General features: G+C 44.0%; 3 protein-coding genes and 1 pseudogene across 5 annotated transcripts in view; 2 read left to right on the top strand and 2 right to left on the bottom strand.

The window, feature by feature from the left end:
- The window catches only part of dacha (dachshund a), a 144063-nt gene extending 137442 nt beyond the window's left edge, over positions 1–6621 (bottom strand). For all 3 annotated transcript variants that reach the window (XM_076274555.1, XM_076274556.1, XM_076274557.1), the window contains exon 1: positions 6006–6621. In XM_076274555.1, coding sequence (XP_076130670.1) covers positions 6006–6484 — 479 coding nt within the window. In that variant the 5' untranslated portion in view covers positions 6485–6621. The remainder of the gene's footprint in view (positions 1–6005) is intronic.
- An 18799-nt stretch (positions 6622–25420) lies between these two features.
- Positions 25421–54872, top strand: LOC143112593 (rab proteins geranylgeranyltransferase component A 2-like; annotated as a pseudogene).
- A 3183-nt stretch (positions 54873–58055) lies between these two features.
- LOC143112592 (FERM domain-containing protein 7-like) lies at positions 58056–66980 on the top strand. The gene is made up of 13 exons (XM_076274880.1): positions 58056–58079; positions 58582–58713; positions 59341–59445; positions 59565–59607; positions 60374–60452; positions 60891–60988; positions 61253–61367; positions 61893–62040; positions 62641–62736; positions 63035–63198; positions 63793–63861; positions 64000–64075; positions 65660–66980. Exons 1-13 carry the CDS (start codon positions 58056–58058, stop codon positions 66956–66958), a joined length of 2448 nt encoding a protein of 815 aa, XP_076130995.1. The 3' UTR covers positions 66959–66980.
- A 972-nt stretch (positions 66981–67952) lies between these two features.
- stk26 (serine/threonine protein kinase 26) overlaps positions 67953–69453 on the bottom strand; it is a 14727-nt gene continuing 13226 nt past the window's right edge. Inside the window, exon 10 of the mRNA XM_076273759.1 lies at positions 67953–69453. This exon is cut by the window's right edge and continues 941 nt beyond it. The gene's annotated coding sequence lies outside the window, so the exon portion shown is untranslated.

The raw sequence follows: 69453 nt of genomic DNA, 5'->3' as shown, positions 1-69453 counted from the left end.
CCCACACTCCCTCTAGTTCCCTCTCTTTCTCACTCTGTCTGCCACTCTCTTGTGTCTCTCGGCAAGGTAGCCCCAGCCATAAAAATATCAAAGTATTTCAACCTTTGATTTTACAATGGAGTGCCATAAATCTTACATGGGAAAAGGTCGAGGATGTAGGAATGTTCAGTCAAAGACATAGAAAGGAATTAGGAGTTGAATAATAATAATAATAATAATAATAATAATAATAATAATAATAATAATAATAATGATGATGATAATAACAATAATTATAATAATGTAATTATTAATGTTATTGTTGATGTTATTATTGGAAGAATATTAAAAGGACACCATTGCCATTTCACTTACTAACTCTGAAGTGCTAATTCCTTTTTCAAAGGGAACGCTTAATTAACAGGCCAAAAACAGCAAACCGTTATACGCCGCTTAAAATATTGACATTAGAAAATCGACTTTGTCTACCTACTCCTGTGCCACCCTGCAGCCCCTGCTGTGAGTCTAGAGGACAGAAAGTGCGAGCGCAGACCCTTCATGTAATGCACACTCATTTACATGTGGACAAACGCAGTAAATGATCATATGAGCATGATCATTAAGCCATCACATTTACCCACAAAATTATTTCTTTTATTTCTCCCCTTCCTTCCTTCCTTCCTTTACTCCCTTCCTCTCTCTCTCTCTCTCCCTCTCTCTCTCCCTCTCTGCCCTCCCTACACACACACACACACACACACACACGGCACACAAGGGGCCTTGCTTTAAATGCCATCTAAACAGAAAAACAAAACCTCTCTTTAACTTTTTCATGAGGCTAGTCACAAAAAGAGAAAGACCAGCATACAGAGAGACGATGTGTGTGCCTGTGTGTGTGTGTGTGTGTGTGTGTGTGTGTGAGTGTGTGAGAGAGTGAGAGAGTGTGTGTAGGTGGGCACTGTGTGAGTGTGAACGTGTGATAGAGGGAGGAAAAAGAGAGCGAGAGATGTGGGCATTTGTGCTACCCTTCGCAGCGAGAGCACAGGGTTAATTTATTATTTAAAGTAGAAAAAGGGCAGTGAGAGCATATACGCAATAAAAGAAAAAGGGGATGTATAATTGATGGTTGACATTAAGGTGTGGTGGCGTGGCTGGGGTGACAATCTCTAATGCTGCTGAGGATATAGGAAGGTACATCGGAAGGATGGGCTGAGTGGGGGGGGAGGGCGTTTGGGGGGGGGGGGGGGGGTCCTGGGGGAAGGGGGGCAAACCGGGTGCCAGCCTCCAACGAGTGGGCATCTACGCCTCGGGCAAAGCCATGGGCAAGAAGCTGTCCATATGGACATGCTGCCCTGGCCAACAGACAGACACACACACACACACACACACAGACATAAACACACACACAAACACAAGAGGCCGTTACATATTTGGATATATTTGGTCTTCACATCATATGCTTACAGACTGGCTAAGGGAGAATTAGAAATGTCCTGCAGCACACAGTGTAGTAAAATCTCTATGGAAACACACACACAAACGCCTACAAAAAAACAGCACAAAAAGATGACAATGAAATATTATACCTGATTTGTTCCACCAAATTATATTAGACTCAGACTGAAGCCAGACTAACCAACATCCACTAGCCTTAATATACAACCGCAGTGTTTGTATCAACTTGGATGATATTGTAATCAAAATCGATTAATTAATTTGAAAAGGTTTCATTTAAAACAAACAGCAGCACAATACAATATCAACTGCTGCATTTCCCTGAACCCCATCTGGTGAGTTTTCCTGTCTTGTCTGTTATGTGTCTAATGCGCACACATTTCCATTTAGGATCAAAATCATTCAATGTGTCTGCCCTGAACTGACACACAGTTAGTGCTGCACAGCCTCACGGAGTGAGAACTCAGCTAAAAAAAAAAGAGAAAAGGAAACAAAACAAAATTGTAACAAACTACCAAACATTTGAGTAATCATAAAAGGATTTCTAAAATGACATTGTACGGATGCTTAAATATATGTCAGTGCAGCACACTGGCTAAGCTCATTGGCTTTGCTTAAAGCCTTCACATTGTAAAAGTGGTAAATATTGTAAGAGAGGTGACCCTTTTTGTTGTCCTGCAGGCTTAAATTCCACATATGGTGCAATAAAGACTACATTTATAATGAACACAATAGAAATCCCTGGTGCTGTTTAATGTAAAGGGGGGTTAAAACCTGCCACTGATAGATTTCAATCTTTTCAATGCATTATTGCATTAGGTTATGGGGTGCTATACTGCCTTCTGGGCAAACAGGAACTAAAGCACACATTTGAAAATGTCCTCTAAAGGAATACAGGTGGGTTAAATGACTTCTGTTAATCTTTCAGAAGAATCAAATATTTACATGAAATTGATCATTGCCTGTTCTGGGTCCTGTGTGGATTTGGATGCGACTGCCTGAACTGAAGCGGCGGGCCCTGACCGAGATACAGCAGTTATTCTAGATCTGACACCTGCTGTCTTTTTAGTCTCAAAACTGGTCTCTCTCCATCTTGGTGGGAAAATAGTTAAATGACTAATCCAATACACCTTTGAGAGAAGAAACACTCCCCCATAAACACAAGATTGGAAAAATAGCACAGATGTTCGTCTCTAATGCAATTCCCATTCAATTTCCTAAGTGCAGTCCCCAAGTGCAAACTAGTTTAGCGTTATGTTTAGCTTGCAAATTCTTTTTAATAAATAATGAATGCAATAAAACGCCGGAGATCAATTGCGCGCTGAGAAATCATAAAAGCGTCCCTAAGTGCCGCCAATGTTTGCTGATTTGGACATTTTCTCCCAGTATTCAAATTGGTCGTGTCAGTTTAAAGATCCCGTCGAAATGTTTTGATTACTTTTCAAGTGTCTCCCGGTGACGCCGTATCCCGCTCACGCCGACCCTTCGCTCAGAGGTCTCGGTAATGAGTGCACGCTCTCACCACGTCTCTGCCGTATCTCTCCATCTCTTTGCCCAGTGGAGGGGAGTCGAGCCGAGAGAGGGGGTGGGGAGGGGGACGGCTGATGTTCGCAAACACATTAGTTACAACCATCTGGTGGTGGGACAGTGGATGATGTTTAAATCTGACTATAAAACCAGGGTGGTGGTGATGCGCGGCTAGGTTAAAAAAAAGAACGATGGCGATGAGCAAATTCAATTCGGGAGCGGCCCATTGCTACGGCAATTTCATTAGCTGCCAGTAGCTCCAATCTGTCTGAGGTGAACTGTTCACTATAGTGTTACCGTTTAAACATACATGCACATACCCTCGAAGTATATTATCAACAACAGCTTACATCAGTTTTATGCATATTTTAGAAATATGTAAACAATCATTTGAAACTTGTCACACTCTCTGTCCCTCAGTGCACACCCGCACGCATATCTGCGGATTGGATGTGCACAACAGATTGATTCAGCACAATACAAACCCCAATAACGCAACTAGGGGATTCTGAAGGTTGTGAGGGCGTTGCTAAAAGGTTAATTACCGAACCCTGCCCAAACTGGCCATCTGGACATCTCTGCCCTCCATCTCAAAGCGCAAAAGAGTGAAAAATCGGTAGAGTGACACCTCTCACCCTCTGTTCTGTCGATATACAAAAGCGCATGTTAAGACGAAAGACAGGACCATTGCATTTTCTGCAGACAAACACACACACACGCACACCATGGCCTGCGCACACTGGTAAAATTCGGATATCAAATGAATGCATTGGCGTTGGCCACGCAGCATTGCTCCAAATAAAACTTAAAATTCTACATAAGTGTTTAAATTTAAGTGTTTAAATTTAGACATTAAAATAAAAGTAAAATAAAAGTATTTTTATTTTGTCATCGTGAATACATTTACCTTTTTTACACTGCACGTAAGTAGCTAATAACACAATCCAGGATATGGCTACCATACCCTTAAAACTCATTTTAATTTCAGACCACATTTCATTTGATATGAATGTTAGTCAAATGTCACATAATGTTTTAGTCAATGTTTGATTTGACACAAATTTGACAATCCAAAATAGGTGTAACCAATTTCGAAATGTAATGCTGGCTGCAGCTCCTGCTCTCACTCTCACTCTCTCTCTCTCTCTCTGTAAGCCATTTATGTTTTTGTGTATTGACATCCTGGTCTTTTGTGGCACATTATCAGCGTGGCTTATTGTCAAAAGTGGCCTGAGGTGATGTGCTGAAAAAAGTTGCAATTATGTACGAACAGACAATAAAAGCAAAGCCCCGAGGTCCAGGGATGATAAAGGTCTCGAGGAAAGGGGTCATTGGTCCCTTTAGAGTTGCTTCCCCCATAACACACACACACTCGCACAAGCACACAACGCACACCGCGCGCGCCACACACACACACACACACACACACACACAGACACACACACATATCCTACACCCTCTCACTCGCTGACATTGCTGGGAGAGCATGGGAACACTAATGCATCTGTCATGATAACAAGCTAAGAATAACACCAAGACACCAAACTGAGCCTAGAAGCCATTGGCGACGATTCATTCAGACCTGCACCATTGATTTATTTATCACGGTCAAAGGGTGTAGCCAAGCCAGGGGCTTCATTTGGGGTTCTTCCCATAAGTAACATCTTTGTAAAGTGCGATAGTAAGTCAACGCTAACGGCTCTCCTTTCCCAGCGAGTTTAAATGAGACTTTGAACCATAATAAAGCGCTAACGCTATTCTAGATTGCTGTGGATTAACCTATTGATTTCATAGGGTGGGAAAAAAGGAATAAATAAAACAATAATTACGCGTTGCAATTATCCTTTAAGCATACTTAATATGAATAAACATACTGGGGAATTTAAGACAAGTTTATCTACCCAAAGTTTCACTGATTAAATGAAGCTTGAATATTTACTGTAGAAGCACTGTACTGCAGAATACTGTACTATAGAAAATTAACAGCAGAAGTACTTTAATAACAAGTAGACATGCTATATAATGAGGTCCATTCATTTGTCGCGTGCACTTCGGTGAAAGGTTTAAAACCATTTCGACGGGAAAAAGTTGACGACTTTCAACAGTTAACAGACCCCATACATTCCTCAATCAGTGAAATAAAATACTACATATAACTATTATTTAAATACGGTGGTAATACACTTTAAATAATCTTCATATTTGTTTTGTTGTATTCGTCTTTCATGTAGTTCCAATTTCATTTACCCGTCTTCGCCAACATTTAATTATCCTGCATTATATGTTGTCATTAGGGTGATGCGCTGCGCCACAATGAAGGTTAATGCTGGGTCAACACCACATTTGAAGGGGCAAAAGCGCGAACAGTGGTGGATGATCAACTGATCAATTTAGTGCGAGCCACTATTTGACTTAGCAATCACAGTTCTGGTTCATCCACAACATGCTTGGACTGTATTCGGAGGAACAAAGAATAGGAAAATAAAACCCTCATGAATTCATCTCAAGCTGTCAGTTACCCTTTCTGCCCTGAAATAGGATATTTTCACAGGAGAGCCAGAGAAGGAAACCAAAGACTCTTGATCCTGCACCTAAATATGACCAGTGTCCATCAGTTACACTGCCTATTGTGACATTTACCAGTTCATTTAAAGGAGAGCATATGGATGCACATAAAGCCTATATACAATATAAATAACATTTTAGGGCAGGGGGAGGGGCCAGATGTGCAGGTGCTGTTAGCCTACTTTGCAAGGTGACTTGCAGGTGTTGGATTTAAAGTTTGAAAGTTACAGACAAAAGTCGTGATTTAATTTATCTTTAAAACATAAAACAGCACAAGAATTAATCAAAATGATATATACGAATGCGGGTATTATGTAGACTGCATTGCATGATCATCACGGAGCCAGAGGGAAGGGTTGGAAAGTAACTTTGGAAACTTTTCCGTTACGCGGTATTCCAAGCCTACTTGACTGATTAAGTTCATGCAGTTTGTGAACAGGGAAAAGTGAGCTGGTCTAAAATAAACTGTATTCACTTACCTGGCATTTGTGCAGTCGTTGTACAAAGCCTCGAAGTCTTTGCGGGAGATGAGTTTGCAACGATTCACGCCGGGCTGAATAGCCCCGAGACCGCGAAGGATACGGACCTGTTCCACGGTGCAGACGACGGGACATATATCCAGGCGCTTCAGCTTGGTGTACACGGTGTGCAACCCTCCGACCAGATGTTTCAAGAAGAGGTCGAAAACCTGCGGCAGGCATATTAGCTCCTGACCGTCCACGGTGAAAGAGGCTACTTTGACCCCATGGACCTCCACCATTTTGCACTCGTTATTGCCGCTGGAGCTGTTCCCGTTTCCACCACCGCCGCCTCCGCTGTTGATGAAAGAGTTGATCATGCTGCTTGTCAGTCTGGGAGACTCGTCGGGACTAGAGTACAGGGGATCTGGGCGGAATAAGCCGCCGGACCCCGGAGTGGAGGTCGGCGAAAGCACCGGGGGAGTTGCTGACAGGGCCATAGTTACTAAAGTTTTTTCCTTTCTGTACGCTCTCTCTCTCTCTCTCGCTCGTACGTACACCCTCTTGCGCTTTTCTCTCTCCTCGCGCTGGTTCTCTTCGTTCTTGATGGTTCACATGCAACCGTGGTCGGGTCTAGTTGTCGGCAGTAGCAAATAGGCTACCTACCTCGCAAGTGGGAAGTCGGTGTACAATGAGCACTCCTGCGTTCAGGGCTTCAATTAGCCAGCCCACTGCAAGGCGGAGTGACATCGCTGTCTCCCAACAAGGAAGGCAATAACATACGCCCGAGAATTCCATTGGTGTTCAGTCTTTAAAGGGCGGGTCACAAAGAGTCATTAGTTGCTGCAACAGTATCGGCGCATAGACCTGAACTTATCGCGAACTATTAAATCAGTGATGATCATGGATATATATTATCATGCTTTCTATCAACACATACAGACAGTATCACTGTACGATGCCGTATAAAAGCCTATAGAATAACCTACTGTGTGTCTCATCCGGTCAAAGGCTATAGAAAACAGTAAATCAAGTTAACAACAGAGAGATACTGAGTTTTAATTTATCTGTTTTTTTTTCTTAAGGTACACTTCATTGCTAGTTATGTGTCGGCATCCTTGGAATGATTTCGAATTATGCATATGAAGCTCCGATTTGTATTATTATGAATCTAAAATATGATTTTCGCAATTGCATGCTTTGCTTTTTAGATCCGGCGTCCCTAAACATTGTATAAGCTACATTTATTATTTGAGTTCGTTAAAAATAAGTCACAAACTACAACTGCACCTCAGACTCTACGTAAGCATAGGCCTACATTTAAGTCAGGCTGATTTTTTAAACGTAGGCTACCACCATTGCGTTCATTCTGTAACTACGTCCTCTACATTTGACCTGTGGTCTGCTTTAAAAAGACAACACTCCTGTGCGCAACCAGAAGTAAAAACAACACCGTGTTTACTCGACGCAGTGGAAACCCGTGGAAAACAACACTGCGGATAAATGCATTCACTTTCCCTTGTCCCGCAAAAGTTGCTTGCCTACTACTGTTACTTTCATACATGTTGCCTGTTTCATAAATGAGCATGAAATACTGTCTAGGGCATGAAACAGCACGTAAGACCACCAATGACTTACCGTATAAGATGACCAGTGAATCATGCTCTGTTATTGTCCATTTCATTCAGTCCAACATGAACGCTGTCTGTTAGCCATTGTAAACTGAAGTAGTTGTTTAAGCCCATGATTCACGCCTTTTGTCTTAAAAGAATGTAGTCTGTTATTTAACTGTCTGTTGAAATGCCACAGATCTTTTTGTCTTTGCTGTGCATAACGGTTGCCTCTTACAGGCAATGGGTGACACATAACTCTTCCATTGTGTGGGTAGGTTTGTAAGGCTCTCTCAGACTGTTTTGGTAAATATTTCTCAGAGTGCTCATGAGAGGCTCATGAGAACTGAATCAAAAAGCTTACCCCCATTTTATGTATCATACATCATGTAGACCTAGCCTACAGTAGGTGAAACCTATAGCCTTCTTGGGGGGGGGGGGGCATCAACTGTGGCAAGCAAATCTTTCTTAAGTCAAAAAAGTTTGAAAAAAATTAATATAGGAATAATGTTTAACCTTTGGTCTTTCGTAGGTTCCATGGGAAGATTAATACTGTAATGGGGATTTAAATGCCATGCAAATTTCTGTAAGTACCTGGTTAAATTAAAAAGCTGGATGGCAATCGGGAAATTAGATACATATTTTACCTGGGTTTCAATTGCACCTTGCCCCTTAGTCTTACATTTAATCTTAATGAAGGCCTGATTATCATACCAGGCTGATCAAATGTAGGTGCCACCCAACACCCACCTACTCAAGACCGCCCACTTTCTGCCCTCTCCATATCCAACTCGACAAGTCATTCTTCACCCCTTAAGCACATGTAATGGTGCCCACCTATTCTCGCTGTACTCAAATGGGGGACCAATCACGCAGTATAGGTCAATGAGAAAGTGCCTGGTGCTGCACTTAACCATCTGAGCTTGATAAAATCATATCTTGTTAACCAGGGCCCAATGGCCTGTGAAATCACTTGAATTGTTAGAGGCATGTGAGGGGTGAGAATAGCATCACATGAATAGAAATGTCTTCATGTCGCTAGTGAAGTGCAGAATATGTTTAAACCATGTTTCATGGAGTGTGTAGCAACTGGGAGATTACATAGTATCATTAGCGCCGAAGGATGGCGCTTCAAGGGTTAAGGCGTTTAACTGTAAAACTGAAAGTCTACGCAATTTTTTTTTATGATATGGTTGTTTTTTGTTGCTTAATTATATTCCTATTCCTAGAAGGAAGTCATCTCTCAAAGAATTTAGGTTTATATTTGTAAACAAGAGTTCACATAAGTGGCTGAGTGCAAATAGATTAAACATAACAGCAAGTATATATCTGTGAAAGGGGGAGAAAAAAACATAGCCTCTTTTGAAAGCCTCTGAACATTCTCCAAAGAATATCTGGTACGGATAAAATTGCATTATGATTGTGCATTTTTTGATGTGAATAGTTCAATGACTAATTTTTGTCGTGGAATGAAGCCAAGTGCATACAGAGTTAACAGGGTACAGTAAGGGCAGCCGAGTGTGTGTTTGTTTGGTTCCCAAAACTGTCTGTCTGTGTCCATCTGTGTGTTCTGTGTTTGTGTACGTGTCTGTATATTTGTGGATTACAAAGAGGGGATTTATTATTGTAACATAATATGACAACATGACCTCAAATCTGGGCTCTGTAGCTATTATCAAATCTGTAATAAGATTATGGAAAATTAATGACAAATAAAGAATGGAGGGGAAATGTTAAACCATGATAAGTTAGACACTACACAGAAAGGAAGACTACACATTGAGGAATACTTTTCTCAGTTGAAACAGGGCTTCTATACTCTTTGGTTGAAATCCGTTTGCAGATGGGAAAAAGGGAAAAGCCATCCCACAAAAAACTCCAAATTGTTATGGGTATTGTTAAGACCTCTAATATCCCAATTAGAAATGCATACCAGAAATACACACACTTTAGAAATACATACATTTAACTCTTGAGTGAGTTCTGACGAAAGCAGAAAAGATGGGCTGTTTTGAGAGAATGAATTCAATTACTGTGGGGCAATGCAATATTGACAGGGGTATGAGAAACTGGCCCAGAAAGATTTTGGAAACATTTGAAGCACCCAATGTGAATGTGTCCTACAAAGCCGGATCAGGTAATTTGAGAAGTGGTGACCTGGATGTAACCTCTGCACAAGTTGTAGGGTCAAAGGTGATAGCCACAGATGTGTCATGACCAGGAACATGCAGAGATGTCCCAAGTGGATAATTATGCATGGCAGGCCATTCCAAATCTAGCCCAAGTTGTTTTAATAGTTTAATCTTGGTTATGGAAAGGAGGATTGATGATTTTTACCAGGTGGGATTCTGCCCTATACTCTCCTGAGGTTGTGGATCAACTGCCAGGAACATGCACACTACACCTGAATAACATTATAATAACTTTAATATTATATAATTATAATTAATAGTATCAGGCACTTATATAAATCCTTTGATTGATCAGCACATGGGCCAAAAATGAAATACAAATCGAGATGAAACATCAGATTGCAGATTTTTAAAAACAAGATGAGTCTAAATTTCATGATGCCATGTATTGTACAGTAAGACACTGTTATAGGTCAACTATCGTCTCAGAAGTGGTCATCAGAGGCTGCATGGGGCAGCATGGGCTGTGGCACCTGTTCTTATATAAGGCCAAGGAAGAGGATTCCAGCAGATAGTTCCAGCAACGCTGTGGAGTCAGTTTTGGAAAAAAGGCTTTTGTTTTGACAAGTCTAATATCTAATGCGAAGAGGTTTTTTTCATTGTTTACATGACATAGTGGCTATCATTTATACATTTTAGCAAGGTGCATTTGTTTATCCACACCAAAGCATATTCAAAGTATGATAAGAAGCTAAAGTTGTTGACTGGCTCACCAAGTGCATAAGTTCTTAGCTTTGCAAAAAAGCCTAAATTATGCACCATCCTGTGGTGTGTTTGCAAACAGTGTTTTAGTGGCATAAAGTCTTCCTTATTTCACAATGGCCTTGCTGATACCATGGTGATAAGCAGAACCTGGACCAGGAGATGTGCTTTATATTTACATTACATTACATTTATGGCTTTGCTGAATAATCATAACTCACAGTTCTGGAAGGGGTAGAGAGGTGTGTGTGTGTGTGTGTGTGTGGCTAACCCTACCCCAAACCCCTATCCCTCCAAAACAGGAGCATTGGTCACCCAGGGGCCTACATGTGTGTGGCCAGAGGCACATGGGCTGCATTAGATGATATGGTCAGCTAATGAACTCCATCTAGTGGCACGTGGGTAAGAGATGGCTCAGACAAGACTAGTGTAGTTTCACTGTTTGGCCATATCATGAGATGTATACATACAGATGATGAAAACAGTCAAATAGATTTTTAAGACAATAAAATCATAAGATTTCTAAAATAACATAGGTAAATTACAATTACCTTTATTTGTTAATCTGTCTGTATATCTATCGGCCATCTCTGATTACAGGCCTTTATTGAATTAAAAACATGAAAACGAACTGGAATTATCAAGTGCCCAGACCTGAGGGATACTAATGAGAGGGAGAGAAGTGGACGGCTGGAAGTGGACTGAGGAATGCAGGGAACATTGTAATTTAGTGTTATTGGTCCGTGCCTTTTCCCTGTTTGATGTAAAATATTGCAGGGGGGGGGGGGGGGGCAGATGTGGAACACAGTCCTCTCTTGATGTAATGAATTTTTTTTTTATTAATGCGAGCATAACACAAATCAATAGCAACAATAAATTACTGGTGATTGTAATTGAATGTTTTTCTAATTTTACTGTCACTTGCGATAAATATGCATGCCCATTACAGCGTTTTAAATTCATTACACTTTCACGTCTTTTGCCTGATGAAATGTTACATATACATCAGCAGTCGAGCAATCCATTTCTGCTGTGACGTGCGCCAAAAAGCTGGTGGACACTCAATTTAGGTAAAATATCACCCTTTAATACTGCTTAAGAGTGGACAAGCTTGTTAGTTGAGTATGCTCACCGTACTTAATTCTTTGGAGAAAGCGCATGCTGGTGATTTAATGACACTTTCTCCACAGCAGCTGCCAAGTAAAAGGGTGACAGGTCCAGCCAGTGAGAATGGCTCGCTCTCCTCTCACTTTCTGGGGCTGCACGGCAGGCGAGCGAAGCCGCCGTCTGGAGCCAAGAGAGTCTCTGCTGGGCTTGTTATGATGAAAAGGCTCCTATATGACATGATCACCCAGGCCCAGTCCTTCTTATGTTCAAAAAGTGAAAAAATAATGTATGGAGGCTGGCTCTTTTGCTCTCTACAACATCTGATGTGACCTGGCTACATAAAGGCAGCAGCTATGTATAGGATGAAAGACACAACAAAATGAAATGAAATAAAATGTAAATAGTGTAAGTAAAATGTTTTCAAACAAAGACAACTGTGCTAAGGAGATTAAGGGCACAGTCAACACAGAAAGTAAATAGCATACATATAATGTATGTAATGGACCATATACTAATAGGCCATATCCCATGTATGATGACATGCCTCTTGTGTGCATCGTGTGTTGGTGGCTTTATGAGCCAATTCTTGAGCAGATGTTACTAAGGCAGTGCAGGCACTGGAACTGAGTGGCTGGAGATGTGGGCAGAGGGGACTCTGCCAGCTTTGGCTGTGCCCCTGTCTCCTTGGCGGCTGGATGCCTGGTGCTGTTGAACTTCATGCTTTCTTCCCTGGCACTGGAGGACAAGTTACTTTCAGTCACCTCCAAACTAACAGGTTGTGTGTGATGTCAGTATTTCCAACAGGGAGTTCACATTTGTTTTTTTTGTTTTTACCCAAGCACTGTGTTTACCTGTATTGGGCTCTGGAAGTCTGAGATATGCACAGAGCAATTACCATTATTACATTAGGAGTCCTATAATATTTCTGCATTTCTTATATTCAGATTAAATTCAATATCAACATCATTATGTAAGCTATGTGTAGGCTATTGTTTAGACTAGCCAAACACATTCTTTTTCACATTAAAATGAGTAGATAACAAAAACACATCTTCATTTTACTTTTACAGAACTACATTTCAAAGTGACTGAAGTTAAGAGCCAAGAAGTTTGGATATTTGGTTTTAAAAATAGTTGGTAGGGGTTTGTGTGATAATAACAGTATTAATGCTTTGTCAGAATGATCTTGCTAGTATGGTTTACTCTCCAATGTGCATAATCTCAGTTCTATTTCCCTTGACCTTTTCCATCCCAACTTGGCGTTAATACATAAATAATGAACACACACACACCCACAAAACACTTCAAGTCTTGCAACGCATTCTCTTTGAATTCTATTTCAAAGTAGCAGAAGCAGAAATTTCAACCAAGACATTTTCACAACAGATGATTGAATTCGGGCCAGTGCTTTGAGCGGGACGCAAAACATTGGCTGCAATTATTTCTGTTTAATCTTAGCCTTGAGTAGCACTTGTCTCTCCAGCACTCAAAGGCCCACCATTTCTGATTCAATACCCTTTAAACTGAGGCGCAAGGCCTGGGATGGAGCTACTCATAATGGTAGCAGTAGCGCTCACTTGATAGAACGATAGGCAGTGGTCTACGGGGACGTCGCCATAGCTGTATAGCAGCCCCCGGCAAAAAGCTGCAGGGTTGGGAATTAAAAAAGTAGAAGCCACGAGTTGAGGTCTCCATCTCCAACAATCCTCAGAAGCCCGGATCAAAGAAAGCGCTACGCACAGAAGTGCGCAGCGAAAGGTGTGGGCACTTCGAAGATAAAGAGTGCTTGATTTTGTACAGAGCAACGTTGTGCTCGCAGCATTGATTATCCTTTATGGCGCAGCCAGAAAAAACGCCTCTGAACGTATCCGTCGGTGGCACACGATGAAACGTACCACTGATTTTTCGATCCACACAGGTTTTCCTTTTCATTTCGCTCCGATTAAAAAAAGGGAGCTGCATCCTCTTGAGAACGCGCGCCTGACACCAAGACACCCCTTCACACAAAACCCGCGACAAACTCTTGTTTAAAGCATTTCTGTTGTGTTGTAGATATATTTGAGGGAAAGAAGAGAGGAGGAGGAAGAAAAAGAGCTCTTGTTTGCCATCTGCCTTGGCCAGAGTGGTTCTAGCGTAAACAAGACGGTTGTTAAAAGCAGATTGGAGACGATGCGGTGACACCAGTCGGTTTCTTGAACCAGTGAACACCTGTCCGCATTTCCCACCGGTCGTTTCATCAGCTATCGTATAAAAAAGGAACAGATTTTGTCAGTAGAAGTGTGCGCTGAATGAGCGGGACACAGATAAATAATAAATCCTGTCTGCTTAATTGCTATATGCAATCAACATCATAAATAGGCCTGTGGAGAGAGTAGCCTAAAGCTCGTCATCTGATATGATCAGACAATTTGATAGCTTAGCCTATAGTAGGTTGCCGCCTGTAGGCAAAGGATCATAGGCTATGTAAATTTAGACGTTTGGCTTGTTTTCCTCAGCAACAGATTTATTGAGGCTCATTTGCAAAGATGGCTCAATATAAATGAAAACAGATATAGTTAGGTCTATGTGAAGGCTTGTAAACTAAGATCTGCCATTAATTGTTGTCTAGATTGCCTAATCTTATTTTATGATCTTTTAAAAAAAGATCTATCTATCTATCTATCTATCTATCTATCTATCTATCTATCTATCTATCTATATCTGATCATTTTAGATTAGTGTCATTTGAAATAGGCTATTTATTCTGCACAAGTGATACTGTAGGCTACTAGATCAGTGGCAATAACTTATCACATGACATAATTCTAAATCAAGATGACATCCGACATCCTCATCCGAATTTGATGATTGTCATACTTGCTACAGGTAATGTGAAATAATATTCGTCTATGAAAGAAAATGTTTACCCCATTAGTTCTGAAGTTTGCTTTTGTTGAAATAATAGGCGGGCATGTGTCTTTACAAAGTATTCGGGCAGGTTATTCATAGAATATGGTGTCAGGTGATGGGAGTTGTAGGCAGCAGCACAGTGTTGCATAAGCTACACCTGTAGTGAAACACAGCAGTGTAGGCTACAACTTTGGCAGATACTTTCTCTACTTTGTATTTTACAGTAGCCTATGGCATTTGTAGTTTGTTAAGATGACTAGATACTTGCTTTTTAGTCATAGAATAGAACACAGCTGATCACTGTTACATGTCATGTTTTGTATGTTACATTGTTATCAAGGAAGGTATATTGTAGGTTAACCTGACTCTCGCCAGATGAATTTCGTTCCGCTGAGCTCCGCCTAGCTTCACTCACATCCATCTGGGACCTCTTCCAATGAGAGTGATTTCTGCACCAGATTTTATGGTAGAGCCAATCAGGATGCAGGGCGGGAGTTTCATAGATGTGACATAGCGTAGAAGCGACTGTGAGGCTGTTATCAGCGTCACGGGTTGGCTTCGATGTGAGTGGTTGAAGTAGCACGTCAATAGATGACAGACAAGTGGCTTATCCAATCATATGCAAGCATTTTTTGATTAGGCCCAGCCTTCTGAAGCAACACTTCAATGGATTGATCCCAGATGGATGAGTGGAGCTAGGTGGAACGAAATTCATCTGGCGAAATTCATCTGAAATTCATTCAAGCCGGCATAGACTAGGCTACTGTCCAGATTTGTCGAATACATAGGCTAGGCTGATTATCTGCAGATGACCAAAGCAGAAACCTCAGTATGAATTCTGGGTTATCTGACCATCTAGGCTACCGTAGTGGTTAACAAGATGTTCTTTTGGCACAAGTTTGACATTAGAGCTGCATAAATCGACTTCTTCATGGTTTTATCATTTATTTATTTAGCTTATATGTAATGATTGTTTGATTACTCTATGAACTCTAACCTCCTCAAATATAGTTTGTGAAGGTTGATAGTAGGTGTCTTGTGCTCCCTTTGTTTTGGTTTTGCTCTAATCAAAAAACATCTCTGTTCAGCTCATCAAGTCAGAAAAGTTGTGGGTACAATTGCCGGCTGCCACCACTGTACCCTTGAGCAAGTCAAGGCACTAAGTTAATCCGGGAAGACAGAATAACTTAGAGTGATTTAAGTCTGTAAGTCACTTTGATTAAAAGCGTCAGCCAAATGAATAAAGAAATAAAATAAAGAAATAATAAGTTATCATTGCCTTGTTCTTTAGTTGTTAACTTTAACAGAAAAAGTGATGGTTCTTAACATGAACTCTCACATTTGCTCACATTTAATGGCTTCGAGTTGTCCTCTCTGATGGTCTAATAAACATTGACACCTGTACCTGTGGACAAATATGCGGCACCTAATTTGGGGATGGTGTCTGTAGTTGCCATTCCTCATTCATGTTTCACTGGCTAGGTTCCCAGCACATGCTGAGAAATAGTTACAGGTTCCCAGACCTTAAAGAAGCCAGGTAGCACTCCTCCCTGGTGGATGGAACTGTTCTCCAGCCCAATAGTGCAATACTGCAATATGAGAAGAGGAGGGGATGGAAAAAAATGTCTTTGCTGTTGCTAAGAGGGACATTTTCTCATGGTGATTGATGGCACACAAATGAATATCTCTGGCCCACTTCTGGTTCCGCTCATGCAAAACCACCCGAGCCAGCTGGTCCCCAGGCTGCCGGTGACACACGCAGCCCGGTAACCCGGTCTATTTCTGCTCAGACGGTGTTCCGTGTCAAGGTTGCTCAGACAAGCGTGTTTGTTTCCAGGTCCCCACACCACCTCCACTGCCGCCACCACCACCACCACCACCACCCCCACCCCACCCAGCTTCCTGTGTGTGTTTGAGGAATGTGCACGGGTGCAAACAAGGACCGGGGACAGGGAACAGTTGTGTATGAATATGGTGGCCATCTAATGACACCGTTTGTCCATCTGCCAGAGCGCAGTGCGAGTCGGAACGGGCGTGTTACCGTTGGTTGCACCCCGTCAGTCTGCAGACTTGGCTGACACTTGCCGGGGGGGGGGTTAAGGTTAAGGCCCACGGAGGCCCGGTGACAGAGTGACCAGGGGTCTGCTCTGATTACACGCTTATGGACACCTGGGTGGGAACTATTTGTTGATGGTCCCTGCCGGAAGACGAGTCGAAGGAAGAACCAGCATAGTCACACACACTCACTCTCATGCTCACTTTCTCCGTATGCTTTGCATCTGCATTTTGCCCCTGTTGTCCTGTGATCACCGGGCCTTTGTATCTCTGTTTAAAACGTCTTAAGTTCACTTCTGACTGCTCTTAGCGGCTCGTCGTGCCTCAGAGTGGTGCGCTCGGGAGTCAAGGTTTCCATGACGATCAATGGAGATGGATCCTCCCCCTAGGTCTGCCTCTGAGCTCTGCTGTCAGGGACAAACGGGTGTGAGGGCTGTGATTGAGTGACGCGGGACGCGACAAATCAGGCAGGTCATATGCAGAGTGGCCCTCGCTCTGCATCAGAAGGGAGATGGAGTTGAGTGGGGGGTCACCCTGTGGCCATGCGGAGCTGGTGACTGAGGGTGCCACGCTTGGGGATGAGTGACTATGGGAACTGCAGACATGGTGCTCTAGGCCTCCTCTGGTGTGGAACTTTGCTGATATTGTGTTATGGAGGTAGAGGGGCCATGTTACTAGTATACCGTATATGGCACCTGTGACGAAGATGGTTAAATAGACGGATACATTTTTTTTGACATAGAATTTAATAAAGCTGGTCTCAAATGGCGTGGTTTGTGTACCCATGCATTTGTCCATAGTTTTGTTTTAATCCTGTAATGCTGAAAGAGTGTGTTGAGTGTTTATAACATTTTTGGGACAGTTTTGGAAACCGTTGACCAGCACCTAAATTCTCTCAGGCCATGTCCAGTGACACCTCTGAAGTAATAGCAACTTAGCTCCTGCCTGTTGAAGGATTTAAAGAATGTGTTAGTCACCACACATCCCAAGTCGCCGCTGTTTGCTTGTTGAGTGATAGTTTACATTTAGCAGGCAGTGACTGAGATGTGCAATTAGTCCTTCTCATGGAGGACTCGTACTTACACAGGCTTTTAATGGCGAGGCAATAAAGAAAACCACCCAGGCATCATGCTTTGGCCTGGGCATCTTGCTGTTGGGTTAATGTAACTATTCATCTTGGGGGAGGGGGTTACTTTCAGTGCCACCGGCACTGCATTGAATTGTCCCCATTAGCGATAGTGTGATTATGGGATGGCGTTGCCACTATATCCAACCACTCTGCCACGTGTGACTGATCTCCTTTAGGCTGTCACTTCACTGGGCTGGAACAAACAGCTGTGGGACAGCACTAATACTTTTGGTATTTAATTATTTACTGCAGCATAATCGTGTGTCCCCACAAAAGCCAAAGTTGATAAGTGAACTTTATCACTTATCTGCAGTCAGTGAAATGTACTGTGTATGTAGTTTCATACCGTTCGGGTGGATGCACCAAAGCCTGTAGGCCACATGTTTGTGGTTTGAGTAGGCTAATTATTAGACCGATGTAGGCTAATAGAGTATGATGTAAAAGTTGTTAATGGAGCTTGCCCAAACTGGCTTTTTTCATTTGTCCGTTTTACATTCAAAAGCAACTGAACTCTGACTCTGACCCAGAGGCTTAGATAAAGGAAAAGGCTGTGGAGGTGTGTGTGTGGGGAGGGGTGCAGTGGAGAAAGGGAGTGACAGAAAAGGGAGGAGGATGAGTGAAGTGCCCTCCCATGCTGTTCCCTATAGAGAGTATTCTCTCTCTTTCTCTCGGTCTCTCTCTCTCTCCCTCTCTCTGCTGGCGTTCTCAGCCCCTGACTATAAATAACGTGCAAAATGACTTTCAAGGTGGAGAGATAGAATCCATTTTGGAATGCTCCCTGAAATGAAGAGTGATTTATGATTTCATACAATTCCTGCTGAAAGCATTTCGGGCTTTGCTCGGTCATCAAAGTCCTGCCGGCCCCAATCTATTATTTATCGCCAAGCATGTCTGTGTGGCACCACCGCTTTATGGCAGGTAATGTTTGTCTTTAGCAAACATGATGTGGAAAAATCAATACCGGATACGACAAATGGTATTAAAAGATGGCGGTGGGAGGTTATTTACACTTTTTAGAAACATCTTCAGCATTGTGTGGACAGATATATAGAACCATCCCCTGCGTTTGTTCCCACTGGGTAGTTTATTGAGACAAAGCCTATTTGCTGTGGAGGTCTGTTATTTTATTTTTAATACTTTTGTTGGTTTGTTTTGATGGATACCCCAAAAGAATATTGAAGTTTGTTTTTCACTAACCGACTCCAACACCATTGCTTCTACTATTAAAATAAATTGAATTGAAATGTAACAAAATTTGACTATAAACAGAATATTTATGTCATAAATCACCAATTTGACGTGTAAATTACCTTCATGCTAACCAGTACTGGTGTGTAGCATGATAGTGGCATGACATTGGTGCATGAGAGGCTCTGCTCTGGTGCAGTGGACGTCCACCTGCCCGTCCGTCGTTCCGCTTGCCTCCCTGCCTGCATTCCTGCCTGAACCCGAGGAGAGGCATAGAGGGTGGCGTGGCGACAGGCCACTCGCGGGAATAAATCACTTTCCCATTGTGAGCTGGAGATGGGGCTGTGGCAAGGCCAGATGAGCTCATAGAAGAATGGGGAAGAGGGGACGCACTGGCGGCTTAATGGAGTTGTTTTCCGCCCCGGCTCCGCGGCCTCACCACTCAATCTCACCTTGCCCGCTCCCTCGTTCACTCACTCCTTCCGTTCCTTCACTCCCTCCCTTGCTCTCTTCTTCTTTCGCCCCACTATCAGACGAGCAGCCCTGAAGTATGCCGCCATTTTAACCTGGGCCCTTTTGTTTTGAGTACCGTAGGCCTGAGGGGTTGGCATACATTTAGTAGCTTAAGCAGACAGCATCTGAAGATTGTTAAGGTGGTGGGACATAAACCTCTGAGCAGAAGTTAGGATGCTCACCTATATTGTGCTTTCCTAGGGTTTAACGATGCAGGCAATGCATGATTTGGTTCGATACACAAGTCAAGGTTTACGGTTCGATAAACTCACATTATATATTTAACAAAGTCGATGAAAAGACGATGTTCCTGAGAAGAATGCAGCCTTAATGAGAGCATTTAAAGGACAATTCCGGCGCAAAATGAACATATAGGTTAATAACACATGTGTACCGAGTTCGACCGTTCGCTGGGATTTGTTTTCATGCTAGTCGAATGTGACCAGTTTTATTGCAAACCGCTAATTAGCGTTTAACGCTTGCTTTCGGGGCACACGTACAGTAAAAAGAAATCCCTATTTCTATACCACTAACAAGGCTCAAAATAGCACCACACTTACACAGTAGCTAGGGCTGGGACAACGCGTCAACGTAATCGATGACGTTGACGAAAAAAATACGTCGACGCAAAATATGCGCATCGATTCGCCAAGCATAACGTGTGTATTTTTAATTTTACACCTTCAGTGTTTCCCATACGTTGACTAATCTGTGGCTGGGCGCCACAAAATCGAAACCACCCACCACACATTGATGTTCTATGTTGTACTATTTAAATAGATAAGATAAGATAAAATAATTTCATTGAGCTGCACTTTTTACTCACACAGCCTTTCCTCGCCCCGCCCGCTCTCTCTCGTAACAAGCCCGCTGCTCCTCCTCTGTATAAATTTAACAAAATATTCACGATTGTTGAAGGATTGTTGTTGCCACATAGAAGCACTGCATAGAACACAGCGGGCTAAATTGCTATTAAATCTGCTTAGCATCGTGACCATGCTGCGCAAATTTGTTCAAAACTGCTGCATTAAAGTTAAAGTAAACTCTGCTAATGTCTTATCACAACATAGTACATTGAGGAGACTAAACTAAGTTAAGTTATGCAATCAAGCAGTATCTCAAAGCTAACGTTAGAATACTGTTTGGATATCAAGTTTAGCATGCTTACTTACAGCTGCTTGTATTTCGTTACTCATGCAGGGCTCATTTTATTGACTCTGAATGTTAGCAAAATCCCGATGTAAATGGAAAAGTGTTTTCCAAGACTCAAAAGTGCTTGTCCCAAGGAGAAGTACGAACCGTTATTTGAACTAACTATGTTATGAATTGCATCCACACATCTGCAGCCTTTTAACTGTGTTAATGTTAATTGACCTCTCAAGAATAAGTCCCGCCTCCGTAACTTCCGTATCCATCCAACTTCCGGCCGTCGATTGTCTATGGGAAATAACATTGCGTTTCGAAATATCATACCGGTAAAACATCTGTAGGTAGCGAAGTAGGAAAAAATGGTGGGCAGATTGGCCTACACACTTCTGCCATCTAGTTTCCACTGGATTTTTTGATTGTCGGTGCCGTTTAAGTAGTATAGTCTATAGTATACTACTTTAACGGCACACCGACAATCAAAAAATCCAGTGGAAACTAGATGGCAGTGTGTAGGCCAATCTGCCCACCAGCTTTTCTACTTTGTCACCTACAGAGTTTGACAGGTACGATCTTTCAAAACGCCATGTTATTTCCCATAGACATTTGACGACCGAAGGTTGGATGGATACGGAAGTTAGGAGGCGGGACTTATTCTGGAGAGGTCTATTGCAAGGATTCCCTCACGAACTCTTAAAGTGACAGGCACTTAATTAGACCTATACACTACTGAACTTTATTGAATGCTACCTCTGACTAAGAATGCATTACTTTGCACTTGTATAGTCTTTTATTTTGGAATCTTAAGAGCAATAAACATATGTTGCAATGTTAAAGAATTCATGTTTTTTCATTCAGATATGTAAATCAACATGTATAAGTTGCTATTAGTCAATTAATGGGGAGATAATCGATAATCGATTCGAAATCGTTAGATTAATCGATGCATCGAAAAAATAATCGCTAGATTAATCGTTTAAAAAATAATCATTTATCCCAGCCCTAACAGTAGCATAATGAGGGTCTCTACATGTAAACCGAAGCATTGACAACTTTGTAAGTGTACAGGCAGTTTATTAAAAAGAACCGTTCACGTCTGGTTCACATGCAGGCGATGTGAACTAAAATCAAATGTAATTTGCTCAATATAGGCCTATCAGAAATAATAGCTCCGATGTAACATTAACTTGTCTAGTGTACTTACTTAGTGGATGTCCATCTGGTCCCTCTGGTTGGCTATGGATTGCCGCCTCCGATTTCTTTTCGGGACATGGAAAAAAGTACAGCCCTGTTTATCAATGAGGGGAAATCTTCAGACTGTCACTGCATCTCTTGGGTGTCGCGACGCAACAGGTCCCACTCCATGCAACACAGGCACTCCTCTTCGGTGGCCATAGCTTCACAATGTCCGCAGGTACACCAGTTTTAAGAAGTGCGAGGATGTGTTGCGGCATTGACTACAGGTAGCTCTCTCTCTCGTAGCCCTTTCACGGAGCTCCCGCAGCTCTTCGTTGGTATATTCCAGCTCGAAAAGGTAAGGACGTCCATCAAACCGAAAGGGTTCATCCTCGATGTCTTCAAATTCGTTCAAATAACCTGCCATCTCTTATGTCTCCTGTTGCGTTCAGTGCTTCTCCTATGCTCGGTGCTTTCTTTCGGCAACAACGTTTCACGCGAGATTCACATCCCTGAGTGTTTTCTCAAGGCGCCTGCCTGTATGTGAACCAGACGTGAACGATAATGTGTTTCTTTTTAATAAACTGCCTGTACACTTACAAAGTTCTCAATGCTTCGGTTTACATGTAGAGACCCTCATTATGCTACTGTGTGGTGCTATTTTGAGCCTTGTTAGTGGTATAGAAATAGCGATTACTTTTTACTGTACGTCTGCCCCGAAGGCTAGCGTTAAACGCTAATTAGCGGTTTGCAATAAAACTGGTCATATTCGACTAGCATGAAAAAAATCGAACGATCAAACTCGGTACACATGTGTTATTAACCCCTAGCTAGATTCATTTTGCGCCAGAATTGTCCTTTAAGTAAGTGGGAGCTGACCCAGCAAGCTAGCCTGAAGTTGTCATACTCAAATTCTAGTCAGAATATGAGTCTGATACTGCTCTATTGGGACGTAATTATGGGGTGTGTTTCAACCGATACAGGGGGGGGGAATGCCTCTGCACTCAATTGGATAGACCTAACCAATCAGAGCAACAAAATAGCTTACCGTGAGGTGTAGGAAGAAAACACACGAACACACGAACCATCCTATCCCCTACGTTTTTAAAAATAATTCTGTTGAACAGTGATATGCTACAAGCATGTTAAACAGCTGGGAAAGGCTGTCGCAAATCCCTCGGTGGTCAGGTGGTCAATCAGAGATTTCAAACGAACGAGGGAACATGTCGCAATGCAACAGCGCTGTTTTCCCTTGATGAAAGTGAAACCACCAGTTTTCCCACATCTCAACTTTGGCCAAAGTTTTAAATTGTTTTCAGTGATACAAACTCATTAAATAATATGAACTTTCCATATGGGGTCTTAAAAGCCATGTATCCTTCTAGCCACAGCGTTTTTGTTTCAAATATAAACCTAATCTAAGCGTGCTCAGATGATGTGATAGACCAGGCGCTGTTGCTCACCTGTCCATCATCGTAAAGCCTGATTTGATTGGTCCGCCCGATTTAGGGCGAGCATACTTGCCCCACAATGGAGCAATGCCAGACCAAACTTCCCGTGGGGCGGGACTAAGTTCGGAATGGCTCCCAGGCTACCAGCAAGCATGAGTGACTTGAATTTGATGCAACCTTAACAGTCTTCTGTAATAAGCACTGCGGTCGCTAACTTGGTTGTTGGTGTTTCGTTTGATGTGTAGAGACCCTACGCAAGCTACTGACGAGGTTTGGTGCTGTTTTGAACAATATTACTGGTTTAAAAAATGCTATTTGGGAAGCGTTTAGCTTACTGCCCATAGATACAACACTTTGTGATTTGGGGCTATACCAGGCCAAGTTCAAAACCTAGGTACACACCGAACCGTGATTTTTGTGTACCGTTACACCTTTAGGTAACGAACTAGCTAGTTTTATTAGAATTAGCCTAAATGAGAACAAGCCTGTCAATGAAAATGAGTTAAGCATTTAAATTAACGAACAGATGTGGATTGGGCCTATATATAGTCTTGATAATACTATTTTGAATATCAGAAACATTCAGCCTAATTGTCACCCCTCTGGTGAGGTCATTGGTACACCCCAAGATGGGTGTAATATACAGTATATTTCCAAAGATTTGAAATTAGTTTTATTATAGGACATAAAAATACTACTACTTCTACTGATAATAATAATGAGGATGATAATATATTAGAAATAATAATTAATATATAGCATAATATATTAGAAATAATAATTAATATATAGCAATAATTAACACTAATATATATATATATATATATATATATATATATATATTAGATTCAACTTTATTGTCATTGTGCAGAATACAAGTACAGAGACAACGTGTGTGTGTGTGTATATATATATATATGTGTGTGTGTGTGTGTGTGTGTTGTATATTAATGCATAATAATAGTGTATAATAATAACAACAACAATTATTATTATTATTATTATTATTATACAGGTTAAAGGAGAACAAACAGTCTTTTTACACAGGAGCAGGGCCACTTAGAGTAGACCATTCTCTGCTCTGATATTTAAAGCTTTCTGTCTTCACCTTTGCGTCTGTCACCACTCTGTCCCTAAGTGCTTTTAGCTGAACAGAAAAAAAAACACACACACACAAGCAGCTACAGCAAATATAGAATCACTTGAATCAAACAAATGGCAATGGCCATCCAATTGTGCAAATGGAATGATAATGCCGTACAAGGTTCAAGAGGAGAGCTCGACAATGTAGCAGGATAGGGTTGAAACGGGCGGCAGTTTTGCAAATTGAATAATGCGTCTCCGCCGGGTGAAAGGTCGGGGAGTGGGATGGTTGATGGTTGTGCTCTATGGCAAGCAGTGATGGTCACAATGCAACCCTGTCTGCCATGATTTTTTAGGCCTCACCGAGTCGGTCATTGCGTATGCCCATTCCAGGGTGGGACAGGGGGTTCTTCATCTGGACTGGTAAGTTATAAATGTCACGAGTCGTTTCACTGTCTACTTTAGAGCTTCATTCTAGTTCTCTTTACTCTTCCCTGGTGTTGCTTTTAAAGCATTAGGCTACTAAGGGTTAACTTCACCTTATTCTGGTTTAGTAAATTGTGTTGTTTAGTAAAAAAGCTGTTTCGTCTCTGGTTTAGCTTGATTCGTCTTCAACTCCTGCGTGGGCAATGATGACTGTAGCTAAGCAGTAACTGCAAGCCTCTACCATTCTTTATCGACCATCTGTGAAATCAAAAAAGCTTCATTGTGTGTTTGATGCCATGTGTTCAACGGATTTGTTAATGGTCGAATTTATCACAGTTGTGATGTTTTCAGGAGGAAGTACTATGCTGGTAACTGGGCCAGTTTCAACTTCAACGGCCTGCTGTCCTGGATTGAGGAATATAAAGTGAGTGTGCAGGGTCTCTATTTAAAAACCCAGAGATTTATAAGGGCCTGGCATGTTTGTCAGAAATAAATTAGGAGCTATATGTACCAACTTTTTGGGTGCTGTTAGCTGTATCCTTGAAAACAACCAAAAGGAAAATAATGTTATGGTGTGGAGATTAATGGTATGTTTCTGAGCACATCACCACTGTACTCTCCCCCAACACTAATTGTCAGGGGAATGCCTGTTTTTATGTTTGTGTGTGTGTATATTTGTGTGTGTGTGTGTGTGTGTGTGTGTGTGTGTGTGTGTAGGGATGGAGGGAGAGTCAGAGAGAAGAGAAAAGAGGCGGAGTGGAGGAGCAAGATGGAGGATGGAGAGGTGGTAGTGCCCATCAACACAGTCTCTTTCATCACCAACCTCAAGGCCCTCTGCTATACCAGGTCATATGCCACACAGGTAGTTAAAATCAATTCCAAGAATGTTTTGATATAATATGTTAACATGTGGTGTACAGAACTGCATGGAGCTAAAGGCTGATTTCATTCTTAGCACGTCAAGAAACAGAGTAAAAAAGTATAGGTACGGATACAACACCCCAGAGACAGAACCGAAGAATGTGAAAATGCCACTGACTGTCCAGCTGAATGTTTGGAGTATGTGATGAATGGGACCTACTACTTACAACATGGTGTCATACTTGACAAGAATTATCAAAAAGTGCACCAGGTGGTCTATAACGATGGCAGGTATTTGAGTAAATGTACATCTGACTTCCTTGTCAAGCTGTTTATAACATGCTACTTTTAGATAGCTGCATGTCTATTTTGTATGCTATTGTAAACCTCCTGAATGTCAAGGTTACAAGTTGGCATCATGCCGTGCTCATGCTCCATGACTGTTGTGTTGTGCTAAGCTAACCTACAGAGACTGAGGAGGAGATGACAGGGGAGCAGGAGGAGGCAGCAGCACCATCGTCACCCACACATCCCCTCACCCCAGAGCACCTGACGCAGACACGGGGGGAGGGGGACACTAGTCTGGAGATCACCGAGGAAGCCATGACCCCCCCCCCCCCCAGCCCCCTTTTAAGTGGCAGGGCCAGCAGGGGTGTACAGAGGGAGGAACATCCCAGGAGGGTTAGCAGGCAGGAGTCTCTCAGGATGCCAACCAATCAGAGGGCACAGAGGACAAACAAGCTCAGCCTATGTGTATGCTGACGGCTCATCTAATCCTGTGGAGGTGAAGAAGATGACCTACACTGACCTGATGAAGGAGAGACAAAGGTCCAATATTGACCTGCTGTATGAGGTTGGTGCAGGTGTTCAGGCTGTCTGTTTTAAGTGATTTTTAGTACAAACTCTGTCAGGGACAAAACTTTTAGCAAGCAGATGTGCAACCCATGATCAGTAATGACGAGTTGTCAAGGAGGAAGAAAATTATATATGTGAAGGTGCAGTAGCCAGCATTGCCTTCTTGGGAAAAAATGGACAAGCTTCAATGTAAGTAGTGGTTATCACCAGAAATGAATAAGCTGGTCTCAACCATCTCTTTAGATTGAAGCGACATCTGTGAAGTCCACAAATTCTTTTCTGGATATTTCTGGGCGTACACTTTTCCCTGTTTTTTCTCCCTGTCTGTCTTACTGCCAACAAATGCTGCCCACACTACATGGTGATTATTTATTTAAAAATAGATTCTAGTGATTATGTATTTTAAAAAGTTAATTCATTTATTTCAATTATTGCATTGATGTCCACTGACTTTTATTTTCAAGTCTTTTGAGTGCTTAGCTGCAAAGACTGTGCCCTAGCATTGCTAGAATCCTCCAGGCCCAGGAAGCACAAATAAATACATATATACTTTCCCTGTGCTATTAGTTAACATTTGTTTTAATAAATGTAGAAATATTCATTTGATTCATCTTTACAAATTCTGACCAACATCAGTTTTTTTTTTTTTCTACCATGGAGAAAAGCTTACGTCTTTTGTTGAACTTGGATTGATCCAGTCCAGACAGAGACCAGAGACTGCATAGTGACCCTAATGACCCCTCACCTGTCATGTGCTTCCCACCACAGCTGATGATCCAGGGGCAGCCTGATCAAACTCCTGTTGTGTAATGCCATTAACTGGGTAAGACCTGAATCCCTGTGTTGGACTAGAATAAAATGATTACGGTATTGCCATGGCAGTGTCTCACCCTCATGGTGCGTTAAGAGTTCTTCAGACTTCCTGTTTGCGTCTGATTATTACAGGATCTTTTTCTTTCCTTAATTAAATAACACAAAGAGTAGTGTAATGAAATCAAATGAACGTCTAAATGAAAATCTATTTGTTTTCAAATATAAATTCATTTATAATTTCAGTTAATCCCTTCACTGAAAGCTGGCGGGTGAGTGTGTGACTCATGTAATGGATAGCATTTTCCTCTGCGTCAGATACATGTGCAAACACACTCACTTACTTCCACTCTCCCTACACCCTCCTCTCCTTTTGCAGATCATCTGCTCTGCAATCTGCTTCTGTCTCGTAACTCTCTCTATCCATCTCACTTAATCTCTCTTTCCGTTCACATTCTCATTTTCCATTCCCTCTCTCTCTCTTTCTCCTTCTTTGTCCATTTTCCCACTATTTATTTTTTCCTCTGTCCTCTTCTCAACCCACCCACCCCCCCCCCCCCCCCCCCCACACACACACACACACACTCTTTCCTCCCTCCAGGTGGCGTGTTCTCGGGCCGACGTGTGTGTTTGGCAGTAAGCTGCTGCCGGTGATGGAGAAGCGTGCGCTGGTGAAGTCCCTCACCCTTTGCCTGGACTTTGAGCAGCACCCAGAGGAGTTCCAGGGTATGACCCGTGAGCTCCAGCACCACACTAGCCCCTCCTTGCAGCCACAGCAGCAGCAGCGCAGCTCCCAGGACTCAGCTTCTCTGCCTGGGAGCCACACGCACCCCTGGGCTTCTCTCTCACCTCTCCCCTTACACACTGGTTAACTCATACTATCGTACATGTAGTTGGTGATAGTAGAAGATTTGTGGCCGCCCAACAAATTTTGATTTTGAAGGATTGTTCTCTTCATCACGTTGCAGAAAGGAAGTTGTGTACTGATTTTAAGGACTTGTAGTGCTGGACTTGCAGATCATAGAATATTATGCATTGTCTTTTTTTAGCAATCTGATAAGCCATCTCACCGTAATGTGCCAAATAGAAATGTCACAGTTGAGAGGCACTCCATGCTATTCTGTTGGGACCCCTCCTCATGTTCAGTACCGGTCACATCCGTCTGTCTTCCCTCAGACTTCTCCCAGAAGCCCTAAGGGGAATTTCTCCGGGCCAAGAAAGCTCACCGAGAACCTAAAGCACATCCTGCTTCACAGTATCGCCATGGTGACACTGAAGACCCTCACCGAGGACTGCCTCTGGGCCGGCGCAGCACTTCCCGGGTCGCTGCGCTGCCTGGGTCGCTATGGCAACATGCCCTTCCTGTTCCCCTTGCATGCCCAGGGGGAGATCCCACAGTGCTTCTGCAGGTGAGACAGCTTGACATTTGCTCTGGGAGATATCTCCCGTCGTTGTAAATTGGCTGTAAGAAGTCTCCTGAGCCTGTAAGTGGCTCGACGCTTAACTGCTTTATTATTTCCAAATGCCTGGCAAAACGACTACGAGAGGAGGTGTTATTCGCGGAGAGAAAAATTGAGGCGTTCCCCAGGGGAAGGTTGATTGTAGACATTTCAATTGATTGTAGGTATTTCACTGTCAATGCTGCTGTAATGTGCCTCTTAGCAAAGCTCTATTTGGACTTGCCTCTCTTTCACGTGTTTTCTTTTTTCATGTTTGTATGGTTTTATGAATGTTCACAAACAAGAACATTTTGCTGATGTTCAGTTCATTACTAGTTCAGCTTAGCCGCAGTGAATTTTTGACAGCTTGGTAATGTGGATTGTAAACCACTCAAGGGAGTTTTCTCTCGGCAAAGACTATATGAAATTGTACCAATGGTGACGTGTGCAAGACACACACCATTTGAAGTGGACAACCAATTTACGATGGCGGCAACACTGAAATGACATTTGGTTGTGCTTGTATGTATGTGTGTGATACATACTGGACAAGCAGCCTGTGGAGCTTGTAGAGCTTTTTTCAGGCTGGTGGTGGGAGCAGGCAACAGGGGGACGGGGGAGGTGGGGCTAGTGGGGGCCTCGGGATGATTGCAGCGCTCAGTTGGGTTCTGAATGGCTGCTTTTAGCACTTGCAGGCCCTGTGGGACGAGGGACTGTGAAACTGAAGCACTTAGAGGCAAGCGGGGCGGCGGGACAGCGCAGCACAGGCCCAGCATCGCCCCCCCCCCCACCCTCTCTCACAGAATACCTGCCTGCATGCCTGTCTGTCGAGCTGCCGGGATGCCTGAGGCTGTGGATGGGGCTTTAGAGAGAGAGAGGCCAGGGATGGCTCGGAGCCAGTGAAACAGAGAACATCTCCCCCAAGGGTTGAGGACCACAGCTGCACAGATGACTGAACACCCCCCCCCCTCGGTTCCCCATCCCCAGCCTGTGTCCCAGCTTCCCCCACTGCTGCTGCTGGTGGTGCTGACGCTGATGCTGCCCGTCCCCAGAGCAGGCCGCTGGTGCTCCAAGTGAGAGGTGCAGTGCTGCGCGTCCTCCAGGCTCCCCAGAAGCACAGGAGCGCACAGGGTTGCACAGATGGCCAAACAGATCCCACACATTTCGGAGGAACCTTGTGTGGCATAGGTTTGGCACCGCCTGGCCTGGCTTGTTTGTGGGGATTTGTAGACGCAGGCTTTTAAGGAATCATTCACACCACTGAATTGCTCATCGGTCGACTGTCATCCTGCTGTTTTGTGTGTGTGTGTGTGTGTGTGTGTGTGTGTGTGTGTATGTGTTTATAAAGGGCCACTGTTGATGCTCTAAAAGATGACTTGATAGTGGCCTTTCATTTTACAATGACTAAGGTTAAGAGATTTGAACATCTCAATCCTAGATGATCCCTGATGGAACGGCTTAGGTTTGTTATGTTTATGTTCAGACTCGGCCCTATAAGAGAGCTCTTATTAGATTGAATTGGTTTCTGGTTCTCGAATGCTAATAGAGCCCCTCCTTGTGGAGATGTGGTCATTAGCATTTTTGATTTGCACCCGTTTTCCTCTAATCACCCTCGCTGACAGGCAGATAAGCAAGGTAAGCCACCGATGCATGGTCCCATCTGCAAGCTGTCCGTCAACTGCAGGGTTAACGCAAAAGAGAAAACAAAACAAAACAAAAACAAAGCAGGCTCTGAGCCTCTAATTGATATTCTTTTATTTTCTGAGACTGGGAGAACAGCATATTCTTTGGGGCAAAGAGCACAGAAGCTTTGTGCCTATGTATTTGCTTCCACACTAGTAGGTCCACAGAGTCCGGTTTAAACAGTAGGCTGTTTTGATTTGAGGCAAATGTTAAGCTAGTTAATGCTAATAGAGGAATGGAAAAAATTGTGGTAGACTAACCCAACATAGTTACGAATGGAGAGACACAAAGGGAGATGGAGAAAGAGTATAAATGAGCCGATGAAATTAACAAGGGGAAGGTGCAAAATGTACGCAAGGGAAGTGTGAAGATTACGGAGAGCTCCGAATAAAACACCTGGGAGGTGCAGATGACAACACGCTGGGACGACGGGGGGATGAAGAGACAAAAGTCCAGAGCGAGAGGGAGGGTGCGCGGGCGTGCGAGCGGGAGTGTCGAGGGTTGGAAGGTGGCGCAGAGGCGGGCCCATCCATCACGCTGATACCTGCTCGCAGCTGATGGATGGATAGATGGCGGCGCAAACTCAATAATGCCGCCACCGCCGCTCTCTCCCGGGTTATTCACAGATCACCGAGCAGCGCTGCTAATAAAGTGATGAAATGCTTTGCTGTCCTCGCCCGCGTTATTCCTCAAGTTTTTTTTGATGGGAAAGGCTCGTTTTAATTTCTAAATAACCTTTGGGCGCTCCTGGCTCTGTGGCTTTCGTCTTCTCTGGCACCCCCAGCCACCCAACAGCTCTTTGGTTATGCTTCTGTAAGGCTTGAGATGGGATGATGAGGTTTGGTTTGAGCTGTTTACTGCCCCCCCCCCCCCCCCAAACCCCCACGCGCTTCTGGAGTAAAAAATAGTCTAGCATCTCCGGCCATTACAAGCCTTTGATTTGCATGCTGTATCGCAGCGCTTCAATCAGGCGGCAGTCAAACTGAAGGACGAGGAAATGCATTAATTAGTGAGGATGATTGTCTTTCTGCAGCACTCATTCTCAGATCATATTTCCTCTATATCGTCTCTCTCACTCTCTTTCCCTCTCTCCCTCTCTATTTCTCTCTCTCTCTCTCTCTCTCTCTCTCTCTCCCCTCCAACACTTCATGGGAGCAATAAACATCTAATTTATTCGGATCCAACAGGATTTAATTTTCTGCAGTGGAGCTCGCCAGGCGGTGTGACGCTTTGTTTTCTTTTAATTATTGGCCAACCATTAGCCCCCCACTCTGCCACCCAGCTTCTGGAGATTACAGGCAAATTTGCCGGCAATGAACTTGACAGGTAAGTGGTCGGCCGAACCGGCGTGGTAATTTTGTTTGTTTAGCACCACCCGGACGGTCGATGAATTTATCCCGGACGCCCTGCCGACAGTGGGCGGCCATTTTCTTTGAAGCTTGCCCTGGATGTGCCTGTAGGCCCCTCTACTGCACCACCACAGTTACATTAACATCAAACACAGAAGTCTTCAGGTTACTGTGTTGCGCCACACCTTGGTTTGTTTAGCCATGTTGATGCTGTTTTTATAAGAGGAGTTATTCAGAAGATTAGGGTCTTAACTGCTAAATGTCATTAGAAATTACTGTCTATGGTTTGATCGGGTTATTTAATGGAATCTCTCTGGTTATACATCTCATGTAATGTGATACTGTTTCAGAACTCAAACATCTCAAGTGACCATAAATTGGTAATTGTTTAGAACCATCTGGAGTCTGTATTTGATGGTGGTATTAGTGAACCATTGTATCCTTGTAATCTTTGATCACAGGAGCTTCTCCTGAACAGGTGAATGGACTCACCCTTCTTCTAGGGCCAGTGATGTGGTGTAATGATTTGAAACCAAGGAGGCAATACCACAAATGGAATTCCACAAGACATTGTGGCAGATCAGAACTCTATCTGTTCCAGGCTGCGATGCTATCTGTGGTCCTGAATTAATTGTGTCTTCAGTATGAAAGGAACGCCTTTGAGGACATCAAGCCCTGTGATCCAGTCAAGGCATTTCGCCCCCTCCGCTCAGTTATTAGATTGTTGATGAGATGATGAAAGGAGTAGGCCGTGAAAAAAAAACATTACATCTACTGCCATCCTTATAAGGCATTTTTCTATTTATTTTAGCCCGGTCAGAGATTGAGCTGGCAGTGCCTGCAGCTTATTTTTGCTTCTTCTTACAGTAGCTTTTAATTACAGAGGTAACTAGTTGGAGGCAGTTGTTTTGTGGAGCAGAGAGAGTGCCTGGTGTGTGTGTGTGTTGGTTGGTGTGTGTGGGGGGGGGGGGTTGGGGGGGGCATATAGAATGGTGTTTGGGGGGGGGGGTATGGGGGTGGAGTTGTGTCGGAGATTTATTTTGGATGTGACCTTCTCCACACTAGCTGCCGCTGTAATCAGTGGAATTAATAGCATAATCAAATTATACACAAACTCATAAATCATTGCTGAGCGCTGCTGTCACGGAGTTGGGCTATTAATGGCCCCCATTGTTTTGCCACCGTATTAAAAAATCACGTCCCCTGATTCTTGCCTTGATAGGAGCTGAAATGCCATTTAGGGCCCATAAGGAACACTGGGTCCCGGCGCGCGGGGGTAGCGCATTTTCACAACTGTTAATTTAGCCGGAACGCCAAGTGATGTCGCCGGGGCAAGGGAAGGTGGGGTAGGGTGGGCTGGGCGACAGCAGTGGTGAGGGTGTGGGCAGCTGGGGGTTAGAGCGAGGGGACGTCGGCGTGCCAACGGGGGCCCCCTGCTTCGACAGGGTGCGTTTTGCCGGCCACCGAAGGCATCATTGCCACAGACAGCCGTGAGTTAATTAGAGTAATATCAGCTTAAACGTCTGTCAGTTGGGGTTAATGACATCAAAGGACTCTCTCTCTGCCCCTCTCTCTCTCTCTCTCTCTCTCTCTCTCTCTCTCTCTCTCTCTGAGCACATCTCAATGGGGTTTTGTGGTGGCAGGATGGTGAGATGGGTCTGGATGACTGCCTCTAGTGCCCCCCCCCTCCCCTCCCCCCCGTCTTCTTCAGGGCTGTTTTTTGTTCCCTCTTGAGCTTTATTAAGATGCCATGTCTCAAAATTAATCTGTAAGGGGCATGTGCAGGTAGAACCTCCTGTAAGAGAAAGAGAGCAGCAGCAGGAGGAGGTGGAGGAGGAGGAGGAGGAGGGAGTATAAAAGGAGCAGAGGAGGAAGCGCTCACCGGCTCTCTGTTCTTTCACTGGCTCTTATCTCACCATCGGCTCTCGCAAGGCCCGATCTCGCTGTAGCTCTCATGTATTCATCTCGGCTTGACAGCGACCCAACACTTCTTTATAAAGACCACATAAGAGATAATCTCTATACGCTCTGGGCGAACAAAGGCAAAAAAAAACCCTATGCACACACACACACACACTGTTTCATGGGCCGCCGAGAGACTATACGAGGTCCTCTCAGGAGTTGGCTCTGGAGACCTTCAGCAGTGTCCCATGCAGCTGAAGGTGATGGCGGAGTGCCCTGTGCCAAAATGTCTCTCTCCCTGCAAAGTCCCCCCTGCAGCCTCAGTCAGCCGCTCACCTTACCCTCCAGAAGTCCCTCAGCCTGCAGTCACCCCTTCACCCTCCCATAGACTGTGAAGTGAATCCTTTTCTCGACGCGAAAGGAAGCAGGGGTTAAAAAACAACAACTGTGCTGTTCACAGCTGTGGTATTTTCACAGTGTCAGATGAGTCAACGTTTGTGTGTCCTTTTTTTTGAGGGGAGATGGTGACAAGGTGTGATTGCACACACACACCCCCCCCCCCCCCACCCCTACCCTTAATGTCAAGCTATCAGATTTAATTAATGCTATTAGGGGTAGGGAGTTCAGTGCACAAACCAAATGTGAGAGTTTTGGGAGTGTGTTTGTGTGTTTCTATGCAGGATGTGCGCCGGGTATGGAGAGACCTACTGCCTTCGCCACTCTGTCCAGTGTTTGGTCATGGACAAAGAAACTAGCAGGTGAATGACCGTAGGATCTATCTTAATTGTATCGTTCGCTAAAACTCATTACTTTCCAACAAGCAACAGAACAAAACATGGTGAGGACAGCAGAGCTCAAAACAAAGAACTCGCTTGTGTAGGAGTGGAGAGAAGTGGTCCTCTTCTCCCGTTAAGTACCCTTTAAGTCCATCTGTCCAATGAGAACACACACAGGGGAGAGCGCTCTGTTGGAAAGTCATTTGTGTACGCCGGCCCCTCCAAAACAAGACAGCGGTGAAGAGAAGAAAAGAAGAAAAAAGGGGGTGAAAAAAAGACGGGAGGGGGGGGGGTTCGGTTCGGGCGCACAGATTTCTGTTGAGAAAATTAATTTTCTCGGAGACGGGCGCGAGTCTCAGCCCCCCTGAAGCAGCGGAGCTCGGAAGACAAATCACAGGCCCTTGCCACTCGGGCCGCTGATGAGTGATGCGGCTTTTTCCTCGTGGCCTTACCTCCACTAATTGATTTTCATCTGAAGACAAAAAAGCCCTCTGTTACAGCTCCTTAAAAAATGAGAGTTCATCTCCAGTCTCTGCTGATTAATCTGAGCTGATAATGCGCGTCAGGGCCCGAGCAGAAAGCCCTTTAATGAGTTTCAAAGGTGGATTGTTGTCATAAACTAGGTTAGATTAGATTTTTTTTTTCTTCGCTCTTCCCATTTTTCCCCTCCTTCTCTTCCCTCCCTTCTTTTCTTTTTTCCGGGCGATACAGTGAGATTCTTTCATCTAGGTGGTGGGTGACCCTTGGGGTTGGTATCGCTTCAGTAGCAAGGTGGAACGGAGGCATGGAGGTAGCTGCTATTAGCGTGCTAGAGTGCAGACCAGGCGCCCGCAGATTGTGGTTCCCAGCCCCTTGCGCAGGGTAACCCTCTGATGAGGGAGCTCTGCCGGGGGAGATGCTGGTGCCTACTGGGACGCCTCTCCCGTCCTGGTAAGCCACGGTTCCCTTTGATAGCGCATCCCTCTCGAGGAAATTGGTTCCTTTCTTTCGCAAAAAAAAAGGGGAAGGCCAAAGACTCGTTAAGCGAGACTTTTTTCTTCTTTTTTTCCAGAATTGGGCAAGGTCACTGCTTTGTCTCTTTGGTTTGTCTTCAGGGTGTCTGTAGAGAGATGAATTTTCCTTATTTTTCTGCTTTAGGTTTGTAAAGTAAAAAAAAGTTTGGTTCAAATTCAAGAATGAACAGCCACAGCAAATCATCACCAGCTGACGAGCAGGGAAGGTGTGAAACAGCGGAACTGAGGCACTTCTGTCCAACTTTTTCAAGACTCCCTCAGAGTCCCAGGCCCTGGATGCGGCCCAAGCTGTGGCTGGCTGGTACTGTGAGCCGAGCTGTGCAGCGCGTCGCATCGCAAGGGTCAGGTGGAGGCTGGCGAAGGGCCAGATGGCGATGTCAGTCGGCTTTGGCCCGCAGTCCATAAAGCACCTCGGGAGAGGAGCGCCGCAGTCCGTGCGCACGCCGTGCCGCCGTTCGAGGCTACCGTCATACATCATCCGCAGGAAAAAAAAGTTTTGCGAAGGTGAAAAGAAAAAAAAAAATGAAAAAAGAAAAGGGGGGAAAAAATGGCTGGCAAGGTGTCTGGCAGGCTGAACAATGATTTTAATTTCCCCCGTGTCATAAATTACCTTCCTATGTCTCTTCTTATTACATACATAAAGCTGAAAAGGGTAGAGAGAGATGAATAATGCAGTGGTGGATTATGGGCCTGTGGAGCCCACCTGCCACTCCCGGGCTGTGTGGAGGTGGGTCTCTGCCACCCGACTCGTTGCCACGACGCCCGCCCCCAACGAGCGTCGGCAATCATTTGTCCCACCATTCAATCTGTCACCGTGTCAACAGGCTACGGCGATCCGTTTTGTCTGTGCCGATTTGTTTTTGCACGATGCAATCTCCAATCTCTCCCGACCCTTTTGTGCCTGGAACAAAACTGAGCTAATGCGAAAGTGAAAATGTGTTGATTCAAATGTTCCTGGGCACATGAATTTTCGTTTACACACAAGGTGCTATATCTGTCGAGGGCCCGAGGTTTATTTTTCCAGTCAGAGCTTTCAGGAGCGAATAAATCACCTGACTAAACTAAGGTCTCGAGTGGCGCTCTGGTGGCCCTGCGAAGTGGCTGTTTGCGCTGGCTTGGCGTCACGGTCGGCTTGCGCGGGGGAAACTTTGGACGCCGGCTCGGCAGAGCGTAAAAGTCAAGAGTGTTTGAAACGGCGCATCGTTGGGGTGCAAGGTTGCCATGCTGATTGGCCCAGAGTCCGGCTGCCGGCCCAGTTTATGAACACTGTTTATGAACTGTTGTTATGGTCTGTGCAGTTCGCCTCTGGCCTTGAGTGTCAGGGAATGGCGTCCATTAACACTATATCAGTGTTTGGGGAGCTTATGTATGTTGACAGGCAGAACTTTGCTTTCTGAAGAGGAAGTATAAGGAAATAGTGTCAGTTTTGTTTTGCCAAGGAAAATATGCAGCAAATAACTTTAATTCTGATAGATAGATAGATAGATAGATAGATAGATAGATAGATAGATAGATAGATAGATACTTTATTGATCCCCAGGGGAAATTCAAGGTCAAAGTTCAGAAAAATACATTGTAATCAAGTTTATATAATATGAAATGGTTGGGGGATGTTTTTGAAAGGTAACCATTACACCACAACGTTCTTGACATAATTGGATTGGTAAATTAAAAAGCATGCAGAGAGAAGTAGTCTTTGAAAGAAGACAACAAATAAATGTGTTATGCTGAAGAGCTCACTTTCAACTGAAAACATATGTAGGTGTATGCAAATGTAGCTACATGAATCTCATTTTGGATTCTGTGAATTAATTATAAAACAGTATTTGACAGAAATGGATGTATGTGTAATATTTAAGTAATTCAAATCTTGCCACCCAGCACATTTGAAACTGTCTAATTGAAATAAAGACATTCATTGAAAATCTTTTACAGTTGGTGCTCTCTTTACAGAATTACCATCTAGTAAGAGTTTATAATCTTTTATGTGTGAGTTTGTCTAAGGTTTTCACTTGACTCCAGCTGTCAGGGTTTTGTGTGTGTGTGTCCGTGTGTGTGTGTGTGTGTGTCTGTGTGTGTCTGTCCCATCCCACTCCATTGGCACGGGATTGATTGCGGACGTCAGCTCCCCTTGCCTGGCCCCCCTTGCAGTAAATAAATCTTCATTTACATAAACAGTCCGTTCCGCTGTCGATTGTGCTGAGGTTGAGGAGGACTGGAAGGCCCTCATGCCTGATCAGAGGGGCAAGGCAGAGTGTCGGCAGCCGCACCATTCGTGGTGGAGCCCCCCACCACCCCCCTCCGCCCCATCATCACCCCACCCCTCCTCTCCTTTATTGTGTTGTGAAAGTCCATTTCAAGGATGTCACCCCAACTCCATTAGTTTGGATAATGAGCCCTATAAAGCACATTTATAACTCTTGACATAACAAGCAGACAGATTTTCTCCACCATTCGCTCTCTTTCATTTTTTTTCTTCCTTATCCTACTCCTCCTCTTCTTCTTCTCTTTTCTCCTCCTCTTTTTCATGGTACCTGAGGAGGTAGTCTGTGCGAAGGTCACCCTGGCGTGTCCAGGGGGGGAAGAGAGTGGCAGATGAACCCTTTTGCCAAACTCCCAGACTGTCACCTGCTCTCTCCCAGCTGACACAGCTGGACAGGGTTTGTGTTTGTGTATTTGTGTGCGTGTGTGTTTGTGTGTGTGTGTGTGTGTGTGGCCATTGGGGGGTTGAGGATGGCTGAAGGAAATATGTGCTTGCCTCTTTTGTTGATTTAAGGGCCACGTTTGGTGCTCTGTTGTCTTTGACCCACCCTGAGCGTGAGACAGCCGAGGACCGTTCACAAGGTCACCTCATGTGAGACCGCTCTGCCTCCCACTCCCTCTGCCTCACTCTCCTCCACTCTGTGCAGGTGCAAGGCTGTGATTGACACCGAAGGCCAGCGAATCAGCTTTAATCATTCTGTGTTGTAGGATGGATACATGAGGGAGAAGTGGAGGAGCCCAGATGACAGGTAAATGATTCAACTACTGCACGGCTGCAGGTATAAGCAATTGCTGCAGAAATTGTCCATTTTAATTAATGTCTGTCCCAGGTAACTTATTTTATAAAAAAGCTACTTTTGTTTTAGTCAGCCATTGTAAACATTTTCAGGGTATGTTATAACATGAATTTGTTTTCAATAAGGCACACTAATGTCTTTAGATTTGGAGTTGTGGGAAGGCTACGATTACACTTGGTTCAGTTTTAGTGGAAAGGTAGTACTGAGGTGATTGTTCTGAATTTTGAATGTTTATTAGCTGCAGATGATTAGTTGACTATTACATAATGGACTATTAAAGTGTTTTGAAAACTAGGTAACTGCCCATGATAAAGTAAGCAGTGAAGTTTCATTAAATTAAGATACCAAAAAAAACGAATACACCAAAGTCTTGTCAAATCACCCTACTCAGCGTGAGAGGTCTTTGGGAGAGTGGAGAGCTGATATTTCGCCATTGAGCTGCTGGTCCAGTGTCTGGATTTGGTTTCATCCGAGGGCGTGACAAAGGGCGTTGGTATGCCACGCTGCGGTGACAAGCTGACGACTGGCACTGATACGTCAGCTGTGATGGCCTCTGTGGCTGTCGAGTGCTTTCGTTCTCTCCATCTCTCTCTCTCTCCATCTCTCTCTTTCTCCCTCTCTGTTTCTCTCTCTCTCTCCTGCTCTTTCGTTCTTCCTCTCCGGTTCAGCCACCCTCAGCCCTGTCGATGCAGACCTTGACATTTGCGACGCTGACCCCAGTTAGAGCGTGACGGATGGGTTTACGACCAGACTGGGCAGAGAGTGACTGCCAGGCCGGACGGGTCAGAATACAGAAGAGGACCAGAGGAGGACCGGAGGTGTTGAGGTCACTGTCAGGGTGGACATGCAACAGTTCCATAAACTCACAAGAATTTCAGTTGTTGATCCTCAGATGATTACATTGCTGTTTGACAAAAGTAATAGCACTCATTAGAAAAATAACAATCAGTATAAATAGATGCATAGAGAGATTTTTTTAAAAAGAAAGAAAGAAAGGAGTGAAGGAAGGAAAGAGAAATGACATTTCACTGGTTTGTGGCGATAGGAATTTTGAAAATACATTGTGTGTGGAGTTAACAGTAGCCATTTATTACTAGGACAGCAGTTTCTGGTGTGTAACACAAGCCTGTCAAGGGCATGGCTTATTTATTGGATTCTTGGCACAACCTTCAAATAAAGTTTGAATGAGTAGAGAACATCAATAACCCCTGATTATTAAACGTCTCGACTACCTCCCTGCTCAGCCCGAGGAACGTGGCCGCCTTAGCATCTGACTGGGCCTCCCATCATCCCTCTCTCTGTTGTCCCTCAGTGTCCCACCTCCTGAATGTCCCCCCGTCTGTCTCATTTAGGTGCTGTCCACATTAGGCCGCGTCAGTCTAAATAATTATTCTCCATTTAGCCCTTCCGTCCACATTAAAATGACACACACTGACACTGAAAATGATACTTTTCGAAAACTCGATCTCTGAGGTGGGTACATTTGAAAAGTCCGGGTTTTCACATTGTAGTCTGTACAGGGGAAACAAAGAGCTTCAGACACGATGATGTGCGGTTGCAGACACCGGCAACAATAAACACTTCTATGGCGTTTCAGTGTTCTAGTGTCGAAGCAAAACTTTTGAAAAACGATCACGTGGACCGTGATCGTTAATGTGGACATGACCTTACTGTCTCTTCTCCTCCTTGCTGTTGCTGTCCCTGTCACCGATGATTATATCTCTCTTTCTCTCTCCCTCGGTGACTCTGTCACCTCTTTATTATCCCATTCACTTCTATGATCTTTTTCTGCAGGTCCCCCTTCCTTTTTATTCTGACATTGAGTAGCTTGTGGTCAAGGATTCATATGTTGTATTTATTTAAATAGATGTAAGTGTCTGCTAAACTTCCCCCTCTTTCTTTTGTAATATTTCCCTCTCTCACTCCTACCCTGTCTCTCCCTCTCTCTTTCTGACTTTCTCTATCCCTCTCTCCCTGCACAGGCACATCTCCATAGCGGTACTCATCACAGACGCTTCGATGTAGTCCTCTGACACAAAGCAGCAGATACACTCCTCTGCTCTCTCAACCCACTCCACTTTACTGTGCTGTGTTGCAGCCTACGCATCCAGCAATCTCAAAGCCAGAGAGAAAGATCTAGTCAGAGCCTGTGGGGTCTCTCTCTCTCTCTCTCTCTCTCTCGCTCTCTCTCTCTCGGTCTCTCTGGCCAATAAAAAGGCTGCACGCCACTCCTGCTGACCATGCACTTTTGTTGCCCAACTTGTTTTGCATGACGTCTCTCACTCTCTCTCTTTTTTTCATTTTTATTTATGCCCCTGCTCTGTGTCGCCTGTCACATTTGTATGGATTCTTGGGACGTGTCCAAGGGGTTCGGCCGCCCCCGTATAACAACAAACCATCAGGGCTGATTTGAGATGTCGTTACAGTAATTTCAACGCAAGGGGCTCGCCAGTTTGTATGCTATAAAGTCAATTATTTGTGTGTTTGTGTGTATGTATGTGTGTGTGTGTGTGTATGTGTGTAAGCGCAAAGCAGAGGACAACAAGCTAACGTTACCAGTCGAATGAAAAGAGTAGGATGTTACTGATGCTGCGATTTCATTTGAAACTTGGTGGGTTCATTTTGAAGCAGCCCTAACGCCCCTGGTAACTGACACGCTATCTTCTTGTCGGCTGATTTAAGTGCAAGTTTTTCTCACTTAGTCAAAGAGGGCTGTCAGTCTGAAGTACACTGGATTGGGCCGATTTATCTCGTGGACTAATGTGTCAGAGAGGCTCATGTGGAAAAGGCTCTGGTCTGGGGAAACAAATCAGTCAGAGGCCCCTCACAAATTCACACGTGAATATTTCACACCAAGAGGAAGGGAAGAGAAGGAGGGGTGGGGTTGGAGACATGGGTGGGGTGGGGGGTCGTCGGATCTAGAGTAATTTATGCTCATTAGGCGCCGAGAGCCCGAATTAATATCTGCGTCTTGACACGGTGTGGAAATGGAATATTACATGACCGCGTGACAAAACGTCATTAAATATTCAGACTATTTTTAATTAGCCGCCCCTCTGTAGGAATGACAGTGTGCTTGCATACGTGTATGTGTGTGTGTGTGTGTGTGTGTGTGTGGCCATGCACAGATGGAGGCGCAGGAGTTTTAATACCCCACCCCTCTTCATCTCCTCCTCCTCTCTTTGGCACAGAGCGTGCAGGACCCTGGTCCGTCTCGCTACTTTCTTCTTTCTGTGTTTTTCCACTGACTTTGGCCTGTCAATCCATCCGATTAGAGAGAGGAGTGGTTTCCCTTTTTTGCCTTTGCTTTTGAGGAGAAAGCTACGGCGCAGCTTAAAGGACATTATGAAAACACCCTCAGGCTTCATGTAACAGGATTAGAGTCATCCCATCGCCTACATCCAGACTTGGGCTAATAGGCTTTGGGATTGTGCAACATACTTCATTAGGAAAGTGTGTGTGTGTTTGTGTGTGTGTGTGTGTGTACACTGAATGCATGCCTGGTCATGCTGTTTTCTACCTGTATCTGCATTAAATGTCACCCTTTTATGTCTCCATTTTTGACGTTGCAGGCAGAATACTGTATGTGTTATGTTTGTACGCGTACATGGATGTGTGTGTGTGTGTGTGTGTGTGTGTGTGTGTGTGTGTGTGTGTGTGTGGTGCATCCCAATAACTTTGAATGTCCTTTCTGTAACTCTCTCTGTTGACCATCTCTCTATCTCTCCACAGGACTCGAGTGGCCGTGTGCAGGTGGTGCTGTTGGCCTCCTCGTCCATGACCTGCGTGCCTGGCACCTGTAAGTCCCCTCCTTCCGCCTCCCAACTGCCTGACTGTGGTTTGGGGAACAGGTCTGCTCAGCTATCCCCATGTTCTCTATGTTCTCACTCCAACACAAAATCAAGTGCATCACTGATGGATCAGATCCATCGGATTGGATGTAGAGGATTGATTCTAATATAATCAATATACTTTCAAAAGACCCATTTTAGACCAATGTACAAATTAGTTTAGTCTTAAAACTATAACAGCAGTTACTGTTTGTGCCTCCTTGAGTCAGTTTGGTTTTCTATTTGAAACTAAAGAGCCAAACCTAGTTTGCTTTCTATTTGGTGTCTATTCCCCTTTATTTCCAAAGAGCCAAACTTAGTTTGGTTTCTATTTGGTTTCTATTTCCCTATATTTCCTGATGGTTCAAAATGACGTAGTGAGTCGATTAATTTTCACAAGGGTGTGTCTGCTGGTGGGGGTGTCTGCTGGTGCATAACTCGGCTGACTTTTGGCTGCATGACTCGGTAGACTTCTGGAATACAGCTTCTTCACAATGGACATTATACATTAATAATGTCCTGACATGGAGCTTGAGAAGGAGTTTGCACGCACAAATTATCACTGGTCCATTCAGCTTTCATAGGGCTTTTTCCCCTGACGTAGACCAAGTGTCATCTGTAAAGTATGGGTCCATTCACACTTTCACTATTAGCTTGTAGTTCACATATTCTCACTCTGTGGATTTCTTGCAGAATCACAGTAGCTTTTCATCCCACCAAATACGCATTGTTCCCTTTATTACTGATGGTAAATCTTACTAGTAATGGACAAAATTGTAAGGTCATATTTTACTGAAATATTAAATTATATATTTAAAAAATAGATGAATTTATATAAACAATTAATGCATGTTGATAAAAAAATAACAGTAAATAATCAAGAATATACTCACTGTTGTGTTTTCAGCTTGGACTCTTAACGCACATCTCAACTAAACAGGCTGGTCTTCCATATGAGACAATTTTGTCCCAAGACACGCTAGTCTCACTGTGTGGTCATAGAAGGCCAGTAGGTCAGACAGGAGTGTCCCCAGACTCTGCCTTAGCTGTCCTTCAAAAAGACCCCCAAATCAGCACCCCACCCCCCACCCCCCAATCGCTCCTGTCATGGCTCCACCTCGCTCCGCTCCTGCGACATAATGATTCCATCATTAACCTCCAGTGTTATTTATGACCGTCATTGTTTTTGGTAACAGTGGTATTATTTCCTGTCTTCAATCATCATGTGTTTCTATATAGACAATGAAAGCTAGTGAGAGGATGGATTACCGGCTGCTTTAGATGGGGGTCCCAGCCAGCCATTGGGATCTGAGGGGGTTGGTGGTGGTGTGGTGTGCAGGGTGGGGCGACGGGGGAGGGCGGGGGGCAGTGTGTGGTATGTGAAGGGTAATCAGCGGAACTCCTCTGCCTGGGAGTGGGGATTGAGTGGGGGATGAGAGCGGGCAGCCCAGCCCAGCCCAGCGCGCTTCCCAGAGGGAGATGGATAGTTGCCGCTCAGCCCCGGAGTAATGCAGTCTCTCCTCAGTGCATTACTCCATGCTGATGCACCTGACACACACACACACACACACACACAGAGTGAGAGAGCTGAAATATACATACAAACACAGTCGATGACACATATCATTACACTATAAGGAACTCTCAAAAGGTGGACCCGTACACACACACACACACACACACACACACACTCATACACATGCTATACACACACATGCACAAAGTCACTGTGTGAAGGAGGTGCAGAGACATATTGATAGTCTTATGCATATACATTCGTGGAGGCTCTTTCATTGAGGAAAGGGAGGAACACCCTCTCTAAAAATTTTGAGAAAAAACAAAAATATATAACATGAATTACTAATCTGATAAATTACTGTTAATGTTACTATTTGAACACTTTGAATGAACAAAAATAATTTCCCTAGGTCAAAATGCCAACAGCACCCCCTATCGCAATTGCTGTATGGAGGAGCTTCCTCCTCAAGCCCCTCATTGAAGTCAATTATAAACACCTCAGACCCTGTGAAATAAAGAGTAAAATGAAATCAGAGGACATTGTCCATCTTTTATACATTCAACTACAGTGCGAAGGTTAGGATCAAAGCAGCAGGAAGACCAGTTCCAAAAATTCATATTCCAAAAAAAGATGGTAAGGCTTTTGAATGCTACATACTACATACATACTAACTGGTAGCACAGGTAGGCTACTGAATGCTACATACTACATACATACTAACTGGTAGCACAGAAAACAATCGGCCTACTGCTGGACTGTCACAAACTTGGACAGTTCAGGGATTTGCTGATACAAAAAAAATGTTATTTATGCTTTGTTATAATCATCCAAGTTATGCCTTAACTAAACAAATGTTAATAATGTTCTTGTTGTTAATATGTTTTTGTTTTCACCATTCTTACTGTATCTTTGGATGGTGACATCGTTAATAAATGTTTCAGACGATGATGCATTCCTTTAATTACGTCTTCAATGACATTTGCCTTTCGAGTATAAATTCCCACTTAGCTATTAGGTCTACAACCTGTCTTTAAATTATAGCGATTTGGCTTTAAAACAATAGCATGTTACAAATAACCACATTTAAGGTCTATTTTTTAAATAGTAAATAGTTACATGGTTTTATAAAACAAGTGTCTATTTTAGTATAATACTTTTGCTAATACTTTTTAGTATAATAATACTAAAAACTTTTTTGCAAATGTATTACATTGAGCAAAACCTCCTTTCCATAATTTTGCACATCTGGAAAACAGAGTATTAGACCTACATATCTTTCCTGACTTCCCAGACCTAAATTTACATTTATTTACATTTACATGTATTAATTTAATAGACACTATTATCCAAAGTGACTTATATATTTCAATTATATACAAGTCCATTGTCCCTGGAGCAATTTGGGGTTAAGTGCCTTGCTCAAATGCACAATGGTGGAAGCCAAGAATTGAACCCACAACTTTTCTGGCTACTGCATGGTAGCCTAGCTCCTTAGCTCAGACCACCCCTAAGAATGTCAGAACAGCTTTTATAGCACAACATTACCAGTTAAAATACTACATACATACTGCTGCTTTAAATGTGTCTGGGTAGGTGGCCTACATACTCTATTGTTCACATATGCCACCAACAACATCACAACCTCACATTTGCCACCAACACCAATCAAGCGCACCTTCCTTTCTCTGTTATTTTTATAACCACTAGCCGCCACTGGTATGTATACACATGTAGACATATAACAACATTAACAATCGCTTTCTGATCTGCATCTTTTAGATTTTCAGGCATTTTTTAACCCATTCACCACACCTTCACTCCCTCCGGTTATCCCTGTTTGAAGTCGAATCCTTTTCACTCGTGTGATTGTTGGATACTTCATGGAGATGCTTGAGTTATCTATTTGAATTCTGCACAGAAGCCTACAAAACTAAAGCATTTACATATTCTTGGCAACAAAAACAGCTGCATTGATAATTGGTGTGCACCAAGCTAACTGATTTGGAATGGCTGAGCGTGTTCAACCTTACCTCCGTATTCCCATTGTGTGTCTCCCCACAGGCACCGAGTGGTATGCCACACACACACACACACACACACACACACACACACACACACACCACAAACACATGCACACACACGCACACACACATTTGCTATCTCTCAAATACTTTCTTTCTCTTTTGCGCACTCTAACACACACACACACACACACACACACATACACACACACACACACACACACACACACACACACACACACACACATACACACACACATACACACACACACACACACACACACACACACACACACACACACACATACACACACACACACACACACACACACACACACACACACACACACACACACACACACACACACGCACACACACACACACACACACACACACACACACACGCACACACACACACACACACGTGGTTGATAATCTGTCTCTCTGGTGGCAAATGGTGGCTGTGGTTGTTTGGGCCCTGAGCAGAGAAAGCAGAGCCCCCCCCCCCCCTCCCTGCCTCTGCTCCTCCCTCTGCCCCTTCTCACCACATCCACATGGTTAGGAGAAAGACAATGATTTCCTGATTATTATTACTATTATTATTATTATTATTATTATTATTACTATTATAACTATTATTTTTACTATATTATTGTTGTTGTTGTTGTTCTATGTTGTGATGGCAATGTCCCTTGTGTCCACGGTGCCTTGGGCTGCGACTCACCTCTCGTCCCGTTGGGGAAGACCCTTTTTTGTCTTCCTTTTCTTTCGTTCCTTTCTCCTCTCCTCTCGTCTGTTTCTCCCCCGTGTCTCGCTGTGCGGCTCCCAAGGCTGCCATGGGTCTCTTTGAACCGGAGAAAGAGCAGAAAAACAACAGAGACAGAGAGAGAGAGAGAGAGAGACACAGAGAGAGAGAGAGAGAGAGAGAGAGAGAGAGAGAGAGATGAGGGGCCTTAAAGAAGTGGCCAACCTCCAGAGGATTGCTTTGGGACGGCTCCACGGATCCCACCCCTGCGACTATTAAACAGGGCAGCCTAAATCCTCTCCTTAAGGCCTGTGACTCGCCGCTTTGATGGTAGTCTTCAGTGCTCACCAAACAAAATAAAAGACACATACTTTGTGTCTCATATGCATACACACACACACACACACATACACACACACACACACACACACACACACACACACACATACACCCATGCATACATGGACACACACACACACACACACATACACCCATGCATACATGTACACACACACACACACACACACACACACACACACATACACCCATGCATACATAGACACACACACACACACATACACCCATGCATACATGTACACACACACACACACACACATACACCCATGCATACATGTACACACACACACACACACACACACACACACACATACACCCATGCATACATGGACACACACACACACACACACATACACCCATGCATACATGTACACACACACACACACACATACACACACACACATACACCCATGCATACATGGACACACACACACACACACACACACATACACCCATGCATACATGGACACACACACACACACACACACACACACACACACATACACCCATGCATACATGGACACACACACACACACACACACACACACACACACACACACACACACACACACATACACCCATGCATACATGGACACACACACACACACACACATACACCCATGCATACATGGACACACACACACACACACACACACACACACACACACACACACATACACCCATGCATACATGGACACACACACACACACACAGACACCCATGCATACATGGACACACACACACACACACACACACACACACATACACACACACACACACACACACATACACCCATGCATACATACACACACACACACACACTCACACACATACACCCATGCATACATGGACACACACACACACACACACACACACAGATATCTCAGCCCTTATCACAACGGAGAGCTTTTTGTCTTTGTCTCTTATCCTGGTTCCGTGTAGCAGAGCACTCAACATCTAGACCCTGAGGAAGCTGACCTACAGCTCTCCAAATCTATAGCAGATTTCATCTCACTGCTCAAATCTGTGGGGTGGACCACAGGAGATTAGCACGGAAAGACCGACTAAAGTGGAGACAGACGTCTCCAGACGACCCAGTTTCAGCACGAATCACTGGGATAGAGTTAGTGCTGATTATGAATAGTGTCCTATCCAGCTGCTTTGTGTTTAGCTGATGGAGGTGATGAGATGAGAAATCAGGCTTTTTTCTCTTGCAGAGCCAAAATGTTAAATGGAGGGCATCATTGTCAATGTGTACTATATGTGGCTCCATGTGACACCAGCTGACATATTTGGCAAAAAAAAAGTCATGAAAACTTTATATTTTTTCTGAGTTCTGATTTCTGAGCAAAGGCATGCACTTCATCAGTATCCTCAACTAACAGTGATCCCTGCCACTGAACCTATCATTGTGGTCTTGGTTTGACCATATTGCATAAGTGTGATGAGTGAAACGTCTATCATTGGTGTCCTGTTTTGTAATCTCCCGTCGTCTTAGATCTGGTGCACCTCCAGATCTTCTGGCCACAGTTTGAGACACCTCACACCCGTACTTTCCACATTATACTATATAACCCCCAGCCCCAGAGAGGAACCATTCAAAGGTGAGAATGCCCCCCCCCCCAAAAAAAAAAAAACCACCCCAACATCATCCCACCGGCCCATTTCCTCTGAGCGTCACCTTCAAACCTTAGCGTTCCGTACCCAGGTCTCGCCTCACCCCTTCTCTTCCGTAAATCAATTCTCCCTTCCCATTGGGAGAAATCAAGAGCGTTGCCCATGGTTACCTCGCAGATGCTGAGACGTCATATATTTTCCCCCTCCCCGGAGGACTTAACCAAGCCTGTCGTCTCTGTCACCGCGCCATCGTTTACCTTTTTCCTCCCCTCCCTCCATCTCTCCCTCTCTCCCTCCCTCCATCTCTCCATCTCTCCCTCGCCTCTAAAGAAGAAAGATATAGTCGGCCCCAGAGTTGGTTGCAGTGGCGGTGACATTCATCGGGCAGGCCGCGCGATGAGACATTATCGGCAATAACACTGGTTGATATTGATGGTGGCACGGCGGGCCTGGTGTTAGGCACTTGTGCCATTGATCCCCATTACGCGCTGTCAGACGCCGCTCGGCTAGCTGATAGTAATTTAGAGAGTGACCTCCAAGGTGACCCCACGCTCCGCACACGTATAAAAATAGCATCTCCAATTACCAGTGTGTGATAGGTGTTAGCGCTTCTTTGCATTGAGTTGTACTTGTAGAGATTGTAGATGGATGTGCTGTTTATGTGTGTAAAGCCTAGTAAACATGGCAAGCCCCTTGGCTTTATATTAAATTTAGTAAGCATATATTAAAGTAAGCTTCAATTGGTATATTGAGATGAGTGGATCAGAGATCTATACGCTAGTTTTCCCCTGATGTCCACACAGTGCAGGTGAGCATTTCTCCAGCATTCAAGAGAAAGTGTGTGTGTGTGTGTGTGTGTGTGTGTTTTGGGGGGGGGGCATGGAATATCTTCTCCCCACTGTCTGTCAAAGAGACAAAGTCATCAGACCTCAGATGACTCTGAGATGGAAGCCGATCTCTCTCTTTCTGTCAAACACACACACACACACAGTATTCCCTGGGTTACTGTTATTATTCTCCCATCATCCTCTTCATCTCTTCTCTCTGTTTCTTCTGGACTCTTTGTTCTCTCTCTCTGTCTGTCCCTTTCTCTCCCTCTCTCTCTCTCCCTCTCTCTGTACATCTGTGACTGTTTGAGCCTGGTGAGTCTAGCTCAGGTGGGCTGCGCTGGCTCGCCAGTGGACCACCCTTTCTATCACAGGAATGAGGTAGTACTATTTTAATTAAAATGTCAGGACAAGTACTGCGGGAGTTATCCAGGATGAATCGCCAGATAAGGGGAGCAGTCGGCCAGAACAGGTCAAAGAGACAAAGTCACCTGAACAACAGATCCACGGCCCCCCTCCCGCCGCACACACACACACACACACACACCTTGCTCCTGTCCCATCCATCCTCTGAGGTTGAGGACCGAGGGTGGGGGGACATTCAGAGTTGAGGGGGGGGGGGTTGAATGGTGTGTGTGTGGGGGGCATGACAGGGGTGATTGGGTTTGGGTAGAGGTGTCACGGATGGGGCGCGGCGCCGGTGCGGCACGGTGATGGTTTGGGAAAGATGGACGACACGCTGAGGGGAACTTATTATTCTTTTTCCAATTTTGAAAAGGGGGAAAAAGAAAGAAATGTGCCCAAAGGGACCCAAAGAGGTGATGTGGGAAGAGGCCCTGTCTGTGCTTTTGAAGCTGTGCATGTGTGTCTGTGTGTGCGTGTGTTTGTGTTTATGTGATTGTCTGTTTATGTGTGTGTGTGTGTGTGTGTGTGTGTGTGTGTGTGTGTGTGTGTGTGTATGTGTGCATGAACTGGCGATGTGCCAGTTTGTGTTAGATGTGCTTGTTACTGGAGAGGTGTGAAGCTGTGCCACGGTGTTACGGTGTATAATGGGCCCGCCTGTATGATAATCTGACATTTCTCACGTGTGTTTTCTCTGTGTGTATATGTGTGTGTTTTGGGGGGGGGGGGTGTGTGAGTGTCTGTGCACACCTTATTTGTTTGGCCCGGGTGTTTGGACAACTAGTCTACAGACACGCTTGTAAGCACACACACACACACATTTGTATTTGTGTTTGTTCACACGTGAGCATTTGTTTTGGTGGAGTAAATGCCATGGGAGGACCCTTTGTACTGTCTCCACTCTGGATGCTCTATGACCGTTATTACCAAAGCATTTTATTTTTGTGTGAACTGTAAGTGCAGGAATCAGTATACCAAAAATCCTTCTGGACAGCATAAACATTTTGAAGCTGTGACCATGTGCTTATGTGAGCATTCGCCTTAAATGCTGACCCCTTCTACCACGAGTGAATTAATGTGAGTGTGTGTCCTGTGTGTGTGTGTGTGTTCGTGGGGCGGCGAGGTGGCCAGTTGATCTTCTTTTTTTTTGGCGTAAGTACCGTTAAACATTGATACCGCCACACCTCTGCTCCTCTCCAAATTAACCAAATCACTGTGCCCCCCAAGCCTAGGGGAGGAACACGCGTTATAATTGTGTGACATTTTGGTAATGACCGCACTGACATTTCAGACTGACACCTTTTTTTCCTCCCCTCTCTTTCTTTGCCTTTCTTTTTTGGGGGCCCTTGTACTTAAAGGGTAACGATACAGAGTGACAGATTTACACTTTGTGGAAAAAAAAGGAGGGAGAGAAAGAGCAAAGGAGCGAAGGAGGGTGGGCGGGAGTAAAAGATGCGTCGGCGCCAAATTAAGCGTGCCTTTTGTTTGATGGCACTTCCGATGGAGGTTGCTAACACATCAAGGGGTGTCAGACAGCGAGGGGAACAGGGCAAACAGTGCTTGAAAAGACAATGCTGCTCAATGCGTGTGTGTGTGTGTGTGTGTGTACTGGTGTGCGTGCGTGTATACCACAAAAACTAAATGTCAGTCTATGAATACACACAAAGATATCTGTTGCATTGGTTCAAAATGTGTGCAATGATACGTAACGTAAACATACAGTATAGGAAAAAATAATATAAAAAATAGTGCTTTGATCATTGTTTTGAGTCTATCAAGCAGTTTTGAAGATAGTGGACAATTAAGTTCCAATGAAATCAGTGAAACACAAAAGATAAACTTTGTATTTTAACATGTGCTGTGTAGACGCTGGGATGGTAAGAGTGTACCAAGGAGGTTGACAACAAGCATAATGGGTTATTCTGTGACCTCTAGCTTTTATGATCCACCTCTAACTCAGCTGACCCCTAGAACCTTTCTTCCTGTCCGGACTCTCCCCTTTTAGATTACAATCTTGACAATCCTCAAATGAAAAGGAAAGAAATGATATGTCTGATTGAGACACTTGCGACACCTCTGATTGCTTCTGTGCCGGCAATGAAAAGAACCAGTGGGCGATGTGTACCATCATGCTGGACACCTCAAGGATGGACGGCAGCTGCTTCGTACGTCTGCACTGGGCCCAACACAAGCCTAGGCTGGGATTCCTATATGAAGATGATGAGCAGCAGCCTTCTTCGCTCCTAAATTCAGAAGGAATTGGTGTGTGTGTGTGTGTGTGTGTCTGTGTTTTATATTTCATGGAATGTCATGTTAGTTCTTCAGTGCTTTCCCACTACTGTAACAGAGATTGTTGTCCTTTTCATTTTGAATCAGCAGAATACCTAAAGGTGGCATAACGGTTACATTACATTTACATTGCGACCCTTACATTTGTGTGCGTGTGTCTGTGTGCATGTGTGTTTCTACAGGCCGAAACACATTTTCTCCGTCAGATCCTCCCTGAGTTCTGCCCACCCGCCCCTGGCGCTGATGACATCCTCCAAAAGGGAGAGGGGCCCTCAGGGGTGGCCGCTGGCTTCGAGGGGACCGCCCAGACCGAGTCGGGCTCGCCGAACAAGAGAGAAGACGAGGACTCCAAGAGCCAACCAGAGGCAACGGACAAGGTGGCGGCAGAGTTGGAGGAGCAGGGGGGGGGGGGCGTTGCCACTCAGGAAAGGGCCGAAGAGACAGAGCAGGAGGATAGCCCTCCATCTGAAGAGTGGACGTCAGACATGATCACCTCAAAGCTGCTCCTCCCAAGCCACCACCAGCCACCTGCAGTATCATTCATACCCCTTCAGCGTGCAGAAATAATGCCACCACTAGCTATGGTCAGAGAGCGTCATTTGATTTGATTTGATTTGCATTACGCTTCAAAAAGAGAGAACATGAACACATACCTGTGTCTCTGTCAGTACACATTATCACAGTAGTATTTGTGTGAAATGAAACCCGACACATTATCAGAAATGTTCCACTAATCCAGGGCCAGGACCTCATTTACTAAATGGTTGGTCTTTTACAATGATCTCCATTTTCACGGATGGTTTTGCTGCTGGTAGTTAAGTTGTTCCAGTGTTAGTTAAATCACATCTCTTCAGTCACACCTGGCTAACAGAATAATTGTCATGATACTACATCTTTACTTGACATTGGTTCATTCCAGAAAATTCTTAACTATGAAGTTGCATATTTCATTGTTCATTTCTAAATATCTTCTAAACATTTCATAAAGGTATGAGTCCCTTTTCTTACATATTCTTTTTAAAAATGTATAATTCATGTGTTTCCCATTTATGGTCTCATTTTTATTTAATATATTTTCTCAGTAGGCTACTTGCTTTAAACTATTATTATGACCGCCGCGCAGCGAAGCGGCGGTCATATAAGTTTAGTCAGATTTTTTTTTTTTTTTTTTTCGCATGTCCAAATTTCTGTCAAGGATTCCCGGGACACTGAAAGACCGGGGTAGACGAAACTTGGTGGGCATGTAACCCCACATGGATAGCATGGAACCATCGTTTTTCGTTTTGATCTGTAGCCCCCCCGCTGGACTGCACCCCCCGAAAGGAGGGTAGGGCAGACACAGTTTTCTGTGAATATCTCGAGAACCGTAAGGTTTAGGAGGACCATTTTTTTTTGTATGTTGATCTCAAGGGGCCATGTCAACCCATTTCATAACCACTCATTTCATGTATAGCGCCACCTAGTTAAACACAAAAAAGTAAAAATGAGGTGTAGGTGTAATGAAGTGTAGGATCATTATGACACCCTCTGAATAGACGCCAAGTTTCGTGGAATTCCGTTCATGGGGGGCCACACAATAAATTAATTTATGTTACTATACACCAACTGGCCTGGCCGGAGACAGTTTTCTGTGAATATCTCGAGAACCGTAGGGCCTAGGAGGTCCACCTTTTTTTTGTAAGTTGGTCTTAAGGGGGCATGTCAACCCATCCCACCCAAAACTGCACGAAATTGAAAGTGTAGGATCATGACACCCTCCGAATGCATGCCAAGTTTTGTGAACTTTCGTTCATGGGGGGCCTTACAATAAAATAATTTATGTGTACATTTAGTGACCGTACACCAACAAGGATTCCCGGGACACTGAAAGACCGGGGTACACGAAACTTGGTGGGCATGTAACCCCACATGGATAGCATGGAACCATCGTTTTTTGTTTTGATCTGTAGCCCCTCCGCTGTACTGGACCCCCCGAAAGGAGGGTAGGGCAGACACAGTTTTCTGTGAATATCTTGAGAACCGTAGGGCCTAGGATGACCAATTTTTTCCGTATGTTTGCCTCCAGGGGTCATGTTAACCCATTCCATGTGCACACATGTGCATAAACAGGTACACACGCACACACATACATTCACAGTAATCATACGTATGACACATACTCACACAGTAGACTACGCATGCATGCACATGTACAAACACACATACGCAGGCAAACACACAAGCACACACACACACACACACACATAAATAAACATAAACATGTACACGCACACATGCACACAATTCAAGAATTTCTCAGAATTATGAACAGGCAAGATGGGGGTCGGGTTGTATAAAATGAATTTTACATGTGAAATCTATGAACTAATCATGTTTTGGTACTTGTTGTCTAGCAGATACCAGTGAGAATTGAGTGTGGATAATGCAATTTAGTGAGACAGTTAGAATCATATAGGCCTTTCAGCGTGATTTATTTTTGTGGAAAAAATGTGCTGGACTGGGCGGCGGTCATATTTTGTACCGCTCTGCGGTACATCTAGTTATTATTATTTTATTTATTTTATTTTCTTGAAAACAATGCACAGTTCCTCTGCCATGGTGCCTTGAGTTCACCAGAGTTCTGAAATTTCTACCCCCTGATGGATTATTCTTCATCACAGAGAAAAGATTATGATAGTTCACTCACACACAAATACTGTTATGGAATGTACAGTAACATTGTAATACTTGTGAAATGCCTTCAATAGACATCATGACAGTCTATTGCAACACTAAAAAAATCCATGTTGATTCAGTAAGGTGGTTGCTATGGACTTGGACATTACAGACACTATACTGTGATATTCCTTTTTCTCAGAAGATACTAGAGCAGCCTCACAACATGACATTGTGTTGAAACATCATTGTGACTTGTTATACTCTTGATGTTAGGCCACCCCCTTTCTCAAAAGCACAGACCAGTCAGTCCAAATTGTTCTGTTGGAGGATTTGATATAGGCTAGGGAAGGAAGCTTAATGTCATCATGTGTAGACTACATACTATGTGTTACCTTCAAAATATGTACTGAACACTGTATGTGTACTTGGAACTCTCAAACAGAAGTATTATTTATTTACTTTATTTAATTTGAAATAATGTGCATCTTTGGTTTGTGTATTTCATATTGAGTATGAAAAGTTGTCTCCGTTTTACCTGTTAGTTTATTGTGTCTAATTTGATTCCACTTTCCTTGCCTCGAATCGTTCATCTTGTTAATCATGTAAAATACTGAATAGCCTATGTGTCTCAGAAGTATTTTGAGAAAAGAATACACAATTAAAAAAATAAAAAAACTCCGGAAAAACTTTAACTGAGAAAAAGGCAAGGTGACAAAGAGCGTGTAAGAAAAACTGTTGTGAAATGGCACGTTGCTCTTGCAGCCAGGTGCAAACGAATCTCCGCATAGAATCGAATATAAGTGTAACGGCGCGCGCTCTGTCGCAGCAGCTGTTCGCAGGTGTGCCGATGTGCCGTGAAAGTTTCCTGAGTTTCCAAACAAACACTTGCAATTTAGCCAAAACGACAGCAAGGCTGTATGAGAGACTATCGGAGAGAAAGGGGGGAGAGAGGGGAGGGGGCGTGTGATGACATTTGGTTTACCGTGCCTTTGCAAGGACAGATGGCTAATTATGGTTGCGAACGCGTAAGTCCCATACTCCCGGCTGAGCTCTTTGTTTCTCTGGAATTTGATAGCAGTTCTGTTGAGGGTATTTACTGACTCTGGCGGGGATGAATCGCTTAGGCCCGCAGCAGACTCAGCCCAAGATAGGCAAAACATGGACTCAGCGAGTGCAAACAGTGCCCTTTCAGGTGCGAAGTTGACCGGATCACATAACCGGCAGCTGTGAGAATGAGAATGACTCAAAGAATTTGAGAATGACTCCAAATAGCCTAGTTATAGCCTAAATTAGCCTATACTGTGTCGTCCTCCAAGTTTCTACAGACCGAGGCCATAATCATACAATAGTCTATACAATACCTACTTAGTTTTGACGCAGGAAAGGACTTACACACATAGGCCTACATAGTATCATTTTAGATCCTGCTCTGCGCACTGACAGGGTTTCAAATGTCTGTTTCCATGGAGCTTTAAGACTGGTTATTACTGTAACTCGTTTGGCCATATAGGGTAACTTACCTATGGGTTTCCTGAGATGGTGCTGACCACAGGCTACACAAGCGTAAACGTCACCCATGAGAGTCATTAATCATTAGAATATGTGAAGTTAGGTACTAGACCTAGCCTACTTCTGTATTTTCAATACTTCATAGATACAACATGCATTTGTGGATTAAGTGCGGGCTTAGGCCTACTCTTTCAACCAATTAGTATACAATTGTGACACATTTGCCATTTTCTTCATTTTTTTTTCGTTTTAAAAACCTGACTCATATGCCTACTGTTCATGTGTGGAAGAATCATCTCTCTAATAATTTGGTTATTGTAGGTATTTGGCTGTTTTGTTTGGGGGGTTTCTTCTCTCCTGAGTGACCGAGCCGCTCATTGGTATCATTGGGAATCAATTTTCTGCATGAAGAGTCTTGACATTAAAACGCAAAGGGTAAGAACAGCCACAGGCAAGACACCTAGCGGGGACCGCGCAGCCACAGCTCACAGCAGGGGGCACAACTGGGAGACTTGGGAGAATGCGTGCCAAGGAACGGAGAATTATGTGACAGAATTCCACACTCTTTTTCTAACAATCGGCCGTGACATGGCTTGTGTGCGTTTTCGCCATCTGATGAATCACGGAACCTCGGTTAATGGCGATTCATATGGTTTGTTATGGAATTGTATATTAATCCTATGCAAAGTTACAGGCCAAGTCGCATCTTCAGAGGAAAAGTTGTTACTTTTTATAGGGCTGGATTATTATATATTATGGGTAGCCTATAAGTTGTAAAGCAAATTTTGGCCAAAGTCGGACAAACATGAGAATGATGATGGTTCTTTTCAAATGACGTCCTTATTTTGGCCCACAATCTTGAGTTTCAATTAGATTTTACTTTAAGAAAAGTCTTGATTTTATTATCATGTACAAAATCACTTACGAAAATGCGAGCACTGGCGAACGCTGATAATCAGTTTCACAATATTGTATCTGTCCTTTCACACAGTAATCCCATTCTTTGTTGTGGACATTAGGCTGCTACATGATGTGACCGCCATCTAGCGAAGAATTAAATAACCTGCATCCCCAGATCCCAAATATGTTCGACGTATTTCTGTGTCTCAAACAGCCTTAACTATATTTGGAGTAGACTACTTGTCTCTTTTGACACTGTAAACGTATTTTTATGCAAATTAAATTATGTTATTATGTTGTTAGTTCGCTATACCGTCAACCAACACACAGCCAATTGAAACTCCATAATCAACATTTCACTTGGCTACCTACCTGCTCCATTAAACTAAGCGGTGGACTGATACCCAACGACTGGCGAAATCGACAGTAATTGGCACATATATCTATTTCTTTGAATTCCCAAGACCACATCAGACGCTGTTGTTGCAGGCCGGTGGCATTTGCTTCGTTTAAAACAGTGCCTTAGTATTGCGTAAACCTGAACCCCTGGCTTGGTCTCTGCGCGTCAATGACTCGATTGGTCTAACATAGCCACTAGAAATGATCAAAGTCTAAACGTTGGTAGTATGCAATGAGAGTAATATTATAATTTGACACGTAAAATGTATTATCACATACATGGTTTTTGCCTCAGATTTAATAGGTTAGCTGAAAATAGATTTCTGGTTGAGTTGCCAAAAGGCCTACTCGCGCGCGCACAGGACAGGGGAAGAAAGAGAGCGTGTGTGTGTGTGTACACGTCCACGAGCACGCATGCATCTGGTCATCACTCCTCTGGTAATGACAGAGCGGAAAGCTCGCGTGGTAGTGATGATGTCCTCCTTTCACCTGCAGAGTTCAGTAGAGTCGAGACATTCCAAATCACTTTTGATTTGGATTCTTCGCACAGACGCTGAAGACTGTTGCGGAAGCTTTTGGGGAATATGACTGTTATCGACAGGGGAAAAGTAAGTAGGTTATTGCACAGTTTAGATTTTTGTGTTGTAGTCTACACTTCTAGCAATTAGCCTATATGATTATGTGGTAGCATAGCTGATTTTGAAATGTGCTGGATGAATGACCTTTTATTATGGATAGAGTAAGTACAATGCGGAATAATGGGTTAGTTTAATGGCATTATTGCAACAATTTCCTAAATATAAAAATACATTTTCTGGCGCATATTTTTTGTCAGCACTGTCCTGTCCAACAATCTCCTCCATCTTACTTCAGGCGTTACAGTAAGGCTATATGTGTGTCGCCCTTTCTTAAACTGATGTCCACAGGTGTTGTGTTTTCTGTGAAGTTAATTCAGGTTTTACGACAATTAGTTCAGAAGAATTCAGAAAATATTCAGTCAAGTTAATTTCCTCTTCAATACACCAACATCATTTATCATATGTGTAGCCGTCTTAAATGTTTGATCGATTTCTCACCGTAAATTCTAGGGTGTATTGTCGTGACGAACAGAAGAGGATGAGCATCAGGAGCAGGCTCGAGCCCTTCAAAATCACTGTCAGATCTGAAACCGCGCGCAAAGAGAGCCTCCTTCGCTTGCGTGTCATATTTCTCGATGACAGTGAGCATACTTTCGAAGTCGAGGTGAGACCAAAAGAGCAATTTAGAAAATTGAAACTGTGTCAGCCACTAATTACTGTTATAGTCATAAATAAACCAGTCAATCAATCTATACAGTCGAGATAAAGTTACTCATGATACAGTAGACCAACATTGCCAAAGCCTAGTCTGCTTGGGACAGATCTTAAATGGTGTGACAAGATGTACTTCTTGCCTCAGTTGCATGACAACAAAGGAGCTGCATTGTAAGGCCCCATTTTTTTATTGCAACTATTCTTCACCCCAAGCCATGGGGCTTTTTGTGCATCTTTGCATGAGTGGTGGGACAATAAGTGAATCAGATGGATAAAAGACTCAGCTCTCTCTTGAGTGGCTCAGAATTGAGTTGAAAGACTGACTGGAGGGTAAGAAGTCATTGGTCTGGATTTTAACTCAGTCTGACTGTCCTGGTTTCTGAATGGCCTTGGGGCGCTCAACATAAAGCTTAAACATTTCCCTGGCTACCTACATGTTCTCCTTTAAATCAGTCCATCTCTCAGACAGACGGCAAGGGATTGGTGAAATATTTTAATATAACAATTTAATTTGGAGACTAGTTATTCATAGGATTTATTTCACAATGTAAAACACTGCATGCTTTTGTATATGTAGCAAAAGGCCCTTGGAAATGACTTCTACAACAAAGTGTGTGGCCAGCTGAGACTTCTAGAGAAAGAATATTTTGGACTCGAGTTTCGTCACCAGTGCGGTACTTTTGTGAGTGACCATTCACATTCAAATGACTTTATGACTTTATGAATATATTAATCATAAATGTTAGTATATCCAGTTTGTTTGATTACCATGACAATTAATCCCTTTATTTGGCACTGCAGGTATGGCTGGAACTTCTAAAGCCTCTTGTAAAACAAGTTAAAAGTAAGTTTCAGGTAATCTCTACAATGTTTAAAGGAACCATATGTAAGATTGTGGTCAAAACAGGTACTACAATCACTTTCAAATTACTGTAGAGCGATGTATCCCCTTCCCCTCCACTCTGACTGGCAGAGCTGGCAACCCGAATGCCGAAACACTACTGACTTCGTGATAAGTAGATAGGTGGAGGGTGGCGCATCAGGCCAAAACACAATATGACAACATCAACATCAGTTGAGGGCTGCAACTTCACTTTTTAAATGACAATATCCTGGACTACTGTTGTCAGGAATATTAAGTATTTTAAATGAACATGATTTCTTAATGTCTAGTGACATATAAGGGCCATTTTATGAATAATTGAAATACATTTCTTACATACGGTTCCTTTAAGTGTTATTTCTGAACGTATATGTCTGAAGGGCCTTGTCGGGTGGTCATCACAAATGTTATTGTCCACAATGTGCTTTGTTGCATACACTATGGCATCTGTGACAATCACCTTCAAGAATATCGTAATACAGTTAAAACGTATCCAATCATAATCAAAGATATTAAAGAAATTCTGAATGAAAATGTCCTATTGAGTATACTGATAATAATTCCACTGCTGATATGGCCTGTAACATTGCCTGAACATGTGGAGACATTTCCTTTGTGCTGTTTGCCCTTGTGAGAAGATGCCCATAGGCTCCATATGTAACTCTATATGCCACATGTGCAGGGTCCGTCTACTGATAAAAATACAGTTTTTTTTCTTTTGTTGTAGACATCAGTGATCTCTCCTTTCGTTTCATTGTGAAGTTCTTTCCACCTGACCCAGGCCAACTTCAGAAGGAGCTCACCAGGTAAGCGGCCATCTTTTTTTTGCCCCATGCCACATCATGAGCCAGAACGTGGCGTAGCTTCATGACATGCTGTGGGTTCCGTCAGCGTGCGCTCGTAGCCAGGAATCTAAACCTGTTGCATAATGCAGATGCTCACCGTTACAAAATGACCAATCCTCTCTTAAAACAGGACTATAGTGCATAGTCTTGATGGCTAGTGGAAAAATAGGTGTATTTATCTGCTCTGTGTATCTGTTCTTATCTGTTCACATGGCCATGTACCGTCAGAATGACTTAGATGATTATGCCAGTTTGCCAACTTGTTAGGTATAAAACATACCCCAAAAAGTGGCAATTTGTGGTATAGTGATACTTAAGGGAGTTTCCAGTTGAATGACAAAATCATAATCCATATGCGCTGTAGCCACATTTCATACCAATGTGGTTCTTTTTTTGTAGGTACCTGTTTGCACTGCAGATCAAGCAGGATCTGTCCAATGGGAGTCTGACATGCAACGATAACAGCGCTGCTCTGCTTGTCTCCCATCTGCTACAAGGCGAGTAGAGGTATAACATGCAGTGTGTGCACACTGGTAAAGCTAAGTGGGTAACACATGGGGATATGAGTAATATAGTAATTCTGCAGCAAAATAGCCAAAGCATAATAATAAAGTTGTGTTATATATTAGCAATTTTCCATAGTAATTTGTACCTTACATAAAGCAAGAAAATGATATGCTTAAGTTAATATGATACGTAAAAACATTTCTCCAAACATGTTCTAAACTAGTCCCTTTCTTTGGTCATTTGTGAACGTGCAGCTGAGATTGGAGATTTCGTGGAGGAGCTGGACATGCAGCACCTGGAGGCTAAGAAGTATGTCCCCAACCAGGAGTGCCTCCAGAAAAAGATCCTGCGCTTCCACAAGAGACACAGGTGCCCAGTGCCCCAGTTTGATCTGCTTTGACTGGGCACAATGCCCTAGAGAGAAACAGAGAAAAATATGCGAATAAGCGAAGCTAAATATATTAAGAAAAACATTTTGTAGGCACTTTTATTAAAAAAAAAAAAAAAAAGAAACTACAGAGCTAAATCAAATATGTTTTTCACTACTTGAGCCCCATAAGGGAATAGGGTTGTCTCTTAGAATTGCTTATTTCCAACTCCTGCACCTGCAGGAATTTGTTATTTTAAAAAAAAGAGCTGTTTATGAGCTCAAACCAATTGCTCTGCACTTATAAGGATGGCTGCTAGCTTTTACAATAAAAGTTACAATCTCTATCAAGCAATTCTCAGCCTCTGCTTCAATGCAGTAGAGTTAAAGTCAGCCTGGTTTTATTTCCATAGAAGTGTCAGCACTAGGCACCGTTAAAAATGCTTTGGACAAGGACCTGGGCATGAGGAGTGAAGACAGTGTCCCCCCGTCATAACTCAGGCTGATGTGCTCTGCCGTCCTCACAGGGGTCAGACGCCAGCGGAGGCCGATGCCCAGCTGCTGGAGGTGGCACGCAAGCTGGACATGTACGGCATTCGGCCCCACGCCGCCAGCGACGGAGAGGGCACCAAGATCAATCTGGCTGTCACGCACTCCGGAGTTCTAGTTTTCCAGGTGTCCGCCTCAGGTCACACCTACAGTAGGCCTATTTAAAGCAGCGTCAACCAGAGGAAGAGAATGCAGCCTCTGTGCCTATGCACACACTGTGGCAGGTTCATATGGGCAATCAGTAATTCATAAGGGCCAAATTAATTACTGATTGCACATATCTTTAAGGGGCGCACACCATAAAGGCCAACACCACCTGGTCTTTATATGGCAGCAAATTAACATGTCAACTTCTTAAATGACATGTCAGGTAGGACATTAGCAGGACCCCTTGGTGGGTGAGTGGGTAGGGGGGCTGTGTTATTCTCTACCATAAGTTTAGGCAGTGTACGAGTGCCTAGATAACTTTATGATGACTTTGGAAATTTGAACAATCACATTATTTGTAAAGAGGATCAGGCAGGGGATCTGTCAGGAAATCTCTCTGTGTTGCTTCTTCTTCTTCCTCTTCTTCTCCTTCGAGTGTGTCTAACCTCACTGTGAGTCTGGACGTAGAAATGGCTACAAATCCCATTACTGAATCCAGTTAGTGTTTGGCACGGACTCCATTCAAGCTGTATTTCTGGCACAGAGGTGTGAGTGTGACCTTTTTTTAACTGTCTCCAGGGAAACCGGAAAATAAACACCTTCAGCTGGGCCAAAATCCGCAAACTGAGCTTCAAAAGGAAGCACTTTCTGATCAAACTTCATGCTAAAATAGTGGTGAGTACATTAAAGCAAGTATATTTTTTGTGATGTTTGTACAGTCTCAATTGATAAAATGTTTCAACATGTTACAGTATTTAGATATTTTATAGGATTATTTAAACAGTAATGTGTATAGCATTTACCTGCTCCAGTTGAAACAATAATGGGAACAGCCTTGATCTGAATTTTTTTTTTTTATGTGCGTGTATGTGTGAGTGTGTGTGTATGTGTGTGTGTGTGCATGTGTGTGTATATGTGTGTGTGTGTATATGTGTGTGTGTGTGTGTGCATGCAATGCCCATGTGACCTGCAGCCTTCCCATAAGGACACCCTAGAGTTTGCGATGGCCAGTCGTGACGTGTGTAAGGCCTTCTGGAAGATGTGTGTGGAGTGCCATGCTTTCTTCCGTCTGTCTGAGGAGCCCAAGACAAGGCACAAGTCTCTCATCTACAGCAAGGGCTCATGTTTCAGATACAGGTCAGGACTGCAGGCCATGTCTAATATAATAATAAAACTGTGTCATATTCAGATACTTTTTTATCTCGGTCAAGTTGTACTACACTGATGATATTTTATATGTGCATGCCCTGTCTAGAGTTTTTTTCCGTTGGTGTAAATGTCACTCCTTGACTTTTTCTCATCGATACATCTTCAGCGCTGCTTTGAAGTAAACAATATGTTTTAAACATACCGGTACCTCTCAAAGTTTATGGTTTATGGGAAACAGTTTATGGTTCTCTTAAAAAAAAAAAAACATGATAACTGTCTGCAATATTGAGGTATTTCAAACCCACATAGCCAGGGAGCATGTGTGGTCAGTTTAAGGGCAGTCCGTTAGCAAATGCATTGGAAGTGCACGACTAATGTAATGAAACAATATTTTATAGTAAGCACTAAGCAGTTGTGCAGCCTGCAGTGCCCTCCGGTTATCGGTCAGCTGTGATGCCAGTTGTGTCCAATCTGAAGTCCTGTTGTTGCTCCTCTGATGCCAGTTGTGTCCAATCTGAAGTCCTGTTGTTGCTCCTCTGATGCCAGTTGTGTCCAATCTGAAGTCCTGTTGTTGCTCCTCAGTGGTCGAACCCAGAGACAGCTGCTGGACTGTGTAAAGAGGGGAGAGAGGAAAAACCTTCCTTTTGAGAGGTATGTGTGTGTGTGTGTGTGTGTGTGGGATGGGGAATCAAACAGTGATTTTTGAAACCTTTTTTTTTAAATATTTAACTGATGTGCATTACTGTGCATTATGCTTTGTGCTTCCTGAGCTGTGTTTTCACCATACAGGAAGTACTGTAAGGTGCACTATGACACCCGGCAATGCAGATCCTCCCCTGATCTCCTCACAGACGTCTCCAAACAGGTATCCTCTCCAACTTCAGTTTGGTATATCAGTGTGATGACACACAGTACTTCTTGGTATAGAAATCAACAGACCCCAGGCTGAGAAATGGACAAAATATGGTAAAAGGGGCTTTACCAGTAATTTCACAGCCATATGATTGTTAATGAAATTTCGTCCATCTGCAGAATGTCAGGTAAACAAAAGCGAGGGGCTTTTTGCGAAGGCTGGCCATATTTTCAAACAGCTGGTGCCATCCTTCCCCGGATTTTTCCAGGAACTAATCCACAATATGACTACACAGCCACACCTTTGGCCAGGGGCCAGAAACTCGATTTGATGCTCCCTCCACCAATGCGACATGGCAAATTCAATCTGTGAAACAGCCTCTCTCTCTCTTTCTCTTTATCTCTCTCTGCCCTTCAGTCCGCTGTTCCTCCTCCGTGTGCCTCTTTCGCTTGCACAGCACAGCCCGGCCTGGTCCATCACTCTCTGCATCACCTCCATTCTCCTAATTGGCCTTCGCGCGTCGCACTCCACTGCCAACGGGGTTATTTATTGTCACAAGCTTTCGACACCAACACAAACATTTACCATGTACACGCCCCCCGCCCCCCCCCCCCCCCCCCCCTCTTCACACACACACACACACACACACACACATACACACACATGCAGAAACACATAAACAAACACACACACACACACACACACACACACACACACACACACACACACATGCAGAAACACACACACACACACACACACACACACACACACACACACACACACTCCTCGACTGCACTGTGTCCACTCTGCTAACAGAGTCTACTCTCGTTAAAGACTTTAGTAAGGCGTTACGAGGCGTCGTTATCGCTCGGCCTGTGCTCGGCGGGCAGATTAGACCGAGGTTGTGCTTTTAATGATCACTCCCTCCCATAAACCCCTCTGCGGCCTGTCAAGCAGCAAGCCTTTTAAAACAGGAACCAGTTCTCCAGCGGTTTTAAATGGAATATGACTAAACGGCAAAGTCACTTAACATTGACACACGCTGTCATATGTGCTTGTGGTCTCCACAAGGCAGCATCACCAGGTCCATTTGCCCGTGCATGCTCGTGAAATGGTGGCTTAAAAGCAGCGTTGGGTAACGATTCCCAGAGTCCACTTCCTCTTTGAAGTCTTTGTAATGCATTAGGCAAGAGTGACGTGGGTAGACTGTGAATGTCATCATACAGTAGGCTACCAAGATACATGTGTTTTGAGTCACTGCAGTACACATTATAGCATATGTAGTGGTTTACCTTATGAGCTGCATAAATAATATTTCATCTTTTTTGCTTTATAGACAGATCATCATGGTTATTAAAATATAAAAAATGTAATTGAAAATACCTGGACAGAGCATATTTTCTCAGCACGATGAGGGGATTTGAAATATTAAAAAAAAAAAACTTTGGATGCCATAATGCATGATTCCAGATGTGTTCAACTAAAAAAACATTATAACTAGAACATTACTCAGTGTGATGCCCTAGCTGTGCAGTCTCTGTTTTCCTGGCAGAATTGCATTGTGGGTGATTGAGTGTACCTCTCTCTGTCCTGCAGGTGTATGAGCAGTCCTGTGGCTTCCCCCACGCGGGCTGCGCCCAGAGCGCCATGCGGAGCCAGTCCGCCACGGAGGTCCTGCTCTCCGCGGACCTGGACCGTCCCCCGACCCGGACTGCCGACCCCTCCCTCTTCGCCCAGTCCCGCTCGTCATCCTTCTCCGGCGTCGAGAGCACGTCTGCGTCCACGGCCGCGTCTGCATCTGCCGCCCTGCCCCCCGGCATGGGCATGCTCCCTGGCATGGGCACGTTCCCACTGCGCTGGCAGGGGCAGGAGTGCCTGGGCCGCCACCACCACCGAGGCTGGGGCCCTGACGGCGGGGTCCCTCAAAGGGGCCGTCTACTGGGCAACACGCAGCAGCTGGTGCTGCTCTACCCCAACCCCCACAGCCACCCCCACGCCTGCCTGGGGCTGCCCCCGATGCTGCCTGTCCTGCCCCTGCCCCTGCCCGCCCAGGCGGCCTTCTGTCTGGAGCACGTGCCCTGCGTGCTGCCTCTGCCCCCTAGCTCCTGCCACCATATCCACCATCACCACCATCACCACCACCATCATCTCCACCCGCCGGCACCTGCGCACTCCCTGATAGCCGCCACCGACGACGTCATCCGCTCCTCCAGTTTCTCCAACGCCGGCACGCTCTCCCCCGCCAGGCGACAGCGGTGCGCTGGGGCCGCAGCGGGGTTCGCCCCAGCTTTCGGCTTGCCATCGGGGCTGTTTGCGGTGACCGGCTGCGGCGGCAGTCCCGGCAGGGGACGTGGACGTGGACGCGCCGGCAGTGGCGGCGGCTGCGGCAGCAGAAGCGGCGGAGGTGGCGGACGTCTGGAGTTCCCCCGCGAGGAGCTGGGCCACTTCAGCGACGACTCCAGCTACCAGTCGGGCCTGCCGCGGCGCTCCTGGAGCCAGTCCGACATGAAGCTCCTGCGCCAGCCCGCGCCGGCCGCCGAGTTCCGGCCCCTGGGCCACTACCCGCACCTGTCCCGCCGGCAGGGCCCCGTGCGGCCCACCCACCTGCCCCTGCGCTCGTCCTCCGGCCCTGAGCGCCCCGCCTCCGTGTGCTTGCTGGGAGCTGGAGGTAGAGGTGGCGGTGGCAGCCACGCTGAGCTTAGCCTCAGCGACTCGGACTCGGAGGTGATGTGCCCGTTCTACTGCCCGGCACTGGCAGCTCTGGGCCCGGCGGGACCGTTGGCACGCATGCGCATCTCCTCAGGGAGCCTGCAGCTGGACGAGGAGGAGGAGGAGGATTCGGCCAGGGTGAGGGAAGCAGAGGGGGCGGGGGCAGGGGCCAAACAGAAAGCTTGAAGGGCAGGTCTGAGATGTCTCCTGTTGGAGCAAGGCTCAAGAGTACTCGAGCACAGTCAAGTCAGCGTGAAGATGAGTTTATTGTGATGAAATCCCTAAGACACTGGTTTTGTTCGACTGGATACTGGTCACCTCAGCCAACTCTCGGGCCAGGTCATGGCAGATGTTCCTGGGCTGTGATCTGTTGTGAAGATGCTCCTTTCTGAGAACACGGAGATGTTAAGTGTTAAGTTCAGATGCTATTTGCATTGCACTGGGTTATCTTGATTTTGCTACTCAGATACCTCAGTAAATATTGTATTTGTTCATTAATTGTACATGTCTGAATTGGTAAGTGTGTAGTTTGTCTGTAGGAATATGAACTCGTTGGGAATAACATTTGTCTGATTGAAGTCAAGGCTTCTGCAGGTTATCCAGCGGGGATAACATCCAGGCTGTGCTTGTGCAAATAGATATAAAAGATTAGTTTCAAAAAGACTAATTTACAGAGCTGATTTTTGGTGCAGTGTACACAAAAAGTCTGACTAAATTTTACAGTAGGAGAAAATTGTCTAAGAGTTCACAAGTATATTACAATGCTCTCTTTATCTTGAAGATGAATAATTCTAAGGTTACTCAGAACAGAACATTTCCACTAGATATCATTGTTTTATAACGGTTATGATTAAATTATCTTTATATAATGAAATAAAAATGTGTAAATTGTTCTTTGGAGAGAACAGTTTTTCCCCCCCAATAAAGGTCTTTTCCAGGGGCCAGTGCACCAAGAAGAAAACATAATGTAACTGTAGAAACCAGATTCAGAGTATCTCTCTGATAATTTATGCACAAAGTCATATGTGAGCTATAATTTTTGCATTAAGCATATTGTGGCCAAATCCCAAATCAATGATTTCAGTGGACTGGTCATAGGAATGCTTTTCAAGTGTGTAATGATGTGAGAAACATGGGACATGGGAGACCTGCAGAGTACAAGAGAGGTAAGTGTGACAACTTCATAATTTACATTTTTATTTTCAAACCAAACTAAAAAGCTCTTTGTAACAGTTGAAGCAAAAACAACCAAACAAAAAAAGCCTATTGATACAGCTTTGCCAGATCCTTGTGCAGCAATTTCATTTAATATTTACTATATAAAAGCTCTGATAAAGAAAATGTACAAAACTTCAGCATCAATGAGTTGTACTAAAGAAATATAAAAATATTATACCAAACATCGGATTGCTCAAACCCTCCAGCCACTCTGGCAACGTTACGGATGCCTGTTAAAGCATTTTGAAGATACAATGACCATTACAAATATATCGAGTGGAACGATAAATATTTAGGCACTATGGGGTGTTAATGTCGGCATTTTTTTCTCCTTGCCAACAAGTTCCTCATCACCATCACCACCCAACCACAGATGGCACCCTTTAGTTTTTGAGCTTGGCGGAACAGTCCCTTCTCGAAAGACTTCTGATGTTAAAAAAAAAATACATAAAATAAAAATAAAAACATTGCCCCAACACATCCAAACTATAACTACACAACTACAACCTGTGTACCAAACTTACTATATACCCCAAACTAGAGCTATATATGCACTTCTGCTTAAGCGTGTCCAATCTCCTTTTGGTTCCTTTACTGCAGTGTCTTGTACAACGTCGCACAACTGGCCAGACAAAGGACACTCCCCCCGAGATCTACTCGAAGAGCGGGGGAATGTCTGGAATCTGATTTTTTTAAGTATAAAATAACCCCACCCGCAAAAAGTGTACGCAGTGCATATTTCCTTCAGAAGTACAGTATATCTCCCATGACTCCCGGAGAGAAGAGAAACTAAAGAGAGAGGGGGGGGGGGGACAATGGCGTGAGAGGAGGAGGCAACATAGTCATCATAGAGTTCCATCAATGCACTTCTGCACAATTACAAAGAACAGAAAACAAAAAAAGAATTTTAAGAATTAAAACAAACATTTACACTAGTCTCCCACTGTCCACATCCAGCTGATGTGTTTAAGTCTGCAAAGGTCTGTATTTCTGGTTGGTTTACTGTGGATACATGTGAGACAACCTTAGCTATTAAATACTTAAATATTGTTGAATAAGTTGTCACCTGCAACTTTGCACTCAATGTACTGTAATTAGTTTTGGATTGACCAGTAACCAAACCTATGATTATGTTCTACATTTCTATTTACCAAGGCATTAATTAAGCGTGCTCTATTACATGATAGATTCAGGCATCAAGGCCTGTGAATGACTTAAGATTTATGCATTTTCTAATACTCAATTCAGACATTAACCTAAACACCTTTTGCACAGCAAAATATCACCCTTCTATTAAGACATCTATTATCAATGATCTTGTGACAATATAAAGGAAAAATAAAAATAAAAGAAACGAAATAAAAGAAATACATCTGATGAAAAATCACTGATTATTTTGCCCCCTCTCAGTGTTGGATTGCTTGCCTTTGTGTGTGTGTGTGGTGTTGTTTGTGTGTGTGTGT

The sequence above is a fragment of the Alosa pseudoharengus genome, unplaced genomic scaffold (assembly GCF_046254945.1).
Source record: "Alosa pseudoharengus isolate Yale_2024_CS ecotype anadromous, Long Island Sound unplaced genomic scaffold, YU_APseudo_1.1 YU_APseudo_1.1_scf_8, whole genome shotgun sequence".
In the NCBI taxonomy this organism is placed as follows: Eukaryota; Metazoa; Chordata; class Actinopteri; order Clupeiformes; family Clupeidae; genus Alosa; species Alosa pseudoharengus.
The sequence above is the reverse complement of the archived record's forward strand: the minus strand, read 5'-3'. Positions and strand labels throughout refer to the sequence as shown.

What these genes read in the sequence shown, in the direction of transcription:
- LOC143112592 (XM_076274880.1), top strand. Translation starts at nt 58,056, where the DNA reads ATGACTGTTATCGACAGGGGAAAA. An exon ending in TCTTGTAAAACAAGTTAAAA is followed by an intron (nt 59,608 to 60,373) that starts GTAAGTTTCAGG and finishes CTTTTGTTGTAG; the next exon opens with ACATCAGTGATCTCTCCTTT. An exon ending in CGCTTCCACAAGAGACACAG is followed by an intron (nt 61,368 to 61,892) that starts GTGCCCAGTGCC and finishes CCGTCCTCACAG; the next exon opens with GGGTCAGACGCCAGCGGAGG.